Raw genomic sequence first — 60,948 nt, forward strand, 5'->3', positions numbered from 1 at the left:
AGGCCTGTGGATCACCAACAAAATGTTATAATCAGGGAGGCTCTTCTGCCTTGGAAGTGATCACAGTGAATTTTGGTTTGGAAATGACATATTTTCAAGTTGTGTCTTGTGGCCACATTTCCTAATCTTGAGTACAGACTCAAGCATCAAGGGCCAGATCTCACATTAGGCTCCAGAGAACTGCCTTAGAAGTTATCCTCAAGAGATGAGTGTGACATTTAACAATGTAATCATACCATAGGATTATTTTTTCATATTGTCTGCCCCCTCCGACTTTTTCTTTCAAACAGTCACAGAGTCAAAGTTATTATAACAAAAAGTTACATTTGGAACACTTCACTAAAGGTTCTGCTGTGCTCCATGGTCACAGTAGATAAATGCTATGTTTTTATTTGCTCATTGTTACCAATGGTCCTTGATATTTGATAATAGGATGTGTAATAACCTATAACTTACCTCAAGGAGGATATATGGAACATCTTATTCCTCTTTTGGGCCTTCAGTTTAAATAGTGTAGAAAAAAGAAGTTTGAATAGAATTAAAATTTTATTACATATATAAACAGGGTGCAGCCATGGAACATTGCATATTGCAAGAATTACATATTATTTTGAGTAAGAAAAAAGAAACACCAAACAATCATGTGGAAGAAAACATGAGTTAGCCTAGCTAGCCACTGGATGGCACAATTGCTTTATTTAACTTTTGCAAAACTGGGTTGTTTTTCCTTCAGATTTAATTGAATAAACAAATCAACCCAGCTGCAAGGGAGTTATTTACAGTGTAATAAACCAAACCGGAAAACCATCATACTCCAAGGAGGAAGTACAGATTACTACTGTGCAATTTAAGATGTTCTGTTAACACCACTACTTTAAAAGATCAACCAACCAAAACAACCATATGAACAATTTTCCCAGTACTGAGCTTTGTTTTGTGTGTTGTTTAAGCAGCTTCAGTGTCATAAAATTTGTGAATAAAAAGAAAAAAAAAATCAGTAAAATGACTGAAAATGTAAAGTAGAAGGTTCTATCAGATGAAATTAGGCTTCTAGATCAAAAACTTATTGTTTTAAAAATAAATATAATTAATAGGCCTAAACACTGATATTTTGGAAGTGCCCCTAATTTCCCCATTGATCTTTTTGGAACCTCAAAAAGAGGTTACTCTGTTTCAAGGCCTGTTTCATGGTGTTGGGTCTACTGGTCTACTGAAATTGCTTGATGCTTTTTCTTGCTGATAGTCCTTGGATCCACACCTTTTTTCCTCCCTGGAGAAAAGGTGAGATGTCAATAATTCATACCATGGAAGGCAATGACATAAGAATTTTGCCTCCTGTGGGATATGTTCCTATTTACCCAAATAGAATTTCAAGAAAAAATCAGTCATGTAAGACTGATATTCAACCTTGGAAGTACAGTAATAATACACAGCAACAGCAGAAGCATCCTTTTGATAGACTTTTCTGGCAGCCTGTTTCTCATATGGGACCCCTCCTTCCCAACTCCATCTTCAGCACAGAGTTTTTGGCTGGTTTCTCATGAGGAAATATAAACACAGCGAGAACGAACTGCAAAGTGGGTGGGCACCATTGTTTGCCCAAATCAACCACAGGAAAAAAGCTTAAGAACTGCTGATTTAACTCTTGTGGTTTCCTAAAAAACAACAATAAAAAAAATAAAAGCAGGAGAAAGAGAGATTTGCATGATCACTTAATTTTCAATTGGCCACTTGCCATTCATAACTTCTGAAAGATGAAAGCAGCCTACAGTTCTTAAATGTAGAAATTTCTCTCAGTTTGGTGTTTGGATAAAATGGTACCTTGGGACACAAGATAAGGGAACAGTTGTGTACCCATTCCAAAGGTTGGCTGTTCCTGGCCTGTTGGCACACCAACCTGCCAATGGGCATATGCACACTTTGCCAACCAAATGAACAGGGACATGAAGGAGTTTTGCTGGGGTTATCAGGAAAAGAAGTGATGACTTCTGGTACGTGAAGAGAGACCAGATTTCATCATAACCACAACTCATGCTTTTTAAACTTGTTTTAAAGTCTGAAAGGCACAATCAGATACCTAGTTTCAGACACACATAAAATAAATAAATAAATAAATAAGTAATATTACCCTTGAAGGCTGTCAAAGCACAAAGCCACAATGGAAAGGCTGAGAGTAGCTCCAAGGGTTTACATGTGGAAAGCATGGCACGTGGCCAGTCCCAAATCCCAGGGACGCCTCTCTCACAGCAAAGCAAATTCTTTAATAGGCATAATTCAAAACCAGAAGAATAAACAGCATTTGTATGAATAGCTGACCAGTTCATCTGTGGAGGAGGGATCCCCTTGAAGAGGGAAAGGAGTAGTACTCCTGAGACCTAAACCCACTGGATGAAACTGAAAAAAGCATGTACTTAATATTACCAAACACTCCTACACAAACCCAAAACATGATCATAGAGGAAGAACTCATTTTTCTGTAAGGAGAAGTCCTGGCACACCACCAGTCTGTAACACACAAGTCAGTGCTCTTATAGAAGGCCTATGAGGATCCTAATTCTTTTTCCTCAGACTTTAAGATGAGGAAAAGGGGCAAAAAAGAGTGTGTTACATTAACAGAGACTGCAGCTGCTGACTTGTGTGGGCACTGCTGCACTGGGCAGAGGGCCTGTGAGAATAAGGTGCTGTTTGCAGGGCCCAAATCATGAGCTGGGGTGGGATTTCCCCCTGGGGCTCCTCCTGAGCTGGCCCCTGCTGGCTCCAGCCCCACAGCTCTGTTGTACTGTTCTCATCCTTCTTCTGGTTTATAAATTGGCTGCTAGAAAAAGTGTTGAGGAAAGCATGACAGATCAGTGAGGTCCAGTTGTGGGGCTTTGGGCTGGGTGGCTTCTTTCAGGTTGTCATGTTCTGTTTGGGTGACCTGCAGAGCACAGTTTCAGAGCAAAACATGACATTTAGAGACACAAACATGCCAGTACTCATGAACCTCCTATGGATCCCACAAAGCTATCATGTGTTCAAGCCTTCACATGGCAGATTTACACACCATGAAAAATATTAACTATCCCAAATATATTGCCCAAAACTTCAGTTTTATAACATATTTAATTCTCAGTCCATAGGCAACAGTTGGAGACCTGTGGGCACTTTAGTGGACTCACGGCTGTGAAAATTACATTCAACTGTTACTTTTTCAACATATAAATTACTTTTTCAAGACATATCTCTGACAGTTAAAGAACAACAAACTATTAAAATATTAAAAGGCAGATTCATCTCAACATCAGTCTAATGTTACTCTAAATGCCATTTATAAAACTGGAGTTCTGCCATAATGAATCAGATATCAAAGCTATGTGCTGTAAAATGAAGGCTGTAACTAAATATAAATTTTATTTCACACAAAGGGATCTCTTGCTGTTGGTGGGTTGCAACATCAGTAAAGTTCTTTGTGCTCTGTTCTCTTGATGATTGCTTTAATTTCTTCTCTAAAAATTGAGCACTGAATGTACAGAATGGAAGATTTTTATCCACAAAACTTTCATTTCAGTGATACAAAAAAATGCTGATTTTTGCCTAAGGATTCAATAGGTCCAAGTAACTCCATGTATGAAGTCTGTTCAAAGTGGGGTTAAGGCAATATCACCCCACCTCCGTGTGGGATCTTATCTTCTGGGATCTTAAACTTCCCCATATTCATTAAAAGAAGGACAGAAATATCATGGACTGCAACCATGTGGTTTGTCATCACCATGACCTGCTGACAAAGATGTGTGCCTCTGGTCAGCTGTTAGTCCTGCCCTTGCACACTCTGCCCAAGGAATCACATATTGACCCATTACCAGGAGTACTTGCAAAGAGACCAAACGAGGAGCAGTATTAGGTTGAGCCTGGTGACTTATTTTGGGTCAGCCCTTGGAGGCAGTCGTGTCTGGACAAGGTGACACCAGCTTTGCTGTCAGTGTTACACTGAAGAGAGAAATGGTTGGACAGTAAGGTACTAAGAGTAAATTTTAACTTAGAGTTTGTAAACACACTTCAGGGTCTTCTGTGCTGGAAATATTGCAGCTGTGAACAAGATGCTGTTCTCCTGTAGCCCAACTTCTGTGCTGCCAAGAAGATGTGCTTGCCTTTTGGGGATGAGGGAAGTGCTGAGAGGCCAGACGGTGGGATACAGCATCTCTCTCCCCACTCCCCTTTCTTGCCAGTGTGCCTTGTGAGGGACCACCTGAGTAAAGCACAGGAGTGTGTGTGTGTGTGTAATCTCATACCCTGCTCTCCGGGGTCTCTGCCCCTGCCACCAAAGGTAAAACAGAGCTGATTTCACACCCACTGCTGTAGCTGACGGATAATGCCAGGACTAGTTCAGAACAGCTATAAGGTTCAATTTTCAAGTTTTTATAGTAATATGTGGATAATTCTGCATAATCACTTAAGCATTTCTAGAAGAAGGGCATAGATGGCAGCTGTGTCTATTATATAATATTTCATCTTGCTAGCTCTGTGGATGTAGTCTGTACCTGACCTTGGATGTTGCCATTGGAACAGATGTTGTGGACATGTGAGGCTTTCCTTGAATTATTGTGGACATGGATGATGTTACCCTGGTGTAATGGACAAACTTCAGCTTAATGTGGGAAAGGGAAGATTGTGAGAAGGAACATTTTCCATAGGAAATATGAGAATGGACTATATAAGGAACACTTGGCACTTCTCTGATATGTCATATATATTCCACAAGCTTTTCAAACCCAACTCATGAGTGGGAAGAGAGCATGAATTACAGAACAATTGCATAATATTTGGTCTAATATTGCTGCATGACACTTTTGGCCTGAAGCAGTCTTGTGAATTTGTATTTCAGATTACCCATGGTCTTTCTCAAGAAATCTAATTAAACTTCAAAGATGTTCCTGCTAAATTGAGCCCTGTAACTTCAGCAACAGGAATGACATCGGAACCTTTGGAAAGGAAAAAGATGAATATTACAAGAAAAAAAAAATGTAGGAAAAAATGCTTTCAGAAGGCTATTGACCATGGGCCAAGCCATGCCCTCAGCTATGTGCATGCTATTCCCACTGAAGCTAAAGGGATTTGTATATGCCTTGGAGCAGAGTATGGTTCTTTGCTTCAGATGGCAAAAAATCTTCCATGGCCAGATAAGGAATACACATTCAAAGTCAATGTATGCTATAAATGTCACTGAATTGAGTTTCTTTATATAGCTATTTCTTCAATGTAGAGCATCTGTCTGCTTTGTAAAGGAGTGTGATGATCGCAGCTTCTCTTTCCTAGCAGATCCTTAGCAAAATGTCGTGAGCTGTACCACTGACCACCTGCATACAGCAAGCCTCTTGAAACGAATGCAGCTAACACAGAGGGGAACAATGATGTGTGCTTAGGGATTAGCCAGGCTCCACATATCTCACAACTCACAGACCTATTCAGTTCAGAATGGACCTTGAGAGGTCTCTGGCCCAACCTCCCGTTGAAAGGAGAGCAATGTTGCATTGGAAAAGTTTGATCAAGACATTGTCCAGCTAGATTTAAAAAACGCTAAAGAACAAAGACCCCACAGCTTCTCTGAGCAATCTGTTAGAATGCTTAATTACCCTCAGAATGAACATTTTTCTGGATATCCAGTCTCAAACTCCCATTTCAACCTAAGTTCATTATCTTACCATGAATCTTGGTGAAGAGGCTGATTCCATTGTCTTGATCACCTACCAGCTACCCATAGGTACCGGCAGGCTGCTCTTTGGTGCCCTGGAGCCACCTCTTATTGAGGCTGAAGAAGACCATATCCCTTGACCTCACTTAGCAAGTGCTGCAACCCTGACCATCTCCATACCCCCTTGCTAAAGTTGCTCAAGGTCCTCAATGCCTTTCTTGTACTGAAACCCAAAAGTGCATTCGGTATTTAGGTGCTGTACTAACTAATGAGTAACGAGTACTAACGAGTGCCAAGTAAAATGGGGACAATTTCTTCCATCATTTCACTTGCTATGCTTTCAAAAATACAACCCAAGATGGTGCTGTTGGCATGCTTTGGTGCCAGGACTCTTTGCTGTCACACATTCATCTTGCAACCACCAAGATTCACAGATCCTTCCCAGCAGAGCTGCCCCCACAACAGGAAAATCCTGGTCTAGATTGGTGCAAGGGGTTAGTCTGTCCCAGGTGCAGGACATTTGCTCTTGCTGAGTGTCACAAGACTCCTGTCAGTCCCTTGTTTCAGCCTGTCAAGACGTCTACGTTTACCTAAATACACACCCCATGTGGAGAAGCAGTAGATATTCATACTGCGGAAAATACCGTAAAAGATTTCAGTCATGATGACTCTTATTTTCAGATTTATCCCAGTAGTCTTTTCTTGTTTTTAATTTTCCACTTCTTGTGATTCAACAAATGTAGGAGTGCATTTGGGACTGTGCTGTGCCAAAATTTGGAGGAATCTCTGCCAGAATTTTGAAGTTCAAAACCTTAGTCTTTGAACAAAACCTAGGAGTGAAACAGTGATTTACCACCCCCCGCCAAGGGACTATTTTTGAGATGATAGTCACTATAGTAGAAGACTTTAATCCTTAACTTTTTTCACATGCACTCTTGTTTCTGTCTCATTTTAAATGCCATCTAAGAAACAATCCTTTCCATTGCCCTAGCTGTATCTAATAAAAATTTCCGTTTATAATTCATAGTTGTATCTAATTAAAAATTCAGTTTATAATTCAGGGAGACTTGCTTTCCAAATGATCTAGTTATCAGGTATCAGTTATCAGGTATCAAATATCAGTTATCATTTATAGCAGGACTGTTTAGGGCCCATATATAACATTTTCATCTTCTATGTGTCTTGCGCAGGCACCAAGAATCACATCATGTGCTTGAGAGCATTTTCCAAACTCTTCTCGAACTCAGACAGGCTGGTGCTGTGACCACTTCCCTGTAGGAGCTGTTCCAGTGCCCAACCACCCTCTGAATGAAGAACCATTTCCTGATATCCTAAACCTCCCCTGACCCAGCTTCAGGCCATTTCCTCGAGTCCTGTCACCGATCACCAGTGAGAAGAGAGCAGTGTCTGCTCCTCCTCTTCCCCTCATGAAGCTGTAACTGCAATGAGGTCTCCCCTCGATCTCCTCCAGGCTGAAAACATCAAATGACCTCAACTGCTCCTCATATGAGAAGCTTCTCCTCCAGAACCCTCACCATCCTCATGGCCTTCCTTCGGACACTCTAACAGCTTCATGACCATGTGACACTGTGGCACCCAAAACTGCCCACAGGGCTTGAGGTGAGGCCTCCCCAGTGCAGGGCAGAGAGGGACAATCCCTTCCTGGTGATGCTGGGCCTGATGCACCCCGGGACATGCGTGCTGCTCCCGGCTGCCAGGGCACTGTGGGAGGCTAATGAAAAAGGAGCAGCTGGCAACAAACTTCCTCAGGAACTGATGTTGTAGCTGTCCAAAAAGGCAAAAAGAAGGAACATTAGAAGCACCTTTCCTGCAGGGAGAGAGGGAGACTGATATAAGTTTTGCCTCTGTGGAAAAGCCAGCATATGTGTGTATGGATATCATACAGCTGGTCCAGAGGAAGTGGGATCATGGGGACATTCGTTGAGGGCACACTGCAGTTGCTGAATATTTTGTCTTAAAAAAAGCTGTTTACTTCTGCTAAGACCTAGGCTGGGAGAAGAGATAACCAGGAATATCATACTGGCAAGTGAAAGGAAACATGACACCAGTAATAGGTTTCTCTTAACTGGATTGTATGCACCCTGTCTTAATGCAAATGCCCTTCTGGAATTAAGATGGCCAGCAGGGAGGGAAGAGGAGCAAAACGCTCTGACACAGCTCAAAGTTCAGACATACAGGCAAACACACAGTTTGCCTACTAAGTGCAAAGCTGCTTAGCCTTAGATGCAGTGGGTAGTATTCAGGTAACCATCAATCACATATAGGAGAGAGAAGATAGGAAATTCTGGACGGAAAAATTTTTCATGCCGATAAAAGAGGCTGGAGACCAGGACTTTGGTGTGAACTTTCTGTGAAGCCTTTATTATAGCCTGTGCAGAACTGGAGACAGAAGTAGAGGCAGAGCTGTAGCACTGAAGGGAGGTACCTGGCAGAGATTTCTCCTTCACCAGGAACGATGATATGCACAGAGAAAACAGAAGCTATGAAGAAGAGAGAAAAAGAGAAAGAGAGGGAGGGAAAGAAAGAGACAGGGATTATTCCTGAGCCAAAATGGAACTGAATTTCTAGCACTTGTATGCAAGAGAGCTGTGAGGAATCATCTTTCCTTCATTCAATGCTTTCAGAGCTAAACAGGAAGGTATGCTATAATTCAGTGTATGACCTCTGTTAAGGAGAAAGACATGAAAATTCTGTATCAAATGTAGTGATAAAAATGTTAGGAAGCATTATAAAATGAAAAGGAAGAAACATTAGTATGTGCCCAGTAAACAGGTGGGTTGTGCACGTTCTGAATTTTGAAAACATCTCTGCTCTTTCGTCCTTAATGAAGAAAAGGAGAATGTCAGCAATAGGAAAGGATCTGAAAAGTGCTGCAAAGATGATCAAGTATAAGGACAGGCTTTGGTATAAATGACTGTATTCTTGGACTTCACAGTCTGGGAAAAGTGACCTGGGGACACATGACAACTTTTCCAGAAAAGAGTGCCTGGGGTTCAGTGTCTACTCTGTTTGCTTGGTTGCCCAAAGCTCCTGCATTCAAAACCAGAGGAAGCTCCTCTTCATGCAGCAGCTCCAAACTTGGTGGCTGACTTTTTTCTTTATAAAGGTAAGCTCAATGGCACATACCTGAAAGTGAAGGTTACTGATTTACCAAAGTAATTAGAGGTAGGAAGTTCCCCATGCTGAAAAACATCTTGAGGTTAGAGGACTTCATGGAAGTAATATACAATTGGAGTGTGCTAATGCTTCCCATGGCAGCTTGTCCTCAGGGCTGGAGACAGATGCACCATGCTAGATGGACTCCAGGTTTGAAGAAAACCTGTCTATTCTCATGGGATACTGATACAAAAAGTAAGGACCCTTGTTGGAGCATGGTTCTGGTGCTGTGAGAGCACTTGTCACTTTTGTGTCTCTAAGGAAAGGAGGGCACAGCATTGTTCTTCTTCCTTGTGAATACTGTTAATTAAATCCTATTTTAATGACTTCTAGGGAGGCACCAGAGGGAAATAAAGTATCTAAAAATAAAATTCCAAGGGGGATCTTAAAAATACTTGAATAAAACAAAAGTTCTTCAAGAAAGTCCCTCACATCAGAACCCTAAGAATTAGTGAAATTTCAGGTATGTTATACTCCTGACTTCAGGGCAGCTGTATATAAATTGACTATACATTTTATATCCAATAAAACCTCAATAATCCAGGTGTTGTAATCATATAAAAGTTACAATACTGTTCTCTTTGCCAAAGATTGCTGAAGTATAGCAATTCCCTTATTATATGAGTTCAAAGGACAATTGCAGACTTTGCTGGCAAGCACTTGCACTGACCTAAGGAAAAAGCAGGAACCAAGCACTGACCAAGTAAGGGAGTAAAATTTGGAAAGGTAAAAACACCTGAATTCCATAGGAATCAGAGCACCAAATGTATCAAATCACTTAAATAATAGCAATTAGACTAGGTAATACACTTTTCTTCAAGACATTTCAAGTGATACTGACAGACATTTGTTAAATTTTCCTTCCACACATTAAAAAAACAGGAAAAGAAGGAGAAAAGAGTAACTGAGTACAATAACACACTTGACAAAAAGCCAGCTAATTAGAAAAGCAAAGTTCTTGGTTAGTACAGGAAATTACAGTAAATTATGCATTGCATTATTTTCAGATAGTTTAAATCAAAACTAATTTTTTTTTTGGTGGACAAACAGAAAAATTGCAAGAATACTCCACAATATTTGCTAGCAGAAATTCTTTGTGATCCAAAGAGAATGTCAGCTAAGACAATAAATAAAGCTTCTTATGTTTTGGATTACCAAACAAGTTCTGTAAATGTTGTGTTTTTTTAAAAGAAAAAATATAACATATTACATTAACATTCCTAAATTGTTATATATCTGTTATTAAAGGGGATCTTATGGATTTGATATTTAAAGATGCTCAGTGTATTCACTTCTAACACAGACTTCAACTGAACCACAAGGGCACAGCAATTTCACAGATATGAACCTTGGACACAATTGTTGAAACCAGAGTTTGTTTGGTTTTGGGTCTGGAAATTAATCTACTTGGTTTTCATTTTAGACAGCATGAAACACTTTCAGGCTGTCACACAATAATAAATCTTCCTTCCAGGAATGACACTTTTTGGATTTGCAAAATGATCTGACACATTATCTTTTCTTTCTTTGGGCCAAATGATTCTTTCTTTTTAAAAAAGTCAAAGGCATGAGGAAAAAACTTCTGCTCTCAAAGGCATGCGATAAAAACTGGCTAAGGAAACATTCATTTATTATTTTTGACATTGTGATTAGGACCTATCTGTGAACCAAAAATCCCTGGGTAAGGTGCTGTGTCTGTCTTCTACGTTTTAGGTTTAATGTGCTAGGCAGCAGCCAAAAAGGATAAAAGCACAAACAATAAAAAAAGACACCGGGGGACACTTCAAGTCACAGTTTCAGCATGATAGCAGCCTAGCCATTAAGAGAAACAGGAATTTTATAGGGAAGATCCTGCTATGCATAAGAAATTAGGGGAGGAGTCCCATTTTAAGCATATACAAAAAAAGGTGTGTGAGACTATGTCTGCATATAGACTGACAGGCTGCTTAGCAAGCAGAGATGGACTTCTTGATGGTGAGGAAAAGTTAATTTGGATGGAATACACACACACACACACATAAACACACACACTTGAACTTGTACAGAAAGAAATATTTACAAATGAAAAAAATTGTCATCAGGATGGGGATATTAAAGGAGAAGTATGTCCCTGGGGTTTGTATGTTGCATGCACCTTGCAGAAGTTGTGATTTAAAGCTTACAGCAGGAGAATTCCTGTGGGTATCTGAAGGCTGGCTAGCATGCCAAGAAATAGCCCAGACTTCTTAACTCTGGAAAGGAGCAGAGGAATGGGACTGCACCTGACCAAGTTCAGAGATGATCTGTTTAGCTTTGCACTACAGACTTTAATTTGCTCTTTTTTTCCCAAAAGTAAAAAAGCTTACCTCATCAGCTGTTTCATGATGAAGCTCTCTGATCCTGTGTCTGTAATTTTCAAAGACACAGGTAGAGCTCAATTTAGATACAGAGAGGTGCACAAGAAGAGGAGAAAAGAAGCTGAGAAAGACAGGAAGTATTTATTTTAGCTGTTGGATTTTTTGTTGGCTTTTTTTTTCCACAGGAGCCTGGGTGCGGCTGCAAAATGATTCAAGGAAAGAAGCCAACCATAAACACTCCTGAAGACAAGGACAATGATGTTCTTGTCCTGAAGACAGGAACACCACGATTAAGTCCTATAAGTCTCTGAAATTCCTGCTTTGTCTACAGCAGAGTAAAGCAAAAGTGTGTCTAAACATTTTGTGAAAAACCCCTCCATTGTCACACCCCCAGTCTCCTTAGCTGGCCACACATCTTACAGCCTCAGTGATGCTTTCAGAATGCCTGTGGTAAGGCTATGGGAAAAGCCCAAAATGTCAGAAGGGGGTTTGTGAGAAAGGCTTCTCCTGTGAGCAGTTTTAAGAGCAGAGGAACACCACTCAGAAACAGGTCCTGGGCTCTCCAGATTGCTCAGACATAAACAAGAGGCTTAGGATGAGGCTTAGAGCCCCAAAAGGGGGACTTGGCAACCTACAGAGCTGAAAGAAATACATCACATGTACTGACTTCAGTAAGCATATGTGACATAACTTGGCATTATTATGCTTTTGTGGTTAATAATTTTGTTTTATCTGCTTGCATACACATCATCTTTATTAAACAGTAACTGTCCTTCATGAATCATGCAGTTCAAGGCCAAGAAAATAATCAGAGACCATGCTATGCTCTGTGCTGAGGAGATGGTATGATTTGCAAAAAATAAGGAAAATTTTGCTTTCTGCCACCCACCACACTTTCCCTGGAATGAGGAACCAGATGATAATGTTGAGGCCTCTTGAGTACTAATAAATCAGCCTGGCAGCCTACATCTACTTTATATGAATTCTGTGCAGTCCAACCCAACGTGGACCCCTCCAAGACTCCCAAGCAGATGAGCAGCCAGAAGAACTGACAGCCCCTGTGTTCTAATCACAGCTTCAGACCCCCTGAGTTTCTGTAAAACTAGATTCTTATTTACTTTATAAAATACATTAAACTGCTTGGTTTTAAACCCAGGATAGCAGGAATGCATTTCCAAGGTTCTTGTCTTTGTTGCAGAGCTGAAAGCAAAAGAAACCACCTACTTTTCAGATTAACTCCTTACTAGTCAAAATCAGTCCGTTAACAAAGTTTTTATTCTTAATTCTAATAATCATCTTTTGGCTGCCATCAGGCATATTCAGATTCTCACTCAAACCAGCTCTCCCTAATGCCATTCTCTCTGAATATTGGATCAAATTCTGTAGCCACCACAAAAAGAATCATGCAGGCAGAGAAATTCTGTAATAGCATACACCTACATGACTGGTGTCAAAAGTGGTTGAAATCAGGATCTCTTTCCTGCTCTGGTTTTAGAGGCTGTAATTTAGCTTTCTTTTCTCTTTGGAGAGTCTGGGCAGCAAGCTTTTTCCTTGGCAATGGCATCTGCAACAAAATAGCAGTTGCGTTATGTTAGAGACACATTTGTTGTACCCTTGCTGACAACTGTATATATATCTGGGTAAAAATTGGCCAAATACAATTCCAGTGTCAAAAACCCTGTCATTACCTGGATATTTAATGGTATGTGGGCATGAATTAGATACTGGATTACAGAACATAGGAAAGAAGTGAGAAACATTGATTTTATATAGAGCACTTACCATCACTTCATAAGATATGGCTATGGGAGACTTCAGTGTTAACAAAACCTCAGTTTCACGGGTACTGCCAAATGGCAAAATAGAGGCCTATAGCTCTGGCTCGTTATACGCTTGATTCTACAGCTGAACTTCAGATCTAGGTTTATGTTTACTCTGAGTAATGACAACAGTAATGTTTTCTCAATAAAGAGCTTTCAAGGAAAATGTGTATTTCTGTTTATAGGGCTTGTTGCCTCTCTTGCTCTGGGTGTCAGTGAAGGTTGGTTACTGCATCTGTAAAAGGAAATTTCTCAGTCTCACCACGCACACATTAAGATGATGTTCCTTACTTTGATACAAGAAGCAACAAAGATTTACAGATTTTCCCTTTGATACTCACTTATTTTTTTCCTTCCAGTTTTGACTTTTTCTTAGTGTTTCTCTTTTACTGTTAAGTCCTGGTCACTAAGTTACATGATGATTGAGAACACATCTGTTGTCACTTGATCCTAGGTCTCTCACTCCTAAAACAAAAACTGGATCATGTTAGCAGCATGGACAGGTAGCTTTACCAGTCTGGCAGGTGTCTTTAGGCCCCAGATGTCTCTTACTGAGGCATCACAGCAAATTTTACATGTCATCATATAAGGGATGTCTAAAGTCCTTTTCAAGAGCAATTTTATGCCACTGTGCAAAGCAAATGCTATGACTGATTCTGCACAAGGACAGAATATGTCACCTTCCCCACCAGTGGCATGTTTTCACCAGTACTCATGAAGTGACCCAACTGTGCAGTGAGTGGCACAGATGAGGCATCTGCAGAGATTTACCCATTCCCAGAAATCCAGCTCCTCTACCACCCAACAGAGTGAGGAAGAAGAGAAGCTATCACAACCACTTGTTCTAGAGATTGTATTTACACAGGAAGAATGTTCTTGTCTTCTACCAAGTACTGGCACCTTCTGGTGCATTCAGGTTTCAGATTGGTTGGGAAAGGAAAACCAGCTGCACCTCCAAACTCATAGTGTTTTGTTCCTTCCCATCTTCTCAAAGTTCATCTCGAATATGCATCTGCCTATTTGCTTATATCTGATAGACAAGGTATTCTTTGTGTTTTATCTCTCTGGACACAGTATTCAATTTTTAAATACTCACAATCATATTCTTCCCTTTGTGGATATCAGTGAACCTCAGTGTATGTGCTTTATACTTTTAAAAGGAGATGAACATCTCTTCCTTGTCACAGACATATTTAAAATATGTTATATTTTATATGTTATAAAACATTAAAAATATGAAAAATAGATATGGATTAAATATTGATTTTATTTTTTAAAGAGCAAGTACAATGATGTTGCATCAAAATAATGCTATGTCATAGTTGTTACAGCTCTGATAGAAAAATAAACATCTCAATATGCTACAGTGTAACTCATTAATAAATATCACAATAGAAGTTAGTAGTCAACTGAAATTAATAAAATAGCTATAAAAGTATACTATTTTAAATAATAAAATATTCAGTATATTTCCAGATGAACAAAAGTAGTGATTTAAAAGTATCATTTCAAATGTAAAATGAGCAGTAAGAAGTTATCAAATTTAAAACCTCTTCCCTTACTAACATTCTCTATGCATAAAATCTAGAGACACATTATTTATCTCTCTATATTTATTTTTTACAAAAGGTAGTATATGTAAAACAGAAAGTTTAAAACTGTAGTATTATTAATAGCTGTCACACAATCACTAAGTAAGACACTTTAAAGTAAATTTTGAAGCAGTAGTAGGTAAGAGTGAAGATGCCAGCACAGTGAATTCATCCAACACTAATGCCTCTGCAAGACTCATTTTTCAACATCTCCCTTCAAAATATAACTGAAACAGCCCAAATACAATATAGGTATCAGGATAAAATGTTAGAATTTGGACAGAAGTCATTATTTTAAAAATGCCAAATATTTTAATTTTTTTTTTCATAGGTACCTTTTTTAAACATGTTCAGAAAAGGAAATAAAGAGAACATGCAATTCAGAACAGCATTTCTAAAGCTTAAGAATCCAGAAATTTTAGGTTTTTACTTTCCCCCACCACCCCCTGCCCAGACAGGCCAACCATTCTGGGCTGGCTGGATCTCAGTGAAACCCCGCTGATTTGGCTTGCTATAAAGATGCATTCCTGCTGGTTAACGTTAACCTTTTTCCCCCCTCTCCATAAATTTCAATTCTCCGTAAGAGCCAACAGATACCTGTGCATCACAGCAGTCTCAAGATCAGAATTAAAAATTAGTGTTTTTCTTAAGTATTGCTTCATTTCTGCTTCCTCCTCTGCTGCAAAATGTGAGCCAGGACATTGTCACCACGCATCACTCGCACTCGGGGCAGAGTAGGAGTCACCCAGCACTGGCTCAGCACAAATGCCCCTGTGAGAAGTGCCCTTTACAGCTACTGCTTACATTCCTTAAGGTTGGCTGGTGGAGATCCAAGGGCTGGTGGGAAGTCAATGGGCAGGGGCCCAAACGCTCCCCTGGAGCTTTAATGAAGGTCTGCAGCATCCACGATTACAGGCTGTCCCTTGCTGGGTTGTGTGCAGACATTTTTGATGAGTAAAGATGCGAAAAGCCCGCAGCATTAGCGCTCAAACTGCACACAATGCAGTCCCAGTGCGGGGCCAAGTGCCTGCCATGCAAACCTAGGGCACCACAGCCGCCAAGCCAACCTACTTTGAAGAGGTTTCCTGCCCTGACAAAAGGCGAAGTGAGATTTCAGAGCACCATTTCTGCAGGGATGCTGTGGGGAGCCACAGGCCCCAGTTCCTCCTGAAGTCTCCTCACAGGCAGCCATGCTCTTCCAAATCTCTGCCCTGGTCACCACCATAGACCCTATGTCTATTTTAGGATGGAGGGGTGCTTGAAGCTGTTTCACACGTTTACTCCCATGCTTTGCAAAACATGCACTAAGCAGGAAATAAATATTATATACGATCAGACTGGGAAAATAATATTTTTCCACTGCAGTCTGAAGAATGCTTTACATAGCAGGTTTTCATGACATTATAGAGAGGAAAAAATAAATCCAGTTGTAAATAATAGCTAAAATGTAAACTATGCCCATATGAACATCCTTCCTTTTTAAGGTTCATTTTTAACGTCCTTGCAAATGTAAGGGAATTTCAGCTGGGCACAATGAAAATTCCTTGCATACCATGCGCACGGTTTCTGGATGAAACAACTATTTTCCCACACACTTCTGCAGCAATCTTATTAGTGTAGTCATGATGCTTGGAAATAACTATTTCATAGCATTTCTTCATTTCATAATACTCAAAGAAATCTGAAGTAAAAGACATACTTTTTAATTACATAAATACGCAATTTCTGAAGTTCCAGGCGAATAATGAGTCAAAGTCCCCCAAAAAAGGGGACTAGAATTTGAAAACATACATATGGATTTTAACAGTAAGAAATATGCTGTGAAAAGTCATGCACATGTTCCATTTGTGGGACTGAATCTAAAAACAATTCCCCAAACCAATGATGAGATGCGGCAGTATCTGCTGGTATATTTTTGGACATAAGCATGCAGTAAAATTATTTGACTTCTTTCAAAAATTTTTTTGAAGAAATGAAGTATAAGAAGCGTTATTTGAGAACTTTGGAACATTCTATTCTGAGGTTAGTTATTTTTTCTCGTATTTTTATGAGCATCTTTGATGCACAATACATTGAAAACCAATATGAACTAATTTGTCTTTAATATCTCCCACATTAAGTACTATAGGAAGCACAGTCCCTCTGCAATCACTGAAGAAATTCCTTGTGAATTAAAGGCTGCTTTCTCATTTAAGGTCATGTGCTGAGGGAACACAGCTCCCTAAATAGTGAGGCTTTTGTTGAGCTATTCATCTCCTGCAGCAGCTCTTCTGAAAAACATGGTCAAAGGCAGAGGGAAACAAGTACCAAGCAAAGCCAGAGTTTCTCATGGATAGATTCCATCCCTAGAAACAAAGCCTCCTCCCAAGAATCCTGCTCTGTATAAGCTCCCCACGGGCCTTCTAAAAGCCTTGACCTGTCACATTAGCAGCAGCTTATTCTCTTTCACCAGCCTCTTCCACAATACAGCAAAACCATGAGGGAGATGCAAAAAAACTTTTTTTCTTTTTTTCTTCCAAATTTTTTTTTTCAATTTTTTATTTTTTTTTTTAGAATTTATGTACATTTTTAAGTCTCAGGACAGCAAGCAGCTTACAGTGCAATTTGTCCTGTGAGTCTGCTCTATTTGACCAGAGAATTTTAAACATTCAGGCAGGTGTCTGATAAGGAAATACTGGCCGTGCCCCTTCACAGGCAGCACTCCCATGCCAAGTGCTACAGAAGAAAAGCAGTAGCAGTGTGATGTGATGTGTCTGGAAGATGTCTCAAGTCTTACAGCTCAAGTCTTTCTTCCACCAAGAACCCAGTTCCATTATCCCTCACCCACAAAACTGAACTCCCTCTAACAGTGAAAAGTAATTGCTAATGAAAAAAAGGATAATTATCAGTTCAGTAAATGCTTTAGTACATGCTTTAAAGGCCATTATGGGGTGAAAATACATTCTGAGGCATCTTTTTTTTTTTTTTTCCAAAGGGTTTATCACACTGTTTTAAGAACATAATTAGCCTCTTTTTTATATACTTAGATATACTCCACTAAGTATTTTTTCCTTCATTTAAGTTAAAATAGACACCCAGAGATTGTTTCCCACTCACAAATAGCCATCAATTGTGATATCAATCTTATATCTTTATCCCACCAAAACAAATTGTTTGGAAAAATTTAATTTACACAGAAGGAAAACAGTCCTATATACTTGAAAAGAAAATCAGAGTTTAGGGTGTACTTGATAAATTACAGAATTAATCTATAACTAAGTTTCTACAATTAAGCTATCACAAAAGTCAGGGTCAGTGTAAAGAAACACTCTTTTTGTTAAATGAGACACTTTTACCTGTGTGGTAGAAAGCTCAGGACCTATTTTGGAGACTGCTTTAAAAACACTTATTAGTACAATTTACAGGGTTTTTTAAAAAAACAACCCCTAAGGTCTAGAGCTTTTATGACTAATGAAAGGCCCACTGTCTGTATATTGTTTTTTTCAATCCCACTTGATCCATTACCCAAGAAACTTAACACTCATAAAACACTCATCATTTTTCTACATCCTGCCTTCCTTTCAATCCTCACAGTCCTCAGGTTTCAGTGGGAATTTACAGAAGAAATACAGAATAGGAAATACAAATAATTTCTAAAGACTGCACATAAGGACATCCTGCTTGGTTTCTGTAACTCTTATCTATGACAAATAGTGACAATATTTAGTATTAGCAATAAATGCTGTTAAAATGATACACTGTCTTCTGAGATGATTTTTCTTTCTACCAGCAAGGTTTTAGTGCATTAGAGGTTGATCAGATTTCCATAGGGTTTCAGCAGCATAAATTACTAAATCAGACTGACACTTCCAACGAGCATATAACAACTTGTCTTCTACCACTCTAGCTGGTTTCAGGGATTAAAAAAAATAAAAATATGCTTCTGCTTGACTTTGTAGCTCACATTCTGCTCTCAGATCAGCTTATGTTGGTCCCACTATGTTTGGAAGAGTTTTGCACATTTCTGAAGGCAGAATCTGATCCATATTTATAAAGTCAATTAATGTCTTCTCTTGAGAAAAAGACTCCTATTTTCTCACTTTCTTCTAAATTGCAGGTTCTTTTCTCCATCACACACTGGACACATTTCTCAATGCACAGTCACAAAAAACTGAAGTGGTTACAAAAAAACTTAGAAAACCTAATCTCATCAACTAATTTACATAGAGGAAAAAAGCACATGTAAAATCAGACTTATGCCTGACATCATACCAAAAGATCCAAGTCCTCATTTGGCAAAACACTGACATGTAGCTAGCAAACCAAACACAGCTCTGGTGTAACTTATCTATTTGCAATGGAATTGATGCTGCTTATTCTAAAGGTGTAGTCTGCTGGCAGTGATCATCATGTAGACTATGCTGTTGGATAGAGGAACTCTCACTTTCTGTAGCCACTCAGTTTCCAAACACCTTAAATTTTGTATAAAATGGAGCGTTTATATTTAAACAAGTAAAAAAGCTAAAAATTACTCTTTATCAGAAATAAATTATCCTTAAGTGACATCATTCATACAAAAAAACCTATATATATATAATTTACCTGTGTGTGCATGCATATGTGTGTGTATACACAACATGCTCCCATACCAGGAACTAAACACTCATTCAATCCCATTGTTTTTATGAGGAAAAGATTAGAGGCATGAGCAGACAAATCAGTGGAATCTGTCAACTGAGAGAACTATAAAAGTACCATTTACTCTATTTAAGAGCATTTTAATAGTTTCATCTATTGCTATAATATACAGCAATGTTAATATTTCAGTCACAGCTTTTGTCCATTCCCACAGAGCACATCAGTACTAGCTACATGTAGAGTGAGATCAGTGCTTTGTCAGACCGGTTTGTATCTACATTCTAGGCCATAACTAAATAAATTAGAATATGCTAAAGTGCTACATCAACACTAATGTTTCTGAACAGTAGTAATGCACATTTCTCTTTCAAACAAAATTTAAAAAAATACAGCAGCTATATTCCAAACATAATCACATAATGTGAATATGTTTACATGTCACTTTGTTACAGTATTCAACAAAATGCACAACACAAAACCATATGGCAACAGTCAAGACTCCCATAGAGTATAAAAGGTAATTTTTTAAAAGTTGAGCATGATGGAAATAGACATTTGCAGTCTTCAGAATTCACACTTGAAAGTTTCGTTTAATCGCAACTTGCTGATGTCGATATTTATTTCCTCTGGTTTGTCACGTCTGTACGTTACTGTTCTTGTACAAACTGTAGGCAAAAACATCTTATCCTTGAAGGAGAAGATACAATTTTTATCAGCAATTAGCTAACTTTTATATGCAAGAAAAAGATTACTGAAGATGATGGCTCTGAAATCAATTACCTTCTTTGTTGTAGATACTCTGTAATCTGATGAAGATTTAATTTTATTGCTACTCCCTTGAAGAATTATCTGTCTGATGATGAGGACAACAAGCAACCCGATCAGAAAGGTAACTATAAAGATTATGGAAAAGACTCTAAAGTAGTTTCGTCCAGAGAAACAATCTACAATGAAAGGAAAACACAAAAGTAAAGCCTAATGTACGGAACAGGCATATCCACCACTGCTTAGTAATGTCACATAAGTGTAATACAAGCCTGATAAAAATGAAGGGAAATTAAATTAAGGGAAATTAAGAGGAAAAGTTGTCATATGTGAGTTTTTATAGTTGAGTATATCAAGAAAGACAATTCAGATCAAGATCCATTGTAGAAAAATAGTGTAACTGTTATTACTTTAATCTACAGAACCAAGACTCAGGCTTTGTATTGCCCACCATAAATTCTTTGTAGATGAGTGAGTTTATAGCTGAAGTAGAGAGGATGAAATATTAGAGAAGTTTGGGGCAGAGAGAATTTAATCTTCACAAGACAACAGTGAAGATCACTGGTAAAATTTGAAAGAAATGTGTTTTACTGAATCCTTGTCCAGTGCTCTCCTTACTGGTAGACCAACACATTTAACTATTAAGCTTTCCTTAATACTAAAGTTATGAAAAAAGTATTCACAATTAGTTTCCTCATTTATGAACTGTAATATAAAAGATTTATATAAATGTTAAGTGACAAAAGTAACCATTTACCTGCATTTTTATTGCTGCACAGAGTGATTAAACTTTATGAGATTTTATTAAAAAAGATTTATTCTTCCACAGCCCTCATAACTGCAGTATTTTATACTTGAAAGGAACATTCAAACATTACTGATTTTGAAGTAAGTATTGTATTTCTTTCTTTCTTGTTTCTGGTAATGTCAAATAACATAAGCATGTCCAAAGTAATAAAACATACAGATGCCATAACAAATTTTTATAAATATTTCTTTAAGCATTGCTCAGGCAGGATTCATCATTATTAGACATGATTTCTCAAGGAGCTGGGAAAACTGAACTTAGCAATACTTGGCAATCTTATTTCCTGTTATTATTTATCTTTTACTTTCCCTAAAGCTATGAATGATTTTTTTTCTTTTTCCTGCTTTCTTTCTTTGTTATTGTAATAATGTGATATACTTCTGAAAGGCATTCTAACATTGGCAAATTCAATTACTAGTCACAACAGATTTTAATCTCTTACTAAAATTATCTAGAAAATGCTACTTACCTGAAGTATTATCAATATAATGCAGTAGGTAAGAGCATGAGGTTGTGCACTGGTCAAGTATTACTTGAGATACATTGTTAGAATGATAGCATTGAACACAGTTCCTGTAAAATAAAAATTATAATCAAGAACCTATGTCTTTCTCTGCACAGCCTTTTAAGAGATTGTATCAACAGGCTGATGTATTGCTTGCACGTAATGCTTTCCTGTTGTTGGTAAAAACATTACGACATTTATTTATTTTTTTTCTGAAATGTGATGCCTCTCTCAGCATTTTATCCCTCTGATGCTACTCTGAACCAGATAGTCTGAAGTTGCAAACTAAAACATGTCTTTGGCTTTGAGCCACCTTCATCCAATCCCTGCTCTGCCTTTTGTGATGTGAGTTTGTCACAGGGTGCAGCTAATGTCCAGCTTTCTTCAGCTTTCAGCCTCCAGTTCCTGTCTAGTCTTTCCTTACCAATCAGTCTCATTCAGATGCAGACTGGAACTGAAGGGTAGAGGTAAGTAGAGGAAACACAGCTTTGTCAATAATTTTTGCTATGCTAAGACAAAGCTAAGTAAGTCTGCACTGCTGGGCAGTTTAGAGAGAGCACTGTAAGTGGGAGGCAATGCTCTCAGTTTTACCATCTTCACTATATAGCCCTGAAGGAGACAGATGTCACAAGAGATCCCCCAGAAAAACCCTAATTGAATTTTTAATGAAGATATGACATCTTGTGAATTTTTTTAAAGGCACACACTTCACAGTGACTTTGAACAAGTGTAAGCCAGAAAGCATTTTATCTAGTGGAATCTTAGCAGCAACTTTTTCAGCTGTGGCCAAGCTTGGCTCTCCAGCATATTCACCAGATGAGCTATAATTGAGATAAATACAAACAAACAATGATTCTGTTTTGAGCACAATGACCTTTCCAATGAAAGGCTGACCTTTCACCCGCTAGGCTACAGTGAAATGCAGAACATGACATGTGTGAGGAGAGGGTGCAGAAGAGCCATGTCTGAGGAAAGGGCTTCATTTGCTCCCTGTGCCCGGACCACACAGTGCATCAGTGAGAGCCTGGTCTAGCTTTTCTCCTCCTGGGCTTGCTCATTTCCACCTGCACTCTGTCCCTTCCTTTACATGAGTAAGGAAAAATTACATGCTTTGAGACTAGGATGGAAAAGACTAAGTGTTTTGAAACTGAACAATGAAGAAAGTTGTTCTCTGGGTAAGACCCGCTCTGCTCTGCTGATCAATGGCAGTGACAATGCACAAGTACTGCTCTAGTTCCACTCCTCTTTCTTTCAGCTGAGAAGCACAAGGAGTGTGCAAAAACAAATGTGGAAAGTGTTACTGGACTTGATAACATTCAAAAGTAGGATTTATTTTCCATTTTTAAAAATACAAATTTATGGTTTTATTTCCTATCCAGGAGATCTCATATGAAGAAGTTAAAACAGATGCTGACATGCATTTCTCTTAGTTGCCAGTGTGAACCCAACTACACACAGGAGTATCAAGCATGAATTGTACCGTTTTCCTACAGTCTAAATAGGTAAGAAATATAGCATCTAGCCAAGCAAAAATATTTCTTCATGTTCCAACACTAGGGAGTGAAAAAGTCAAATCTAGCACAAGAAACATACCAGTTTTCTTCACAGCCTTTGTTACAAGTAGGGCAATATTCACAGAAACGGCCAAAGCTTCTTGGATCTGTGCACTCACACTTTCCACATACACATTTTCCTCTTCCACTGCAAATCTGGCCCTTTGAATTCAGGCAGTGCTTTGCTGATTGTGATGAGCACTCGCAACGATCACCTTCCCAGCCAGCAAAGCATTTGCATTTACCACCTTCACATTCACCATTACCTACAACACAGAGAGTCTGGAGTCATATGCTTCCATGAAAACATAGAAAAAAAAGTTTAGATGGATACATTTGTATTGCTTGTGCTTTACGTTAAACAGAACAGATTTAGACCTGGACTTTCTAATTAGCTTTTAAGTTAACAGCTTGGACTGAATTTACTGGCATGATCAATACTGAAGGCTGCTGTTCATTGTTGAGCTGAGCAGAAGTTGCTATTATGATGTCACTCTAAAACCTTTTACTAAATTTTTCTCTTTTGCTTTGGATCAAAACAATGGAGATTGGGAATTACACAATGACCAGGAAAATAGTCTTCAGGCAAAGTAAACAAACTTCTCTTTAGCAAGAAAACATTCCATTCAAGTAAACAGCAAGATTCAGTGGAAGAAAGACAAAAAGTCTATGTGCACAGGCCAGGTTCTTTCCTTCCTTTCCATTTTCATTTTTCATTTTCAATTTCATTTCCATTTCCATTTCCTTTTTTCTCCTTTTCCTTTTTTATTTTCTTTTTTTCCGTCTTCCCTACCATAAAGCAGACTACAAAACATAAGAATTTCTAACAACTCTGTTTCACTTAGAGTCTCTTCTCTGAAGCAAGTATTCCCTACAGCATTCATTTTAATACCAGTATTTGAAATCAAGTGCAACTGTATCTCTCACAGGACTGATTTAGGGTGGTAGAAAATCAGAACCTCACCTGGAAGTTATGATCCCTTCCTAATCTCTCGGTATCTCATATTCCCATTAGACTGAAATCCATCAACTAACTTCCTGGAATAATATTATTTTTTTGTTTGAGAAATCAGTATCATTACTTATTAAGAATTTTGAGATTTAAATATTAAAATAGGTAAACTTAGAAAAAATATCAATGTATCCCCTAGAAAATGGTGGTGAAATTTAGAAGACAGTGTGTATGCCTGGGGTGAAGAGAGCCCAGGACTGTGAATTCCTAACAGGATGTTCAGGACATTTCCCACACTAATTCTGCACAAACAATTCTTGTTATTGACAGCCTTATATCATTGTTTTCAGCTCCATCATGTACAGTAGCCTCAGAGAACAAAACAAACCAAGAAAATACAGATATAAATGCTGCAACTTACCAGAACATAAGTTTCCCTGGTGATACGGGCAGGAAAAATCATCCATTTCACAGTACTTGCCATACACCTTGCCTAGCTTGTTTTTGTGGCAGAAACATTTTCCCTCTATGCAATTTCCTTGACCACTGCAGATGGGCTGGCCCTGGTGTTGCCTGCACTTCTCTGAGGGGAGTGTGTCTCTGTTAGAGCTACAGTTATTGTCACTGCAAGGGGACTGTTTGCTGTCAGAAGTTTCATCAGCCCACACTCTTTTGTGCCCTGTGCTGTCTCCATACTGGCAGGCACAGCTTTGCTGCACATTGACAATGGCAGTTTCATTGAAACCAATAGGCTTAAGTATGGCATATTTTCTCCCTCCAGCTGTATAGCATCCTTTCATTGTAATTGATACATTGAAAAGCACCTAAGAAGAAATAAAAAAGGATTTAACATTATTATTTTCTTGCTTACATTTGCTTATAATTTTTAACACATAAATACAGCAGAATCTTATATTGTATATGAAGGCACATGAGCTGATAATAGCAAAACACACAGTGGTCACTTGTCAAACATGATATATTAGTAACAATAGGCATCACAAATACAGTTAAAATCCTAATGATAGGGGATTGATAGAAGTCTACTTTTCAAGTTAAGAAAGCATAGTTGCAAAAGAGAAAACTTTAACACAAATTAAATGGAAATAGAAATATCATCATCATCCTGCTATTATTTAATATGTATATTCTGTTATATCACAGGAATACTCAGGTAAGAATTGGGACTAGATTGAGCAAGACAATACACTAACAGAAACAGAGATACTCTTCATAAAAAGAATCATAATGAATGTCCTGCTGCAGAATTGGTCATGCACATAGAAACCACAGAGGTTTTTGGATGGCCCTGGCTACTCCTACCAAAACACAGAAATGGCTCACACGTTAGCAGTTACTTTTCCCAATTCTGTGGACCCAGTGCCTAACTCCAGGCCATGTCATGCACATCACCACCATCCTCCACCATCTCAGCAATGACAGCATCTACAGCAGCAGCTCCCACAGTTTTTTGTAATCCTGGCACAGGACTAACAACCATTTTGGTGGTTAGGTGATTGCCATAGAGTTTCCATCAAACACTTCTAAAAGTTTTTGACAGCTCTGACATGTGTGACACGCTAGATATCAATCCGATATTTCACAATTGGTTTTTGGCTTTTTAATTTTCACCAGTGTTCTTCTGACAGGGTATTCTCTCTAAGGTTTTGAATTTTTTCAGCTTCCTGATATACAGCAACTCTTGTCTCCTCACAAAGAAAATGTAACCAGGAGGAAAAAGTGAGAAAAGAACGTAAAAGAAGCAAGTATCTTTAATCTTTACTACCAAGAAATAAAGACTTCCAAATAAAAAAAGGAGAAACCCCGAGAAACTGATTACATATGAGGTTGAAACTATCCACAAATACTAAGGCCATTCATCTCTCATCACTGTCTCTCCCTCCCGCTGCGCCCCCACACGAGAACAACCCAGCCCTTGGGGACAATGGTGGCTTTGTGGCGAGTGGGGCTGCGGCTGCCTACACGGACAACAGGAGAAGAATGATGTGCAGAAACATGCACTTAATGTCATATTGAGGGGGCACACAGGCTTTGTCTCACCCTTTGCTTTTCTTCTCATTTCTCAAATGTGCCACTACACACATAACCCCTCAGCCGCCCACACTCCCCCTGCACTGAGCTTTCTTCCCTTGGGTTGCAGGGCAAAAGTGTGGCTATAGAGAAATGGATTCATACAGCAGGTGCGTATCACGTGGGGAGGACAGGCTGCAGCTAGGGAATGTGCTCTTCAACACAGAGCCCTGCCAATAAAAATCATCTTCAGGTACAGAACAGTACTGGAAGAATGGCAGGGAAATGGGAGGGAAAGGAAAATCATGTTGTGCATATGAGTCGTGAAATTTGATTCTGAACACAGCAGCAGATAGATTAAACCTGTGGTGACTAAATAATTACACCACCATGACACTTGCTAATAGCCAAAGTTAGTTTTGCACCCTGAAGAGGCCACAGGATTCTTCCAGAATTTAATCCACTTTGTGTTTTGGTAAGAAAAGGAAGGAAGAAGGATTAGACAATGAAAGGAATGTGAGAATTAAGGAAAAGCATTTTGTCTGTAAACAAATACTGAAGGAAGGATTTACGGTTAAAATAAATTAATCTCTTAAGGATGGCTCATTTTCAACAGCCGTAGAGGTTTAGGACCACATGCAATCTGTTACAATCAACTGGCTTGGCTTTTTATTAAAAGGAAACAGATGTAAATATTTTTCTTTTCATTAAACAGAACAAATTCCAGTCCTGTTTCTTATGACATGCCCAGGGAGCAAGTTTCTCCAACAGCAGAGAAAAGATGCATTAAGAATAAAACCAGCAAATCTCCTGTAAACTGTAGAAGCTACAATCAGCAGCATCCAGACAAAATTCAGAAGATCATAAAATGCATTCAAACTTACATTACAACTCACGTATTTAATTTGTTTTGCTATTTCTACACAGAGACACAAGCTACTTCTCACACTAGCTGAGACATATGTACATGTCAAGCAGGAAAGAACTCCTTGACCCTGCTCTCTAGAAACACAGATCTCTTCCTGGCAAGCAAAAAGAATTACTCCAGTAGTCCAAGCAAGTAAATAAATATATCAAGGCACAGAGAAGTTTTTCTGGGAAAAAAAACATGTTCTTTACATCAGCCAGACATCTTCCCCTGCATTTTCATGGTGCATGATGCTCTGTTTCATTCAGTAAGTGGCACCAATTCAAATGAGAATAAATTATTTTATTAATTTGATTTATAAAATAAACTAATCATCCACAACCCTGATTGTGCAGGAAGACTACTAAAGCAAGAAGAGAGAAAGGTGACATCTAGTACAGATCAAGGAACACAAATTCCAGTTATTTTTTTCCACTGGGTGATTATCTTTCAACCTCTTTACGTACAGATTTCATCACAATGGATGTGGTGGTTGTGCCCAGTGGAGGACAAAGAAGGAAAGTTTTAATGGACGTTAGCTTTCAGGAAAGGCTTTGAGCCTTAGTTCCACAGGATTAGTGAGAATTAAAATAAGATTCGGGAAAAATAAACCCAGAGAATAATAGAAAGCCTGTGATCATTAATCACATAAATCCATTTTCAGTTTAAGTAAATCCCTAGAAGATTTCACACCATTGAAACCCAACCAAACAGAAAAATAAGTATCCCAGTTTCTTGAAGAATGAGAACTATCAACATACTTCTTTATTATATCCCACATTTTTACATCCTTCCATGCCAGTTTTTTTACTTCCATCAGGACAGATTGCAGTGATATTGAAATGAAGACCTTGGATCTGGTTATCCACTTGAATTTTCACTTCAGAGATTAGTTTCTGTAACCAGAAAACAAGTTTTAATTGCATTGCATCTCAAAATATGTAATGTACATTAGTGACTAACAGCAAGTACAGCTCCTGTGTCTGACGAAAAATGAAGAAAGCTTGTCTGTGTGAATAAAGGAATGAATTAAAGCATTGTTTCCATGTAGAGACCCAATTACATTCCAAATATACACAACCAGTGAACTGGTAATTCTGATAAAGAGGATTAGGTTTTCCAGATAAAAATGTTTTCAGCTTTGATAACATGGTTTTGAGACTGCATTTTTCACAATTTGAACAACGATGAGCAACAAAAACTGTTCATTGTTTGAGTCGACGCTGCCTTTTAGCCACACACCTAAAATACAACAGTAAACACACGTATGACCACTGTTATCCAGCAGAAAAGTTTCCTAATTGACTTTAAAAAGTTCTGATATTTTGCATCTGTCTTGGAAAAGTTTTCTCTGAACAAACCTTAGGGTGACCTAAAGGCTATTGGGATTATTCTTACTGATTTTTCTGGGTCAGCTAAGACTGTATAAGCCAACAATTGGCACATCCCATCAGGGCATTTTTGCAATAAAAAATAATGAAAAAGCAACTACTTTGTAACTTGTATTTACTACATGATCTAAAATCCTGCTTCCTCCAAGGAAGAAATATTGCTCCTTGACCATTTAAAAATTTATTAAAGCTCTGTACAAACTTATGAGCTGAAAATTGCACAGAGGGATTTTCAGAATTCCTGTCATATTACTATTAAAAAATGAGTTTAGTGGGTTATTTTTACTGCTACAAATGGAAATGCAATTATATAAATCTTAACACATGTTTATCTGAGTAACTTTTTGAAAATTAGTGACTCATCTTTGGCTTTTTAGCCAGGGATTTTCAGCCAGGGTTTTCCATAGCTAAGCCTAAGGTTTCCCTGCCTGGAACAAGACTGCAAGAGGCCCACTGTCACTGAATATCAACACTGAATTTATTTTCTTACCTAAGTCCTTTATTTTTTTCTAGAGTGCAACACATTCAAGACACGTTCACCATGTGTTTATATATTAAAAAGCCCCTAACACTATGATAAAAATCTCAAGGCTATGATGGGAAGAAAGACTGTCTAAAAAATGAAAATAAAGCAAAAACAAACTGGGGGTGGCTGGACCAGGAAAGTCCCACTAAATCTCTTATTGAACTAAATTATTGTTTCATAAAATTTCATTTCCTCCCTTTGAATGTTTGCCCTGCACTGGGTAGGAATTGTGTTTCCATTTAGGATGGACAGTGTAAAGCTGTCATACAAAAGGATTACAATTTTCAAAATTTTATGCCAGCAACTTCTTGCAAACCTCCATATTCAAAATGAGATCTCTCGACTTTATGAGGAAGTAAAATACCAGTGAGAATTTGTCTGCAATTTGACTATTCCTAAACTCTTCTGCTTTTGAATATGTTTGCCTTTTTCCCAGTGTCTCTAATGTGACAGTGAGAAAAATGTGTGCAAAAGCACTCTATAGACTAGGAACAGTCACGGGGGCTGGCTCTTCATTATAGCAAATTTGCTGTAAGCAAATTTCTTGATTCTGTGGTTAAGCAAGGAAAATGGATAGTTCTGGCCTCCCAAATCCAACTAATGAAAAAAAAAAGTGACACCTGAGTTTTCAGCTTTCTGAAATGGAATGTTTGTGAGTAGCTGCATAGCTTTACAGCATTCAACCATGCAACCCATCACATTCATTTAGATGCTGCTCTATGGGCTCCCCATGCTCTAGTACCTCAAATGTCTGTTTCTTGGCTTCATTTTCAAAGCTGTTTATACCCTCTTTCCTTCACTAACTACATGCCTATTTCACTTTCAAACTGCCATTCTGTGTCAATCATGTGTGGAAAATGACTTTATGCTATTTCCCATACTATCGCTGTCTCTTTCCCAAACTATTACATTCAATTGATGACTCCAAGCAAGAGTTCACAAAGCCATTTCCATTGTTCTCTCCCAAACCTCTATCAAAACTCTTCTTCACTTCCATGCCTCAAACCCCCAAGTTATTATACCGCTTTTTACAGTATAGATGCTGCTTTTCACTATATCCACCGTTCTCAAATTACCTCCTTGAAAATTCCCATAAATTATTGTGCAAAACTCTCCAGATACTGCATTGGGTTTTTGCTCTGAATTTATATAGTGCCTAGACAGCGTTGTCTGGTCTATAACTAAAGATCTGAGGTGCCAAAATTCAAATAAATAAACCATCTTTTGAAGTGACATAGAAACAGGTGCAGAGAATAAAACAGAATATTTAGAATCACCCTTAGAAATTAAAGAACAGTAGCTCTTGCCTTTGAGACCCTGACAGCCTGGGACTTTGAGAGCTATCACAAGATAGTATCACCTATCCACCTGGACATTAGGAAAAGTAGGGAATGTATCCTTGTGCACTTCAGATGGAAGAAAAGATCCTGGAAATTAAAACTTCAGACTATGAAAGATGAAAAATGTACAAATATTACATACAACATTGCCACTCTCATCATACCTGATAGGCTTCTACCACCAAATCATTGAGATTTGCTGCTTGTGATTCTATTTGCCTTGCGACAGTACCAGGCAACAGAGGTAACAGATCCTATGAAAAAGACAATAATTTATGCAGTTTTAATTTTAAGGATAAATATTTCACCCTCAAAATTGAAAAAAAAAAATCAAGTTTCTAACCTACTTTATACCAATGAAACTGGCTTCCTTGAACAGCAAAAATAACATTGATGTTATTGTCAATCAGTTTTTCAGAGAGCTGCCCAAGAGATGGATGCTCCTGAAAAATACAACAGTAAAGAGAAGATTGCAGATTAGTAGGGAAACATCTTATGTTTCATATATGACACATTATAGATTTCCAAAACCAATTCAATCTTAACTTCTAAATGTACAGAGAATGCTAGACCAACATCAAAACCAGGATGAAGCCATTTGAATAAAAAATAATAAAAAAAAAAGTCATCAGGGCATCAGCCAGGCTCATCTGTTGCCAACTATGAAGATCTGCTGCACAGTGGGAGGACTTACTCTACAGTACTGTTTTGTTGGTTTGAGTGTGATGCTTAAGAAATATGGGTATGATGTGGTCCATGGTCCATTTAGAAGAACAGGGAATGAGAGGTGGGCTCTTGTGCAAAAGTCAGGGAGAAAGTCCAACATGAAGCACTGAGATAAGGTGTGCTTTTGGGAAAAGCAAGGAGGGTAATTAAAAATGTTTGATTCTCAGACATATATTTTGGTATCAAGTGCAGCCACTGGATCAGGTTCTGGCATTGTCAGTATTCTATGCTTATCTCACGACTGACAGCACTCTCCTCTGCGTTCAAGACCTACCTAAGGACTTATGACTCCAGTCCTCACCATGATTACCTGCTACACTTTCTTAACCACAGCTATGCTTGTCCTCAGTAATACATTGCTCTATTTGGTGGAGTACCTACAACAGTGTGTCCTGTGCCAATGGCCTGCTTTTCTACACTTCTCATTGAGGGGATCTGACACGGATTTGAGAACAAGAGCTGTGTTGCTATCTTTCCATCCAAGATCTGGCGAAGTTCAAGGGGTCTTTGTGATCCCAGTGGGCTTTGTACACCTGGGTTATGTGAGATCCCTTCAGCTCCAGTACTCTAAACCAAACTGTATCTCAAAAACACCACTTACTAACCAGCCTTAAGTGAATAATTTTGAAGAAGTAAATTCAACACTTACAAAGAGGTTTCATCTGGACACCTCCACTTGTCAGGTACTTCAACCTTTATCCCCCACATTTTATTTTTTTTGTCTTTCTTTTCCTGGTATTTTTCACAATTTGTCCTATATTGCCTCTCTCTTGCACAAACATAGTCTACTACACTGAACGGTTCCCCTTCTCCTCAGATTGTCCCTTGTTACTTAAGGCACCCTGCAAGTCAACAGCTCTGCTAGCAATAATCTGAATAGCAACACAACTGAGACAAAGTAATGCAGGGGAGTAAAAATCCATTTTCCATCATATTGCACCATTATAAAGAGCCTTGTACAGAGAGAACAAAAGAGTTTCTTGGCACAGTCAGAGTATATGACTCTCCCAATGTTTCAACACTTTGGTAAAAGATGATATAGATAATATAATAGATATAATAGATAACTGACAAAAGGTAGATAACACAATATTAAACAGGCCTTCTTACAATTCCAGATGGAGAAAGTAGCCTACAGCACAGTGCTAAGCCCTCCTTCCTTCTCCATGGCACAGAGCACAGTGGTAGGGCCTCCACTGTGCTACACAACCCTACAGGCCACGTGCAATTGGCAGATCACAGCACAACAAGTGGTCCCAGGACACGAGTGGAGACAGATCTTCTGCAAATACCTACTGCACCATAAATATGGGAATGACAGGGGCAGTATCAAGGGATCATGAGATGGTGGCAAAATAAGTCAGTCTTCTTGATTAGTACATGATACTAGACCTGTCTGAATTCCAGCAGAGCGGCCCCTCAACAACTCTGCAACTACTAGCTGAACTCTGGAATCGGCAGTATCAGAAATAGCTTTCCAAGCCTTCATAAAACAAAAAACTAATTCAGATGGAGCTTACTGAAGTCATGAGATGACACCCATAGACATGTAAGAGCTGCAGGGACAGGATCCCCAGGCTACCTCTGCTCACAAGGAAGGCTGAACTTCCATATACTCGTCATCAATAACTGTCTAGAGTGTCCAGCTTCCTGTTTCTTTTTATTAGAATTGAGTTTAAAAAAAAACAAACCAAAACCAAAGCCAAAAACATCAACAGACCCACACTAGCTTTTTAATTTTAAGCATGTATAGAGATGACATAAGGTACCAGTGGTCACTCATGGAGCCTCACTTTGCTTGCTGCGACAACCTTGATGTACTTCATGTGTTTTTATATTATCTCTTCCCACTACTGCTCAGATATACGTAGTTTAATTTTAGATCATCTTTCTTGTTTTAATTACATCATTCATTTTATTATTTTAACCTCCTGTGTTAAGCTGAGAAGATAACTAATACAAATGTTAAATATTTCAGAAAGGGAGTTAACCAAGCACAGATCTAATTAAAAGAGACTAGATTTCTTTCCTATCATGATTTTTTTTTGCTGACCTCTCTCTGACTGCTTAGGAAAAGTTAAAAAGAAACATGCAGAAAAATGTCTAAGTGGAAACATTTCTGATGTAAAGGCCAAGCTTATTCAAACAAACAAAGCAAAGTTCTCTTAACTGGCACAAGTAAGAAATAAAAATATGCCAAAATACAATCTTCTCATGACTACCCAAAGCTAAGAATCAAAGCAGGAAAACAATATGATTACAGAAGTCTCTCTAATTTAACACAGCCAAACAAAATTGTATTGATATGAACAAAATCTAAAACTGTGTTTCATATTGTTTCCTAAAAGACTGACAGATTTTCATGATATTTCATTTAAATATGAAATAGTCTTCCCAGCCCCCTGATTTTACTCATTCATTTGAAGTCTCATTATGGATATCTATAAGTAAAATAATCACATGTACCATGGATAAGAAGAAAAAAGTGAGAAACCAGCACAGACACTTTTGTGTTGTCATCACATCTGCTCCAGAAAATGCAATTCCTAGTACTAAGTGCATGCCTACTGTAAACATGTGGGCATGCAAAAATTAGCCCATATTAAAAAAAAAAAAAAGAGTTAGCAGCCAGAAGACACATGGATCTAAATGTGCCACCACAGATCTAAGCATTTTTCAAGGTAATTTTATTTGGGTGGCTAAAAAAACTAATTTCATAAAATGCATCAATAGTAGTCATCATGGAGATTTCTTTTTCCATATGGGACAATAAAATCATGATCTTTCAAACCAGGATGCAGAATATCAGTTAAAACACCTTTTTTCAGTCAGCACAGCTGCTTAGAAAGATATTAATTTTTTCTATATTTTCCACTGGTGAGTTTCTCCAGTTGCAACAGAAATTAATTTCTGAAGTTGGACAGAAAATAAATAAATACAGTGTTTTTTTTTTGTTTGTTTGGTTTTTTCAGAAATAGACAATATCTTTATTATTAAAGGAATCCTGAACACCAGAAAAATATTTGTACCTTTAGAAATTATTTAATAAGCAGAGCAAACATCCCCTGATTTATAACACTGCAACTAGGAAACTAAAAAGAGAGAAAAACAGAGAATGTTCTGCTTTGGTAAAGAAAAGTTTCAGGATTATTTGCTCAAAGTAGAATAAATTGAATGGACTGATTAGAATGGAAAAAAAAATTCTGACAACTGTGAGGAAATATCCAAGAGGTGACAGAGGGAGTATATGAATGCAAGAACGTCAGATAATCGGAAATCTAAATAACCTTCCTGTAAGCACACACTGATCTCCCTCCTCCACTCAGCAAGGTCCCAAACACTCACTGCTTCCCAGAAACCGCTCGTATTTCATGATCACACAACAGCCAGGAGCCTCTTCCTGCTCCTTCACTATCCTCGTAAATAACAGTTGCTGGGATTACATTCAGGTCTAACCTCATTTACACCAGCCCTCACTGACTTCACTTGCACATTTCTGGCTCTGGCTGAACACAGGCTGTACACGCTGTGCTCAAATTGTACCACAGCTCATACTTCTGCTTTCTGGGGATTACATCGCAATTAAGAAGTGATGCATGTTTCTTAAATAAACAATTCAAATTTATTTAAGAAAATACCCACAAAAGTTGAAACCAACAACTCTTAAGCAAAAATTCCTTTCTTCAGTTATTTGTGACTACTTTATTACTGAAGAAAATATTTTGAAAGCTAAAAAAATATGTTGAAGGCACCTTATTTTGCTACAGCAGATTTGATGCAACTTTTTGCAGAGGTGTGTATTACCACACATTGGCTTTCTACTGTGAAATCTGAATGCATTTAATGCTACTCCATTCATCTGAAGTAGCTCATTGATGCTGCATGCCCTCTGGTTTAGTCTTACCAAGCCTTTTCAACCAATGCTCCTGTGCATGCTCTGACCATAAATCATAGCCACTGTCTCTGTCTTGTGAGCATGATTGTACAACTCTCCTATTCCCAGCTTCTACTTGTACAAAGTATCACACCACACACTTCCTACTTATATTTTATACAAAATGTGTGAGATTCTTATGAGATGCTAATAAAAACCCACACCAAAATAATAACATATCCTCCTTTGCTGTGTACTGTTTTTTTCAGACTCCAAAACAGTTTAGTCGACACAAAAAGAATGCCAACATGCCAGGTGACCAGTTCTTCATTTCACAACTTGCCTACCTGGAAAAATACTGTTCTAATAACTGAAATAAAAACAATGCTTTCAGAGAAGTCTAAAAACCTCCTTTACACAGTTTTGCATTGCCTCTCTCAAGGCAAAATCTATGACATATACCTTACCATACTCGTAGCTTTGATGTACACATTATCTTTCAAGTGACAGTTTCCATCATGGGGAATTACAATTCCTGCTAATTTACTATCAAGAGCCAGATGGGAAGTTTGATCTGTCATCACAAGAAGCAGTCGCTTTGCTTCTTTCCGCCATCCAATATGGCTCTATAAAGAAAACAAAATTAGGTATAAGAAAGCAGTAGCTACCTATTTTCTAAAATAACCTACAACAAAATGAAAAACTAACATGAAAGACCACTTTCAGATATTACACTGCCTGGCAGCACTGCATTAAACTGGGCTATTTAAAGCATTTTGTGTGGAAATAGACATAATGTACTACATCTGAAATCTACCAATTTCTTTGTTTTTTTCCATTTACCATTTCCTTTGCTTTTTAAAGAAAGATGTCCCACTATACATGCCAGTTATGCTTTATATAGTGGGCTTGATAACAGCTGCCACATTGTGTGTGTCACTGTTACATACAAATACAAAGCATACAGTTTGTAAAAACCTCTGGGGTCCAAGGAAGCATTACAACCAGTAAATATGAATTCATCCATATTGACACTTAGCACTCTGTTCTATTTTTACTTTAATTACTTTATATTCTTGACACACTATAATTTCCTTTTCCTACAAAATTTTTGGGCAAGTACATTAATATGCAATCACAAATCAATAAACTAAAGTTTGAAGGTCTTCATGCAATTACAAATTGAGGAATTCCTTATTATGCAGCAAAATGCTACATTTATCTACCATCTTAAGGGACTGATAGCAAAGTGGCAGCCTCAAGGGTGAATTGAATGTCTTTCAAGAATTCAGGGATGCAGCAAGGTAAGCTTACATCTAAATTGGTTTAGATGACAATTTGTATTTTCAAAACATTAATCTCCGTGATTATAATAAAATTTCTGAGGCACACAGGAAACACATCATATGCTTTTTCATTATTCCTTCTCTTGCTAATTCCATCTTCTTTTTCACTGCTTCCATTTTATCTCCTTCCTATGACACAGAATCTCTACCATTCTCATGTGGAACATGTGCCTGCAATACAGTCCATGTACTCAGCCACACTTTGTGACTTACTCTCTGCCTTCCTTTCTTCATGGAGAGGGATTTAGCTGCCTTCTCAGGCTCACTCTCTACTATCTCTGAATGGGGATTAAGTATCTCAAGCCAGCAAGAATAACAAGTACAATAACAAGTAACAATAAACAAGTAACAATAACAAGTACAGAGGGGTGTCATGTCTTTTCCAACTTATACTTCAGTCTCCCTCAGACACTCCTAAACAGCATTCCTCTAAAGAAGGAGTATTTTATTTGTAAACAGGTTTTGTCTTAAATAATTCCAAATTCTCCTCCAGCACTCTTCTCCTGACTCCAGCATTTGACTTTGTCACCTTGAGACTTGTTTAGTTTTAAGTAATCCTGTGAGGAGCAGAGAGTTGGACATGATGATCCTTATGGATCCCTTCTGACTTGAGATGTTCTGTGTTTCTATGATTCCTACCTACATACGTCACAGCAATCAAAATTTTAAAATAGCTCCGTGTCCTAAGCTGCTACCTCTTGTAACTATGATATATAGGTTAAAGCAAGATGGAGCAAGTTATAAAGGTCTATTGTAGGCAAAATGAGTGCACATTACTATAATTTATGGTTCATGATGGTCATTATGAATTGCACATTCTTCCCGTCCATTTCAGTTCACAATTCACCTAACAGGAAAGCCTCCACATTCTTATGAATATTTCCATTCTATTGTTCTTGGAAGCATATATTATTCTACAACTCACATGTCATAAGTGTGGAATGTGTCCAGTGAGAAACACTGAATTTTTAGGAATTTTTCCAAAGTTCCAGAATAATTTTTTGTAACAGCTTCAATCACAGTGTTTATGGAGAGTGTTTTTTACTTACCTGTTAATCACAATTTGAAAATAAAACTGGACCAAACTATTAATTTTTAATGTAACTTGGATTACTTTTGTCCTTGAGATATTTTATTTCTCAGAAAAATAGTGTGAAGACAGACAAGATAAAACAATTGTCCTGACATCATTCTAACAGATGAGAAACAGGCCAAGCCTATGATTTGAATAGGAGCTGAATATTTTATAGAGCAGTACCAAACCCATGAATCAGCCAAATTTCAAAATCTGTATTGCATTAATATGCATAAGAAGAAAAACAACAACCAAAATAGCTCTCTAGAGTAAAACAAACTCTCTTTATCTAATATGCTTATAGCTTGAGACTTACTGATGCAGATCTTTTCCACACTTTCCTGCATGAGACTCTGATGAAATTTTATCAAAATACAAAAGTTAATTTTTTGTTGATTAGTACTGTTTCAAACTTTGCAAGCTGAGAACATAGAAGTTCTGTTTTCCTTACCTACACAAGCATATATATAAAAATTCTCATTCAATTTTCAAGTTTTTAAGGAGAAGAAATTTCAAATGGTATGCCTTCATTGAGGAACACAAGCAGTGCTTTAATGATTTTTGAAACTAATTATGTAATTGACTGAAATTAATGCATGTGTCTGTTCAAACAAGAAACAGTTGCTTTCATCATCCATCCTATGCTGGCCAGGCTGATTAAAGCCAGAAATTAAAGATCCATAATCGATACTGAAAGATGTTCCCTCCTGCTCTAGTTTTCAGCTTCAATTGGAAATATATAGTTAAGGGGAAAATAATGGAAAAGGAGGAAAAAAATCAGTATAGCACTGGATTTTGAATTCAGGAACACTGACCACCAGTGTACCTACACATCTATCTATCTATCTATCTATCTATCTATCTATCTATCTATCTATCTATCTATCTATCTAGTGCCTAAATCACCATTTCTTTTCCTTCCTTACCTGGCACACAGCTGCCTGGAGCATTGCATCAAAGCCCCCTTCAGGAGTATCAATATTTCCAGAAATTTTTTGTTTATTCACTGCATTTCTGAATTCTGCTATATTGTCAGTCAGGGATAGCACATGAATATAGCCATGAGGAGGCATACAATCTAAATTGTAATCACTGTAAAAAAACAAAACAAATAAAATCCTTATTTTTCCTTTGAAGGAGATGAAAATATTGCATCCCCATTAACCCATAAAATCCTGATACCAATGAAGATATAGGTAGCACAGAATAAGAAAACTTACAGAAAAGACTTACAGAAAAAAGAGCAATTCCATGCTAAATTAAGTTCAGTGGGAGATAGTTATAATTAACTACAAAAAATATATATTATCTTCTATTTTATGGAATTGTGCTTATAATAACTTACTCAATATTTTAACAATATATGTAGTGTTTCATAAAGAACAAAAATGCAACAGGAGGGATGGTATGATCTCAGGGTATATATAAACCCTTCTGGAATATCAACAGCGTGGTATAGCTTTGCTTCTCATTATGCTGAGAAAGGACTATCACACTGCAACAGTAAGATCTTTTAATAGGTTGCTACACAGACTACTGGATCAAACTATAAAAAAATCTAAGTTCCTATCTTCTATCATCCACTAGTGTTACATTACTGCACATAACATCAATATTGGTATTAATAATAATTATGTCATCAAAGAGATAAGCAAATTCATTTTCACTAACGTCAGGATACCTTTTCAAATTATACATAAGGGAGAAAGTCTGATTTTTGTCATAACTAAGCTAGTGAAACAGCACTTACACAGGTCATTGATCTGGGACCCATTCACAGCCATGATTTATGGCACAAGTTGAAGTGCTCATTCATTTCAGATGCTGAGCAGGTTTCTACTCTCTTAACTTCTACTGCATCCGGACTGTAACCTGCCCTCCTCCAAATCAAGTTACAGTCAAAGAAGAGAAACTGGCATTGAAAGGATTAATACCTCTGCAGTTGTCTCCTCTTAGGCAAAATGCATCATGACCTAGAAATGCTAATCAATATCCTATATTGATTATGACTCACTATATATAGATGGTCTAGATGACTGCTTTATCCATAGATAGTCACATCTCTAAAATGAATTCCACCACTAGGAACCAATTCAAAACCCACTGAAATCACAAAAGGCACTTAGGGACTTCACAGAACTTTGGATCATGACCTCTCAGGAAAGGCAAGCAAGAAAGTATGAAGAATTAATATTCACTTTTCCAACTACTATCATTTATACCGCTCTGAATTTGTTGTGAATAATCTTGTTCTCCAGGGAGTGTTGGAAGTGATCCCTCACTTCATGTAAGTGTTGAGACCAAGGTATATAAAACATGGCATGAAAAAAGAAATGCAGGTCAGAACACCTTTTCTGTTTAAAAGAGGAGTTCCCTCATATTAAAACAGTAGATCAGAGGATTGCTTATGTTTATTAAATGAGCTGAAAGAAACCACATCATGTTGACAAAAGTAGAATTGTCAGGAAAGAGTTAATGAATACATGACCATACACCAGAAAATATATAGGTCAGAAAGTAAAAAATTTGTGATGAATCTAGGTAACATATCCAAAATAACCAAAACCACAGCAGTTGACTTTAAAATGAAATACAAAGCATAACCAAATATTCCAAAGCAGCATGGGTTTTGGCTTGTTTTGCTAAAGAAAAAACAATGCATTTTTTCTGATAAAGAAACAGTTTTTCTGAAATCACTCACCAGGTACTGCAGAAGTAATCAATACAAAACAATTTTCAGCATTTCCTTAGGAACTTTTTAAAGAACCACAGTAAAAGGAAACAAAGACAGATTCTGAACATAAATGTATAATGCATATTTCTCTAATTAAATACAGGTCTCAGTGCTACAGTAAATGTAAAAAGACTACATACCTGCACTGGTTATGGATTCTACCTGGATGAATGCTAATATAGGGTGACACAGTTTTATCCACATAGGATCCAAATCCAAGTCGAAAATCAAGAGAAATATTCTCCATCTTTTTAGATAAAGCAAGTCCAACAGAATTTAACTTTTCTATATTGTTGTGCATAGAGGCTGAGACATCAACTAAATAGTAAAGATCCACAGGGTATTTCTCTAAAGGACGAACTTTTAACATAAAGTTTACTTCACTTCCTGATTAAAAAAAAGAAACAAATATGCTTATTTACTACTTTTTTGAATGGACATGCTTAAAAATACATTTATTTTTGTAGCAACCTCAGCACAAAGTTGTTTGTGTCAGCAAAGAGAAAAACAAACAAACAAGAAAATTTCCCAAGAGTAAATGAAACCTTGAAGAAGCATTCAAAAATAAGCCATAAAGGGATGTTTTGTAGAACATTTTGGTTTTTTTTTTCCTTGCAGAAGCAGTGTGCAATTTATTGTAAAATCTTACTTCTCCCCATTTTGTTTTAAATTCATGGTTATGCAATCTCTTTGGCATTATAACAAAAAGCAGTTGTGGCCCACAAAGGACACAGATCTGCATACAAATTGGGGTCAGTCACTTCAAGGTTGTCACTTCAAAGTATGTAAATGTATCCTGCAAATAGTTTGTCATATGACAGAATCTAAAACTACATACAAACCACAAGGACAGCACAGCCTGAAAAAGTCACGTAAATAATGATACAAGTTTATCCCAAACTGCTTCCAAAGATTTGATGAGAAAATTCTGTAGGATCAAAATATATCTTTTTTTTAAAAAAAAAAGGTTTTAATTTTAAAAATATTCCCTCTTTTGGCATATACAAAACAGAACTCTTATTTGAGGATGATAGATGTCTGGGACTCCTGCAGAACCACAACATATTCTCATATGTAATAAATACATTAATACTTTGGAAGCTGCTAAAACTAGTCCTCACATTTTTGCTTGTCCAATATTCTGTAATGTCAGCAAAACGAGCAAAGTGATTTGTATGGGCAGAGCAGGTACAGTAATGCATGGTTTCAAATTAGCCATCATTTTATGCCACTCAAAGTGTAAGCTCACAGCAAAATGAGTTTAGGATCTTCATGCGACAAGTGGAGAATCTAATCCAGTATTGTGCAATGAAGATACAGCAAAGGAAGTTAGATGTTATAGAACTATGTAGATTTTTAATAAAAACTATCAAAAAGGCACATCCAGTACAAACATCTGACTCAGAAAATTTAAATATGCAAAGAACTTTTTTCCAATGTCCTTTGAACATAATCCATCTGAAAATTTCAGGATTTGTCTGTATTAGGTCTTGCATGAGGAAAACAATTTTAGTGTGCTGCCATTTATGTTTCCTCTTTGCCAATGTAAATTGAATTACTTTTTGTAAATGACTCTTGCAGGTCTCTGGTTTGCATATAGTGAGATACTGAGTGCAGCTTTTATTTTCTCCATAAATCCTAAATTATGAGTATATGTAAACAGTGACAAAACTCCCCAGTATCAAAACAAAAGTATTTTTGTCTGCGTGATTATAATGTATCAAATATCTGTTTTGAGGAAAAACTATAGTCATATATCTGTGTGTTTCCCTGAGGCAGAAAATATAGGCAAAATATCTATATATAAAAAGTTTTTCTTCTGGAGTCCTTGATATTTCATTCTTTTGCCTCCCTGATGCAAAAACTTCTGTAAAGCATAAAGTACTCCAAACTTAATTTCATTTTTACTAGAAAAAAGGTTAATGAAAACCAATTTAGAAAGCTAACTGTTTTTCCTATGAATCCAGTATGCCTTTGGAAATAAATGTGATTACAGACAGAGCTTAGAGGTAGCTCAGTTCCTGAAACCATTTCTCAGTACAAAGCAGATTATCAGTCACTTCTTTGGAAGAAGAGTGGGGAAAGGAGAAGTGCTGATGTTACCTTGACTGTTTCATTATTATAAAGAGTGAAAAACATCTCCTTTGTGCTTTACATTCATGCAGATTCTTCAATTTTCCCTTGTAATTGACAGAAAATTATCATTTCAACAGTGAAGATCAGCAAAATTCTTCTCCTGAACACTTAATGTTTTCCTGACAAAGACTGATCCCTCTCACATATTTCTTTCTCCAATTATTCTTTGTGAAAGAAAGAAATAAATTAAATTTTATTGAGTGAAATATAACCATGGATCCCTTTATATCACCTTCACTTCTGTTGTTGGCTACAGCTTTTTTAGAGACAGAGGATGAACACTTATTTAACTAGATTTCAGCTGAGGGCAAACGGAGATATACTAATTATAAAAAAATTCAGGCAGTGAACACCTAAGTCTTCTTTAGGAATTTACTCTTTCCTTATATAATGGTTTTGGTATTTTCTAGTTGTCTAGTCAATGCACTTGAAAATAAATAACCAAGAAGTTTATCAAATTATGAATTTAGGAATTATAACTCTATTTACTTTCAGGAGGAATAGCTTATACACATGTAAGGCAAAACTGTTAGTTTAAGGGGCTAAATAATCAAGAAACCACATAAGAAAACAGGAAAGACTACCTAAAATTCCCTTTTCACTTATTACTCCCATTATTCCAACCTTCAGCTGTGTTTGACAGAAACAATTCTTGGTGAAGATGATACTTCAATATTGGAGCAACACCATATCAGTTCTACAATACAATGTTATAGCATTATTCTTCCAAATAATTATTCCAGATGGCTCTTCACAAAATATCTGTACGTAGAAGTACTGCTTTTATTTTAAATTTATTATAACATCAATGTGTCAGAGATGACCCAACCTGGATGCAGTTGGACTGAAACTTTTCCTGGTGTCACTTGTGTATTTGTTTCATGGTCGCTAGGTATTGTGACATGAACCATGGGGTTTTCAACCAAATCTGATTGGCAGCCTCTTTTCATTAAGTTGAAAACAGTGTCACAGCGTCCCTTCTGTGTTGTGCCAGCCATGAAATCCTGTTAAAGAAGAAACAAAAAGAGCAAAACAATCTGAGCTGAAAAAAACTCTGTACCACCTTCAAAGGATGAAGAAAACCAAAATAATAGTCTTTGAAACAATAAAATATGCTACTATATAATTGCATAAATTATAGAACAAGATCATGAAGCCATATATTTTTAATAATGGCAATAAGGCAATATTTAAATTAGAAGTTAAACCTAATTGCCACACTGACCAAAAACAGAAAGTTTTTTTACCGAGAAATAGGATCTTGCACAATCAGAACAAGCTGACTTTGGAGAAAAAGGAAATTACACACTGTTATTATGTCACTAAAAAAAGTTCTGTGTCATGCTATGAGCTTGTTTTAGCAAAAAAGCATCATTCCCTCAGCACCAAAACAGGTTAGTTTTCAGAAGAATCCAGTGGTAATGCTACTCAGGCTGATATTTAGTAGGAACACCAGAGGTCAGCTCTAGATTTAGCCAACCTGAATTTGTCTATCCCACTACACAAAATCCAAAGACCTGCTGAACTACATAATTTCAATTCCCGGAAAGAGGAAACCATGTATTATTACAGGAGTGGACAGTTTAGATGCCACCAACATAAAAAAGCCATTGTAGCAACAGAAAAGTGATTAGTAGAAGGATGATGTCAGAAGCAGCCCATCCTTTGCTGCATTGAAAGAGAAAAGTTGTCAAAAATTGCATCAAAATGATCCAATGCAAAATTCCTTCCTGACCACTAATCTGATGATTAATACTATTCTGAACATGCAAGGAAAAAAAGAAAAAAAGAAAAAAAAAACAAGACAAGATCTTTTGTAGTCTTTCAAACTATTGGTGCATCTGAGTCAAAGCTGGAAACCAACCAAACAAAGGACAATTTCTGATCTTTCAGATGCAAATGCGGAAAATAAGCCATCTAAAATACAGTCAACTGTGTATTAGATAATCAACAGTCATCCAGACCCTGAAAAGACTAGAGAAAGCCCATGAAGAATTAAATATGTCAGTTCTTGTTTTTCAAATTCCAGCTTAGTTTTGTAGTCTAGCTCAAATCTATTTTTTCTATAACCTTTCTTAAAAACAACAGAGACTACTTTTTAAGTTACTGCTCTTTATATATTCTTTTTTGTGTATACTTTTCAAAAAGCTAGATTTTTAAATGTATAAAGAATTTAGCTACTCTTGTTGCCAGTAATGAATAATAGATTTGTAGTTTTTTCTGAGGTCCACTGTGTGTGGGTATAAATTTGAAGCATCTCGAGAGTTCCTCAGGGCTGATTATCTTATTAAAAATATTGTTCTCATGAAGCAGGTGGGCTAAGGTGCACTGCAATATTTCCATCTGCAATAATATGGGTTTTGCCATTCCATAACCATGGATGGTGTGTAGGTGAACCAGCTATTTAAGAGGGTTTGACAAAGCCCTGGTGAACAGCTCTCAGGATTGACTTGAGAAGTGAAACAGGACAAGCAGAGCAGAAGTGAAACAGGCCAAGTCCGTGTGCCTATTCAGAAGGAAAGTTTTGCACTGGAAAGTTAGCAAATGCTGCTCTGTGATAAATGCAGATGGAGGACGATAAAGCTTTCCCCGTTCTAAGACAGGACATGGGGCCAGAATACTGAACCCCTCCACACTGTAATCCATTGTGCCATCTACACATGCTAGGCTTCCTCTGGGAAAACAAGCCCTGCATGCCTCTACCCATCCTTGCATTACTTATCCTTGTACCTTTAGCAGACTAAGTTAATGATTCCAAGACATAATATCTCAGATATTGCCAGTGCCTTACACTCCTGATCTCTGTCAGACACACCCCAGGAATTTATCTACCTTCTCTGCTAACCTGAAAGCTACTACTGGTAATTTCTGTGTGAGTTTAAAAAGCATACGAGCTTGTGATTGTCAATGATATTCTTCAAAACCTTGCTCCTCTGAAATGATTACTCAAAATCATGCTATCAACAAGGTTATCTTTTTTTTTTTTCCTGTCAAACAAAACCAGAAATACCCGTATTCTTACAGATTGCAAAGTAATAATAATTTCAGAATAATTCATTCTACCTAAGACTTATCTTCTGTGCTAAGTCTCAGAACTGATAGTTTCAAGTGTCAAAATGAGAAAAGCATCACTTTTTCCATTTGTGATAGGATCATAATATAGGGTGAAATCAAAGTCAGCTCTACTGTTAGTACAACCTTTTGCTAAATGCAGTAGACATACATGTATAGACTTGTTTTCATATATGATGAAGACTTAATATAAAGTACTGATAAGTAATTTTGATTTTGAAGCCAAAAACTGTTAAACTCTCAAAGCTACTGTAAGTCTGCCAAAGCTGTCTACAAAGCAGATGGAATGCATTAAAAAGGTCTCACTTTATTTAAAATTACTGCAATTTTCCAAATAAAGATTGCATTTTCTCCTTTGGAAACAAAATATATTTCACATGACTTCTCAGGTTCTGTCTCTAGGGATCATTTAAAGATTTTCTTGCTATTTCTCACTATAATTTTCTAAGTTTAAAAGTCTTTATCTTCATAAAGATCAGAAGCAGCTAAAATATAAAGTCAAATGTAATTAAGCAAAAATGCCATACCTCTTGAGCACACCATCCACACTCTGGACCCAAAGCAAGACACTTTGTGCATGCTACTGCATTTGAAGTGGCACATCTGTTTTCCGCTGCAATGAAATACAAACCCAAACATTAATGATTTATGACGATTTGTGAAATTGTAAAATACCTAATTTTAAACCAAGATTTCAAAAATTACTTCTCCATATTAAGAGTGATGACAATGTATTAAAACAGAAGTAAAACAGAACAAAGGTATTGTGGTGAGTGAATACAATTTTCTTTTATCTACAGTCTACAACTATATGCACAGATTGAATAAATAAACTCTATTCACAATTCACAAGGCTAAATTTTTAAGATCCTGATTTAGAATAATTTTGAAGTGCAAGTTTATCTTTGGCACGTATCTTGCTGATTTACTGCCTAAAAAAAAAAATTTACTAGGTAGCTTATCTTTTCACAGACATTTTCCGTTTAAGTCATTTACACTTGACTGAATTATTCATTATTCACTCCTCATGAAACCCAAAGTATTTTCTCACCTTCTATAAATATTCCCCCTCTGCATATTCATTTTTGCAATGAATAGTTTCCCAGAAGAGGAAGATTTTCTTTTCCAGAAGCAACTAGAAATGTATCCAACACTACATGTGTCACAGATTGAAGGCACATCATTCTGTACCAACTGCAAAAATTGTGCCTACTTACATGTCTACCAGCAAAGTCCTTTATATCCTTTTCACATCTTTGTTTTATAGATTATTGCTTAAGTTACTACTCATTCCTATGAAAGTTTGGCAGTTGGTATTGAGAAGAAGAGTCTTTTCAAGGGACTGGGCCAGCTCAGCTTGAATGCCAGCATTAGTGTATCCTTTCAGCATGTTGAGCACAAGTCTCTTGCAGTACAGTGCACCTCTAAACAACACAGAAGTCACCTGCTCAGAGTTATATGGAGGGCACAAAATGCACACCTTTGTAGTAGTGCTGTTTAAGAACACTGCTGTATGGCATATTCAGCATGCCATATTGGAAAATACACAGGGAACAAAATAAATTTAATTTCTGCATACAACAAAAGGCTACATATGTTAACTGGTCCATTGTGATAGCATGCATCATCATATCAAAACAGTTTGATGAAAGGTTTGGTTTTCATTTGTAAGTTTTGGCTACATGTACTGTCTCTCAGATTATTTCTTTCCAAGCAGCAATAATAATACAAACCATCTCTCTTTTTAGGTAATGAGACAAACCTCTCACAGTGAACCGCTGTATTAGGAAAATATGTACTAAAATACCTTTCTTTTAATTTTTTTTTCTGGTTTCAGCTATGGATTCTAAGATGAGATCCTGTATCATATGAACAGCTGCTTTTCAGCAGGTCACTTAGAATGATGGCTGATGCAAGGCACTAGTCACAGTCTGCACATTATTAGTATCAACAACACATATACCATTGTCAGTATTAACAAGCCTAGTGCAGCACAATTGCAGCATTATACTGACATTATGTAGGTTAGTGGCAATTTAAATAATTTAGGTCAGACCGATATTTCTGTTTAATATCAACTGCTGCTGGCAATTTTTGCCATGAAAGCAATGTGAGAAAAAAAAAATAAATGAAAAGGAGAGCTACAGGTATGATATAAACAGTAAGTTGAAAAGCAGCCCAGGAAGATGCTGGAACACAGGGAAAACTGATTAAAGGGTGGGAGAGGTTGGTAGGCATAAATAAAGGAGGAGTTCCTAAGGAGAGAGAAAAGAACAAGACAAAATCAGAAAGGTTTTTGTTTGGTCTTTTTTTGTTATAAAAATAAACACAGCAAGTTTTACTTGGATGTGAAATGAGAGCAAGCTCATTCAGCACTAACACAATAAAACTTTTTTTGCATTTATAAGAAGATAGAAACTGCACTTTATGTTCTGCAATCTGAAAGAGCAAACCTGGAGGCCATAGAAAATATGACCATATACTGCAGGGGAGGAAAAAGGTATGAAGATTTTGGGTAGGTACTGACATGCACAGGGTAGTAGACCTTGCCACAGATCCTTTTCTAGACAGTACTCATAAAGTGCAAAGACTCAGAATGAAATGTTGTTGAAGGAGTAAAAATAAAAGGAATGTAATTGTTCTTGGCACACAAACACCCTTCCCATCTTCAGCTGGCTATCAAAGACAGCAGAGATGAAAGGTGTTACAAGAAAAGAGAGTGATAGATTCAGTAAAAGTGTCAAAGGGCAAGGAAAAATATAAGTTGCTGATCTGCAGCATAATAGTGGTTTTAAGACCACCATGGAGCAAAATAGGAAGAAAATTACATGAACTTTGGATTACCCATTCAAGTTGATATCCATTTTAAGAGACAGAGCTGTTCTTATAAGAATAAATAGCTGACATAAAAAAATGAGAAACCTGTATTTCTAGCTATTCAGATAAGGAATAAAGAAGATTAATTCCTTGTCACTGCAATCAGTAAACCGAGGAAGCCAAATAATAACTATGGCCTAATTAATTTCCTGCAATAATATCTGAGACTTCTTTCTTAATACATATAATCCTATCTCTAAAATACATACTTTAATTTAAATGCCATTGACCACATAACAAAATATTAACACCTTTTTTTTTAATACACTTACTAAAACACCCAACAATATGTGTCTATGTGCCATTTTCCAGATGCATTGGAAAACTGACTGAAAAATAACTGTCCCTTTTTTTTCCGTATGGTTAGTTTATTGAATCTATTGAAACTCGATTTAGTTTATTAATACAGCCTGTCAAATAAAATACAGGGGGGTCTGTGTGCCTTTGCAGACTGCTAAGACAGAAAAAAATACCTTAAAATCCAATTTCAGTGTGATTACGACAGATAAAACACTTAAACAAATGAGATATACAGTACTGCTGTATGCAGATTTCTTTGCTGATAACACTCCAGTCTCAAGAGCTCCATTTTCACAACATGAAGTCACAGATTCTCAATAGACAAGCTTGGTACCACTGGAGCAAAAGGCTGAATTTTTTTGTTTTTAATAAAGAGAAACTTGAAAAAGTTGAATTAAATTCTTTATTTATTATTCTGTCTACATCACTACTCTGGTTCCCAAATACATAGTCTGTTATAGCAGTAACATTTATGGACATGCTTTCATTCATCAAATATTTATTATTTAGTTGTACTCTAAAACCGTAACTGTTTTAGTATAAACTTTTCAGTTGCTTTAAAAAAATCACTGTAAAGCAAGAAATATTTTTTTATGAGTTGACTTAAAAAAGAACTGAGATTTTTCCTGCCACTTCACCAAAAACCGAGTCCAGACAAGACTGAGTTACTGTTCAGCCAAAACTAAGGGCTAGTTTCTACTGGCTTAGTTTGAACTGATGTATGCCAAAAGGTATTTTCAACAAAGGCCAAATTCTGTGCTGGGAACTGCACAGGCATATGCATATAATAAAAAGTGCATCAGGTTAAACTACACTTTTCCAGCCTACTTCACAAAATTACAACCATGCTCGCTCCAACAACTGCAGCTATTTACAGTAATCACAGGTGTGGCAAGTCTAAACTCTCTGCAACAAGAGGGATCAAGGCAAGAGAAATATCATATATGTTATAATTACATCCTGCCTCCTTATTATGAAAGTAACCTTATCACAATCAGGGTATTTATCTCAGAGATGAAACAGTAATAAAGCACTCTGGTGTCTCAGAGGGGATGTTAAACAGGTTTTCAAACAGACAGAACTTTGTTCAAGTACAGCCAAGAATTTGGATTTGTATCATCTTCACAGTTGGTACATGCATGTGCTGGTTTTGGAGGGTGTACCACTTTCTTAAAAGAGAAAGCCAAAATATAGCTTGCAGTTTATATTCCCTGATCGTGGCCTTCAGACTGGTAAACGCTCATTAAGGCAAGAAGATAGGAAATTATCCAGCTTTTATGAGCCAGTTTTTTATCAGCTGTGCAACTAATCTTGTTCTAGGGCAGCAATCAGCCAGGCTATCCCTCTGCACAGATAATGAATGAGGCCTTCAGTAACTCACGTATAGCCTAATTTCTGAGGAAAGCTATGCAGTATACTGCAGTTACCTTCACTTTTCTGTCTTCAGAGCAGAGCAACAAGACCCTGCAGAGGGAACAGACAGTGGCAGTCCCACCTAACACACGGCTTCCCAATTCACTTTGGCCAAGCGTGCAGGTACAATGAAAAGCATTAGAAAAATGCTACAGAGGAGGGATTATTTTTCCATGATTACTTTGTTGGACAGTTACTTGCTCAGATTACAGGGAAAAAAACGAGTGTCTGTGCTTTAACTGCCAATCCTAAAACCCAGTCCTGGAATTAGGGAGTTTTCCCCTTTTTTTCCTTCCAAACAAGAAATAATTCTCTCTGCCTTTTATGCCACGCTTTAGAAAAACACACTATGTCATCACAAGATTTTCCAAGATTACAAGGCATGCCTCAAAATCAGGTTTAAGAGGTACTCAACCTTGTCTAGGAAATATTTCAGCTTGAATACTGTACACTTTTTATGCTTTATAATAAAATCCTAAGATTTTATTGAGAAGAATACCAAACAACTTTTCTTTCCTCTCCCTTTTTTTCTATTACATATGGGATTTGTTAATTTGTTTCACTTCCCCATTAATGGTTGGGCACTTTAGTTTCACTATTTAGACAGAAAGAAGCTAAGCCACACACTGATTTTAAAATGTTTTTTTTTGCCAGCAACAGAAGAAGCAGTAAACTAAAATTCTGCATGGCAGAGACATATTTTTGCTAAGAAAATAAAGATGCGTAAAAGAAAGGTGCAAAACACTGTTAAATTCTGAGCTTTTAAAAAATACTTCTGTAAACCTGGCAAGTGAGTAAAAACACCTTTCCAGACAAACAAAAAAACAAGCGACCCCACCAACGTGATAAATCAACAGTTACAATGTTCCTAAAAAGAAAAATGGAATTGGAAGAGATAAAACATAATGTGGTTACAGAAATGGTAAGAGGTAGAGGTGAGAATTGAGTAAGAATTCTTTGCACATCTAAATAAATGCAGTGAAAAGAACTGTGAATAAGTCCTGATAACTGATAGGGACTTTCCATTCCTAACTCTGCCAATATACCACCCTCCATCCCCACCCCAAGAGTTTTGGGGTTCCCACATTAATTTGCATTACTGTATGAACACAGTACCTTTTAAACATGAGGGTCATTACTGAGAGCTACACAGGTGATTTAAAATCCATTAAAATGCAAAGCAATGCAGCAGTCTGCCCTGTGTGAGTTTGTGCCTTTGCAAAGCACGCAGGAAAAAGTGCCAAGATCTTCCTTTTTTGCACATTGTGCAAGGTCTGAGTGACGCCACTGGAGAGAGCTGACGCTGGATTTCAGCTGAACAGCGCAGACAAAAGGGGAGGACACCTCTGTCAACACAGAATTAGGAAAGCCCTGGCAGAAAATGACAGTCATAGCTGATGCTGGAGGACACAAAATGCATCGTAAGTCTGCTCTGTAATGGCACGTAGACATGGAGTTCTCACCAAGTATATGGACACTTCTGTACTTAGAGAACGATACTCATAAAGGCTTTAAACCAAGTATATAAGGTTCAATAAGGGGAAGTGCCAGGTTCAGCATTTCAGTCAGAGCAACCCCATGTGGTGCTACAGGCTGTGGGGAAAAGGGGGTGGGAATCTGCTAGCAGAAAAGACATTGAGGTTCTGAATAGCTTCCAGAGAAGGGCAACGGAGCTGGGGAAGGGTCTGGCACAAGTCTTATGAGGAGTAGCTGAGGAAGCCAGGGTAGGGATGGGAGAAAAGAAGGCTCAGAGGGGGCCTTATCACACTCTACAATTACCTGAAAAGAATGTTGCAGCAAGGTGGGAGTTGGCCTCCTCTCCCAGCAAACAAGCAGTAAGACAAAAGGAAATGGCCTGAAGTTGTGCCAGGGAAAGTTTAGATTGGATATCAAGAAAAATATCTTCACTGAAAGGGTTGTTAAGCCTTGGAACAGGCTGCCCTGGGAAGTGGTAGAGTCACCATCCAGTGGTGGTAAATTCCAGAGGAATTTAAAAGACATTCTTAACATGATGCCCAGGAACATGTTTTAGTGGTGGGCTTGTGCTGGGCTGACAGTTGGACTTGAGAATCTTAAGGGTCTTTTCCACCCTAAATGATGCTATGATTCAAGAAGATACTCCTGACATTCTCTGAGCCTATATATGTCTTTCTTATCCTCATCTCTCTGAAAAGCTCCAGCACTTACATGAAGGCTGCACATCATTCAAGATGAAGACTTGGGGAACATAAGCCTCAGACAGATGCATAGCATCCTGAGTTTTTCATGTATATATATATATATATATATATATATATGAATTTTGAAGTTTTTTTTTTCCAGAAAGATGTATACAACAGCATTTTAGAAAAGGTACTACCCATAGTAGCTACTGATATCACAGGACTCAAAAACACAATGTTCAAACCACAGCCTCAGACATGGCCTTGACTATGAGAGACAGAGTTATTAACAACTCCAGTCTTTGTTCCTAAGCCACAATACAGAATGAAAACAAGCAATGCAACCTTGAAATTTTTCACAACACAATTTTTGTTTCTTGGCCAACTTTGCTTGTAGCTTGTCCTTTCTATGAAACTTCCTGCTTTTCTGGGAGACAGTTACGTTTTGTTGATGCAATTCATGTCTGCAATCAATGAGTCAAAGACTGCTTGGCTTCAAAAACTAACCTATCTTGTCTCTTGCGAATAAAAACATACAGGAAAATTTAGTAGGATTAAATCATTAGAAGAGACACACTTCCCACAGCCATAAAAGATAATGCTTTTATAGCACACGTTTGATGGTCCTGTTTGCACAGCTTTATACCAAAAAAATGCAAAGCATATGGAATCAGAGAGCTGAAAATGGTTTTTTCTACTAAATCCCTTTCAAGGGATTTTTTAATTAAGTCCCCTCATTTCAAAGAAACTTCAGGATGTGTGGAGTTGTGCTAATTGTTTCCTAGGATGGAACCTGGGCAAAGGAATCACTGTACTCCAGTCATCTACAGCTGCTAGAAGCTTCCAAAGAGTTGACCAGCTTGAATATAGTCATGCTGCTCAAGCAAAGCTTGGAAAGGCTACTGCCAAATATCATTGCTAATTTAATTTCTTGTGTATTAATAAGCACTGCTAGCAAGTAGACCATCAACAGCCCTGAACGGTTGGTATATTCCTGTGTATTCTATAAAGTCTTACCTAATTAGGAGGTCATGATGGTTGTAAAGGTAGATAAAAATGACTACTTTTGGCCTGTTTAAGTTCAACCTTGAATAAAAGACAAGCCCAAACTTTATCTCCCACCATCTTCAATAGCTCTACCTCCTCAAACCAGGCCTTCAACCCCCAATTGTTTCTCTAATGTAACTTTTCTTTGCATATCTAATCATCACCAAACTGTTGCTTTCTGCCCCCTATGAGCATGACCTCATCCTGGCACTGTGTCTTCATTCACATACCCAGCAGCAGTGCAGAGGATCGACAACTGCTAAGAATAGCTCAGAGCTATTTATTCCCACACAGCATCACCAAAGACCACCTGATAGGTTCTTAGTCCACAGCAATGCAAAGAGCTTACTTCACTCTGTATTATCTGCATACATGGTGGTTTGGAACAAATCTAGTCTGCATTTTAGATTGAAATTCCCAAAGCTGACAACCTAGGGGGACAAGTCCCTCAGTTATGAACACAAAATGATAAACTGAACTGTGCTTTTACAGAAGATTTTCCTGAAACAAACCAAAACACCCAAACGGAAAGCTGTGCACGTGTGAGTTAGGCAGACAGGTCAGAGTTAAAACATTGAACACATAATACATACTTTACACTCACAACGAGAAAACCTCGAGAATATTAAATAAAAATGAAGACTGGTATCAGAGAGGATAACTACCACTCCCTAAGGATTTGTAAGATTGGGAGGAGCATTTATTCAAGAGGGCTACGTAAAAAATGTTACTGTTTTCTAGAATACCAAATCTTTGGTATTTGTTATTTTGGTAATTTGCTTTTCAATAGGATTTTCAATCTCCATAGATGGTTATTGTCCCTGAGACAAATTGGTAAAAAAACTTTATGGGTTTTTTTCATAATTAAAAACGTCAAAACCCAACCCAGCTGTCTAGGAACAGACACTGACCAAACTCTACTTTATGTTTAGCTTGTTAAATTTTTATAATCTGGGGGCAAAGATTACACAGTGACTGCAGCTCACATACTAACTATAACTAAACTACAGGTGCACACAGACTGTTTGAATGCAAGCTTCTGCTTCTGCTCCTTCAAGGAAGTATTCACATATGTGTATGGTCTGCAGGTGCAGCTCAAATGCTCTCTAAGGGACAGGCTTCAAACGTGCAAATTCTAGGTTTTAAACAGGTAGTGGTTTATTTAATGTTCTGAAGCAATGCCACAACATTTTTAACAGCAAAATGCACACCAAAAATTTTGCTTAAATTGGAAGCGCCTGCTTGCTGATATCATTAGTTTTATTTAGCTATTTTGTGCCATTTGTGCCAGCGTTTAAGTTGCTACAAGTTTTCTCATTTCCTGGTAGTCTTATCTGAACAAAAGGATGGGGACTTAGTTGTTTCCAGGAAGAAGCTCCCATCTGAGAGGCAAGTTGTCCTCAGCACGCTACTAACCCTTTCCACCCTGCAAAGACAAGATGGAAATAAATTGTACTCTTAAATATCAAACAAATAGAATTCACTTAGCCTAATTCCCTTGAACATCAGGAAGGAACAGAATTTATTTTGGAAAGGGCAGCTACTGGTTTAATCAGACTTGGACTACTTTTGTGATGCCACTATACATCATGCAGCTGTATCCATAACACTGCTAAAACTGCAAAACACCAAAATTACAAAGGTTTTCAATATCTGAGCCCAATGAACTACTGCTGCTAACAACCCAACTCCCAAATCAGTGGGCAGAGAAGAGGCCTGAAGTAAAATAAAAATAAAACAACCAGGAACATCATTCTACCTGCCTGAAGCTACAGAAATGTCCTCCTCCAATAATCATAGTTAAATTACTTGTCTCAGTATCTTTTGATGACCATAAATACTTCAGACTCATTATTATTGTCACCATGGGTAAATACCAAGAAATCACCACAGGCATATGACAGTGAAGTCATGGGAAGCAGAGAAACATATAAAGAAAAAATTCAATTATGAGCTTTGCAAAGTTTTCAATTTAGGCCAATTTAGCCTCAGTTAGAAGTTGCTTTTTTGGCAGCTTTCTAATGCTGTAAATTCCAGTCATCCTGAAACACTTACATTTTGCTCAAGGGGTTATTCTTGTTCTGCCACCAGAACAAGGGGAATCCTGAATGGCTGGCAAGAAGCTTACTTTTCTTCTTGGAGAAAGGTTCCATTACAGTGTACAGTGAACTAATTCATTAGAGCCCCACTTCCTTCCCAAAAGTTAAACTAAATAGCCCAAGTCCATTTATGTAAACTGCCAAAAGGAAAAATATTAATAAAGTTCAAGTACTTAGGAATAATAGACCATATCCTACTTTGTCCATCAAAAATTATGTTTGCTTAAGCAGATGAGAAAGAATTATTACATCTTTCCACTGGTTTGACAGAAGTCAGCAATTAGTAGTGGAGATACAGGAATTTTGAAAACAAGATTTTACTGAAAAGGAGGGTGCAAGTAGAATGAGAAACACCTAGGCCTTAAGAATTAAAAAGAAAAAAACAATCAAAAAACCACAGGAAGTTTATTAACAAAAAGGAAACAATATTCTTCTCTGGTTTTCTGTTTTCAGTAAATTCATCATGAAAGGTCAAATTTATACCAATATGTCTGGATTACCAGTTACAGTAAAAGCACTAAATAGTTCACATATATAAGTTTCAAAAATATAACATATATCTGTAGTGTCATTAATATATTTTAAGAACACTGAGCAAACTTTAAAGGTCAGAACACCAAGCTATTCCACTTGTCCTTCTTACCCTGACAGAACTCATTAAATCCTAATCACTGCCTAAGATACAGCTATCCTGATCTTAAAAAGTAGTTTTTCTATATGCAGTTTTTAAAATATACATTGTTGAAAAAAAAATCATGTAGCTAATGAAATTTAATTTGTACATTAATGTTTCTTACATCAGATCTATTAATAGAATCATAGGATAGAATCAAGAGTAATTTAGGTTGGAAAGGACGGCTAAGGTCACGTAGCCCAGCACTTAACCCAATAAAGCCAAGTCCACCACTAATCCTCTACACTGATATATATTTACATGAAAAACTTGTATTTATATGCATCTATTTGAGGCTTCTGTTCTTCAAGTTTTTTTGCCCCGAATGATTCCATCTTCATAAAAGTGGTGGAACTTTTCAGAGATGAGGATAAGAAAGGCACAGGTACCTCCTTGAATCATGGGATCATTTAGGCTGGAAAAGACCCTTTAAATCATGTAGTCCAACTGTTAACCCAGCACAAGCCCACCACTAAAACATGTTCCTAAGTACCATATCTAAGTGTCTTTTAAATCTCTCCAGGGATGATGGCTCTACCACTTCCCAAGAAGCCTGTTCCATGGCTTGAAAGCCCTTTCAGTGAAGAAATTTTTCTTGATATCCAATCTAAACCTTCCCTGGCACAACTTGATGCTATTTACTCTCATCCTACAACTTGTTCCTTGGGAGAAGGCACCTAGAAATGTGAGGTCCCTAGTTTCTAAGTAAGAACTTACAAAAATAATGATGATTGACTTTCTGAAAAAGTCTTGATAAATATCAGCAGTCCATGTCAACTTATGCAATTTGTAAATAAAATATCTGCAACTTTTCTTCTCCTGCAGTAATTAGTTTTAATGGTCCCAAACTCAAGACACAACATGGACAAGTCATCACAAATTCTTCATAGGGATTTGAAAAATATTTATGTGCTCTATAAAGTACACAGGAGGTTATAATCTGACATTTTAATGTCCGCTTGTGGAATGGGGGGTCATTTCATGAAACTTTCTTTGGCTTCCATGAAATTCGTATTCTGACATCTTTCTGATGGTCTAGGGAAGTAAATTAAACTCAGACTGTACTTTAATGAAAAAACGAATTTATTCATTCAGACCTCTTATTAATTACTGGGGTAATTAATTAAAATTAAAAATTAAGTAATTTTTGCTCTCTCAGTTGTTCCAATCCTTGAAAGTTTAAAGGCCGAAAAAGAAGCAACTGCCTCTTCAAACTGTAGAGAGTACTTCTGCTGCATGCATTCTGCCTTGCCCACTTTCCTCAGCAACAGCATATCCAAAATGACAGAAACAACCCTCCCAGAGCATCAACAGTATGCTTGCTCTTCTAGTTCATAAACTGCCCTTCTCCTCTTTTCCCAGTCTCATCTCAAGTATCTGTAGCATGAAAACATTGTAAATAGTACACATGCAACTACAAGTTTCATTCAACTTGTAAAAACCATAAAATAAAAAAAAAACAACTTACCACATAAACCCCCTGAAGAGACATGAAATTGCAACAGATTGAAAAGTGTACAATTTGCAAAGCAAATGTATGCATATTACTGGCAAAATATGAGCAACATGCACATAAATAAACCTCCCCCTTACTATTCCTCTGAACTACAACTTACAGCCCTCTCAAACACCCAGGTTGTTCTTCCCAAAGGCTGGTTCCCTAAGGATGCCAAAAGGTTGGCTTTCCCAAATATGGTCCATTACCCCTAGGAAGCAGATCACCCACGCAGACTCAGAAAATGAAAAATGGGTTTTCTCTTCTTCTTGCATCGTTTTTAACTGGCTCAGTGTTGGGCATTCCATACAATTTAGCTTCCTACACTGAATCTCAAAAGAAAATGGACCACATGTGTACACAAAAGAATTAAGAGACAAACACCAATTAAAGCTATCATGATGTATCTTTTATTTCAGACTTTTTTGTGTGTGTGCCATGGGACATTTCCTCAGCACCTCTCTTCAAAAACTCCCATGGGTGGTTTGAATAGCTTTTCTTATTCCTTTGAGAAGTAACACAGAAATGGTTAATAACTTTTTTTTTACTAGCAGGAACACATGGAAATCTGATGTCATAAGACTGGTGAAGCACCAAAGACCTTGATGGGAAAAAATAATGAATTAAAAGCCATACTATTGGTATAAATCAATTAGTAACTGACCCCTTCATGATCACAGATCCCCCACTTTCCCCAGTGGTCTTTCCAAATGACACTCTCAAGAAGACTGAAATTCCAAATTTTTGAAGTTGGTATTTAAAGAAACACATCAATCACAACTACCTAAGCGAATTATTGTGTGACTGTTCTCCACCTTTTAAATCAGAGTTAAAGACTTTCATTCCATCACAAGTACACTCTACTTACTTCAGCTTCATAGAGGAATAACTCCCTAGGTGCTTTGGAAAGCGCAAAATAGTTTTCAGATTTTAATATTAATTATAACTGGTTTGGGGACACTGATGAGATTTGAACCAATGTCCTGTGTTAACCCTGACCAATCAGTCATTCCTCAGCACATAAGCCCCCATAACCCATGTGCTTATAACAGCTGGTAAAAAGTTTCAGCAGTTGCTTTCTGAACAGGGCAAGGGAACTGTCTTCACTGAAGTGAGCACTTACACAACTGGTTAGCACAATGCATACACATGCTCCTGCTGTAGAATCCAATTTATTCAGTTCACTGGTTTACATCTTTAGGAGTTTGTTGGGTTTTAATGTTCAAACATAAATGTAGGGATCTGTAGAAATCCCTACAGAACTAGCTTGATTCTTATATCAGGTATTTGTTATAGTTGGCTTACTGAACTGCAAATTTCCTTTTGGTGAGACTTATTGAACAAGGGACTCTTTGTAAAAGGCAGCAACACTACTCTTTTTATCTGAGCTTACAGAACCTGTAATTTGGGAATTGCAAATTACAGCATTGTGAGATTTCCTTTTGCATTCCTTATAACTTCAAACGCTGGGCCAAATTTTACCTTTACTTATCCCCAAGCAATGACTCACACCTCAAACTGCAGTTTGCAGAACAAATACCTCAGGTAGTATCAAGCTCTCCATTTTTCAATTAGAAGAGCTACAAAAGCTCCAAGAAGAATGAAATAAATTTAAGTTCCATGTACATTTCGTATTATTTCCAGTCTCTTTTAGAACTGGAGATTCAGTGCAACAGATATGCAGGTTCTGCCAACTCTGCACATAAATAAATTGGACTTGCTGATGGCACGGGAACAGCACGATGCTTTTCTCCATGCCCAGCACTGTCGATGCAGAAGAAAAGAGGAGTGGCTGCTTGAACAAAGCCATGCTGCCAAATATCTGTACATGGAGCTGCTGCCCAGTCTCTCTCAAAGCAGCCTGCAGACATTCAAAGAATCCAGGTGGTGCTGCACTGGATATCTCAACCAAATGTAAAAATCACAAACAACATTAACAAGAAAAAAAATAATTCACATGTTCATTCACAGAAAAACAAAACAGAACACTCTTCTTGCTTCAGCTGTGGCTGTAGCTGTAAAGTGATTATGTATGAAGGAAAGAATTCAGTGTGCCTTTCAGCTTTCATGAATTAGCAGAGATTTCAAACGAAAAGGAAAAAACAAGGTCTATCTGAGTTACAGTCTGCCCCATCTGAGAGCTGTTGTCACAATAAACACATAACCCATGACGCATTGCCCATATATATTTTCACTATGAAGCACAACAAAGACAGCAAGCATCCTTTGGCACAAAAGCCCCATGCACAACCTCCCCCCTGTGGCATTCTGTTCTGATGCATTATTTGCACTAGTGTGTAACCAGGAACTACACTCATGAGCAAGCACAACACTGCATTCAGGCACAGAACTGTCCTCTTCATAAAGTTTCAATTAGCCTTTCAACTCAATTGCACTGCATAAAAAAGAATCCAGGATACTACATACAAGATGTCATGTTTCATAAGAAATTTAATAATATATTTTATTTTTCCTATTGACATTTAGTTTTGTTCTGAATTCAAAATACAAAGCCAAAAACGCAAAATAAATTATCCTATGAAAGTTAAAAAATTATTCCATTGTTTTTAATAGCACTGGGCAAATCCTACTGAATTAGGCATGCATTTGTCACATATGCAATAAAGAACTTAAGACTAATACATTGTTCCCATTGTAAATCTTAGTTTAGAGGTTACATGTTAACATTTTAAATCAGCTCCAGGCTTAAGTTGGGAAAGGCCAATTATTCCACAAGCAGAAAAAAATACAGAAAGATGACTGACAACCAGATCTGTTTTCATGTCCACTGCTAGCTAAGTAAGATCCTTTATGAAATACTTGACTAACCTGCTTGCTCTGTCAACTGCTGCACTACCTAAGGTACCTCTGCACAAACTCCTCTCAGCCTGCACACATTAAAACTGATGCCCGAGGCTTTGGGTAGCAATTCCACAACGCGAGGGGTTATCCACATTTACCAGAGCCTTTTTCACCCGAGGACCGTAGCTCCCGGGGAACTGTCAACATGCAAGGTAAACAGAAGATATTCTTGTAGCTCTATCCCTATTTAACCCTGCCACTGCATGCCATATAAACGACGTAAAACAGAGTGTAATCATCCTCAAGACCTGTCCATCCCTAGTCTGGGTCCCCCGGGCGGGTCCGCTTCACGGCGTGCTGCAGAGGGTGCACTTCAGGAGCCGCAGCACCCTGGAGCGCGATACTCCCTCCGGCTCCCCGGGCGCTACCTGTGCTCCCTAAAGGCGGGACGCCCCCGGTGTGGACATTTAAACCACAAGCTGGCCCTGGTGGTGTAGGGTTTGGGCAGAGGCCGGCCGCTCCAGCCCGGCTCTCCCTGCAGGTACCGTCCGCCCGCCGGCTCGGCCCGCCCGGTCGGCGAGTGCCGGTGGCGCCGGGCGGTCCCGGCTGCCAGTGCTCTGCCCCAAGGCAGCCGCCGGGCCCGGGCAAGCCCCCCGCCCACGCACGACCCCGCGTCACAATCAAACCCAGCCACAACCCCAAGCAGCCGGGGCACGGCGAGCAGCCCCAGGCGCTCGGACACTTACAGCGCTGGCAGAGTCCCGGCACGGCCGCCAGCAGCCGGGCCGCCCCGAGGAAGGCTCCGGGGCCGCGCTGGCACCTGGGCACAGAGACGATCCCCGCGGTGAGGCACGCCAGCAGCGGCACCCACATCATGCGCCGCGGCCGGCACCGCTCCCGCTCTCTCGCCCTCTTCTCGGGGCCGTGTCTCGACGCCGCGGCGCGATCAGTCCCGGCCCCCGCGGGGGCGGCGGCGGCGGGGCCGGGGGAGGGGCGGCGGCGGGCCCGGCACAGGTAGGGCGCTCGGCGGGGCGGGTGGGGGCCGCCCCATCTCGAGGGCAGCGCCTGCCGCGCCCCCGCGCCCCGCCAGGGCCGGCCCCCCCGCGGCAGCAGCGGGGCCCCGGCCGAG

At 37.9% G+C, this 60,948-nt stretch overlaps 1 protein-coding gene across 1 annotated transcript; it reads right to left on the reverse strand.

Annotated features, from left to right (window-relative positions):
* Positions 1–14,250: 14,250 nt before the first annotated feature.
* ITGB8 (integrin subunit beta 8) lies at positions 14,251–60,747 on the reverse strand. The gene is made up of 14 exons (XM_005518866.3): positions 60,566–60,747; positions 45,479–45,564; positions 42,709–42,883; positions 39,884–40,130; positions 37,936–38,101; positions 35,056–35,214; positions 30,336–30,431; positions 30,153–30,242; positions 27,493–27,627; positions 24,215–24,617; positions 22,882–23,107; positions 21,253–21,356; positions 19,991–20,154; positions 14,251–19,897 (listed from the first exon to the last, which is right to left on the reverse strand). Exons 1-14 carry the CDS (start codon positions 60,693–60,695, stop codon positions 19,775–19,777), a joined length of 2,304 nt encoding a protein of 767 aa, XP_005518923.2. The 5' UTR covers positions 60,696–60,747; the 3' UTR covers positions 14,251–19,774.
* Positions 60,748–60,948: the final 201 nt, after the last annotated feature.

This window comes from Pseudopodoces humilis, chromosome 1 (genome assembly GCF_049639895.1).
Source record: "Pseudopodoces humilis isolate 2021_Gansu_Grassland_sample_001 chromosome 1, ASM4963989v1, whole genome shotgun sequence".
In the NCBI taxonomy this organism is placed as follows: domain Eukaryota; kingdom Metazoa; phylum Chordata; class Aves; order Passeriformes; family Paridae; genus Pseudopodoces; species Pseudopodoces humilis.

Excerpts from the sequence above, each read along its gene's own strand:
- ITGB8 (XM_005518866.3), bottom strand. The coding sequence starts at position 60,695 with ATGATGTGGGTGCCGCTGCTGGCGTGCCTCACCGCGGGGATCGTCTCT. Across the intron at positions 42,884-45,478 it reads GTGGATGGTGTGCTCAAGAG|GATTTCATGGCTGGCACAAC; the intron begins GTATGGCATTTT and ends CTTCTTTAACAG. Across the intron at positions 35,215-37,935 it reads TCCAGGCAGCTGTGTGCCAG|AGCCATATTGGATGGCGGAA; the intron begins GTAAGGAAGGAA and ends TTTTCTTTATAG.